This window comes from Physcomitrium patens, chromosome 20 (assembly GCF_059467195.1).
Source record: "Physcomitrium patens ecotype Gransden chromosome 20, ASM5946719v1, whole genome shotgun sequence".
Lineage (NCBI taxonomy): Eukaryota > Viridiplantae > Streptophyta > Bryopsida > Funariales > Funariaceae > Physcomitrium > Physcomitrium patens.
Genome location: NC_143429.1, coordinates 9261629 through 9333717, shown reverse-complemented (window position 1 = coordinate 9333717; position 72089 = coordinate 9261629). Strand labels below are relative to the sequence as shown.

Here is a 72089-nt window from a genome sequence, read left to right as displayed (position 1 = left end):
TTGTGGTGGTAAATTGAGTTGATGCATCGCAAGCATTAACTCCCTCAATTGTTCTTGCATCTGTGCCATTGCACTCTTCATTTCAACAAGCTCTGCCATAATAGCACTTAGAAAAGAGAAGATGTCTAATAACGCTCAAAACAAATAGAAGAGAGGAATTGATAACAAAGAAAATACTAAGAACAATATCAGTTTAAAAGAGGGTAATCCGCAACTTCTAATGCACTTATGTCTTATCAAGAAAAAGGGGTAATCCACTCTTAATCAAGAAAAGACAAAGCTCTGATATTGTAAGTGTACTCTTGTCAATCTGTCAAGGACAAGAACTCGATGAAAGCTAAAGAGTAAGTGAGACTTTTCTCAAAAAGAAATAGGACAAAATAGAAATATGTATATTAAGAAAGAAACTGGAATGGCTATTGCCAAAATACAAGAAAACTAGAGACCCTTGAAACTAGACTAGAAGCAAGAAAGGAGTTGACAAGAGTGAAGAGGGCTTCACTCTTGCCTCTATATATACTATCTAACTAGAAGCCACATGGCGATGTTCTATAAGACCTCCAATATATGTTGACTTTCTAGGCCACATGCCTTTGCTTACAAGGCAAGTTTTCTATGGATGGACCACGTAGTTAGCTTGTTCTTTAAGCTTCCAATATGTGTGGCACATGGCTAACTTGTTGACCAAGTTTCTAGCCTAAAAGTCAACTATAGACTCCTATAAAGTCAAAGCAGCGTCTATGAAGCTTCTAAGAAGCTTCTCTAGAAGATATTACACAATTAACCTACTTTTATCTACTTTTACATACTTTTATCTATTCATATAGGTAATTATATGTATGTCCGTGACAAAGGACTATTTTTCGTTACCATTTACAAACAGTATTTTGGACACAGTGGCCATACATGAATGTTACTCATTTTTGGACGGATTTTTGAGGTATAATCAAATTAAAATTGCCGAAGAAGACCAATTGAAGACTATGTTTACCACATATTAAGGCACATTTGCTTATAAAGTAATGCCATTTGGGTTATGTAATGCCTCGGCTACTTTTCAACAAGTAATAACACAAGTGTTTCAAGATTACCTACGTTGATCAATGGAGATATTTTTGGATAATTTCTGCACCTTTATTACAACAACTAAACATCTAGCATGCCTGGATAACTGTTTGAATCAATTCGACAAGTATGAGATATCTCTAAATTTGGAGAAGTGTCAATTTGGCGTACCATCAAGAAAGCTATTGGGACACATTGTCTTTTTTGAAGGTATCGCTATGGACCTCGATAAAGTTACTCATATATTGGCTTTACTAAAGCCAGATACGGTGTCGGGCGTGCGCAGTTTCATCGACCATGTCAGCTACTATCGACGTTTTATTGAATCCTTTGCAGTTATCTATCAACTGTTAACCCACTTATTAAAAAAACTCGCGTCAGACGGATCTAGTCCAATATGGACTGAAGACTATACTTTCGCATTCGACGAATTGAAACGGAAATTGGTATCTGCCCCAATTCTTATAACACCTTGTTGGACAAAACCGTTTCATGTCTATGTGGACACGTCCAATGTTGCTATTGGATCCATTCTCAGTCAAAAGGATGGAAAAAGATTAGATCATTTCATATATTATGCAAGCCGACAATTCGTTGCTGCAAAACAAAATTATAATACTACCAAGCGAGAAGCCCTCGGAATGATCTACTATGTACAAAAATTCCACCACTATTTATTTGGATACCCATTTGTATTCCATGTTGATCATGATGCACTTAAGTACATGATAAATAAACCTCAATTGAGCGAATGAATTGCTCGATAGGTGTTACTTCTTTACGAATTCAACTTTATGATTAACGTTCGACCTGACAAGAAACATGCCAATGCAGATCACTTATCCCATTTATCTAATATATTGGATAATGAGCAGATAAACGATACTCTTCTTGATGCACAACTATTTATTGTGGATGTCATTACACCCGAATATGGTGAATTGATCCAATATCTAACGTTTCAGTCTTTTTCCATTTCTTATAATGAAAAATTAAGGAAGCGTCTGATTTTAAAAAGTACGTCGTATACCATGATTGGTGATGCCTTGTACAAACAAGGGTAAGATGGAATTTTATGCCGTTGCATCTTTCAAAGTGAAGTTTATACAATTTTGGAAGGATGTCATTTGGACAGTTGTGGAAGACATTTTACGGGTGATAGCACCGACGTAAGGCTTTAATGGCTGGATATTGGTGGCCAACAATATTTTCGGATGCACACCAATATGTTTGTCATTGTGATCCTTGTCAATGAATTAGTCGCCCTATTGGAACTTCTGCAATGCCATTGGTACCAATTTTGGCACATGCACCATTCAAGAAATGGAGTATTGACTTTGTCGAACCAATTGCACCTGCCTCTCAAAATGGACATAAATGTTATATTCTAGTAGCCATTGATTATGTCACCAAATGGGCGGAGGCCATGGCAACAAAAACTGATAATGCCAATATCGTAGCAACATTTTTATGTGAGAACATTATCACTTTTTTTGGCTGTCCAAAAGAATTGGTTAGTGATCACGACACACATTTTATTAATGCCATAAGTGAAGCATTAATAACAAAGTATGAGATCAAGCACCGCAAAACTACACCTTATCATCCACAAGCCAATGGGCAGACCAAAAAGACAAACGGTATCTTATGTAAGATCTTAACAAAAACTATTTCAGGAGCAGAAACCAATTGAGTCACTAAATTGTTTGCAGCTTTATGGACGTACCATACTACGTATAAAGTAACTATCAATTCTATCCCATTTCAATTGGTATACGGTCAGGAGGCAATTCTACTAATTGAATTGGAAGTCCAAAGTTTATGAATTACGTTGGATGAACGTCTAGGAGACAGAGAATTTCTTCAATATAGGTTAGTCCAATTGGAGAAATTGGATGAAGCTAGGGCTATGGCTCTCTTGATTATGGAAGCTACACAGCATCGTAGAAAGAGTTATTATGATAGTAAGTTATAGCCAAAATATTTTATACCCAATGATCTAGTGCTACTTTATGATATCCACTTTAGCAACTTTCCCGATAAATTTCAAGTACGATGGCATGGGCCATATCGGATGGTGGAAGGTTTCTTTAATGGTTCCGTTCAATTGAAAGATTTTCTGGAAACCTAATTCACAATAGGCGTTAATAGAAATTGGTTAAATCTGAATTATACGTAAATCCCGGATGGGCTTACTCATTGGAGGGAGGGAGTCTCCGTAATAATGATTACCGACAAGATCGAAAAGGTTGTGATAGTTAGGAAATGATTAATGGTTAGTTTTGGATACTGAAACTGACTAATCAGGAAATTAGATATTCTTGATTAAACGTGAGAATAAGGTACACTGGATTAGATGTTCTTGATTTGGATCCCGAATAAGCAATTAGGAGCGGGGCAATCATAGAAGGTTTCATTGTTGCAAATTTCAGATATTGTACTTTAAATTGTAAGCTTTATGACAGTAATCAGCAATAGTGTTAGCACGAGGAAGTATTGAGAGTTTGATTTTCACAATGTCGATGGAAAGAGCGAAGAGAGCACCAAAATGATCAAAAAGTCACCGCTATCGTATTACGTGCTTTCCTGCTCGAGAACGCGCCGGGCGTCTGGCTGTAGAAGGTAGTATGGAGATTCGTCGATAGTCAAGCAGTCTATCAGTTTTTGACTGCTGGAATATAAACGACTGCAACAATGTACCGTAAATCTATACGGATGCTCTTCGACTGCTTGTCGAAGTCTTTTTTTTTTTTTTTTTTTTTTTTTTCCCAACCGATAGGTCTCTAGACGTTACAGAGAACTCCGAACAACCCAAACTGTTAATCTTCAATATCCCTTTGTACTTACGATCTTGTATCCACTGACTGTCCTGTTAGATTAACCCAATAAATTTCATTCACTCCGCATACTCAATCCTATAGACACCCTTTTAATCCTTCAATCACAGACGTAACTCGATTTTACAAAACAGTCAAGAGTATTCAAACCCACTTTATTTAAAAATCCCGATTCACCATTACAACACTGACTTCAGCCGCGATTGCCTCAGTCTTCCCAAAACTCTATGAAGAAGAAAAATCCAAATTCTATGTCTTTCCTTCCCCGACCCGAAGCATGAAGCTCCTCTCTCTAATTCCCTTGATCTTCCCAAAAAAACCCCCAATGAAACCCGAACTGGTAACCTTGCAGAAGCTTGAAAAAAAAACTTGCTTCCCCCCCCGATTTCCCCTTGACAAAAAAAAAAACCCCACCACTCCAAAACTATATCCCCCCTAACCTTATCCTCTGAATTTCTTCAATCTTCCGTCTTAGATCCAGAATTGGCTCCCACTTCAAGCTTGGATCCGAAATTGGCTCTCACCGCCAAGCTTTCTCCTCCGTTTTTACCTTTAAGAAATCCATTTACCGAAAACAACGTTCCCTGAGACGGCACAGAGAACAGGACAGCCTAAAACAGAATCGAACCCCGTAATCGGGACCACATTGAGTCGCCCGACCAATTCAGGTCCTATATTGGGAAGGATGCCCGTAGTAACCTGGATGTTCCCGTAATTGGGTCCAATTGGTCCTCGCGTCAGATTGGCTAAGACCCGTAGTAAGACCTGGATTTCCCGTAACTAGACTGCATTGGGTTGCCCCACCAATACAGGTCTCATATTGGGTAAGAGGACCCGGATTGGATTATCGAAATTGGATCCAATTGGCTCCTCGAACCCGTCGTGTGAATTGGTCCTTCTCTTCCTGCTGACTCCCGTTATTGGAATCAAACGAGGCATTCCAGTATGCCCCGGCTGACTGTAACGGAGTCACTGAACCTGACCACTCAGTATTTGTACTAGAGTTGGTCGATGCTTCCAATATTCGAGGTAACTGAATATTAATAAAATTCCCCTTTCTTTTTATTTTCACTGTATACTCGTGTTACAACACGACATCCACCCCCTCTGAACCTGTGCATCCTCCGGTATGCACCAATTTACCCAATTGCTGTTTGATTCAGAATATATCCCCTACGTCTTTGTCCAGTTCGTCTTCGTCACCTTCATTATCCATATCACTTTCATCTTCTTGCTGCGGAATCTCTGTATCTTCATTAAGGTCTTCCATATCCATCTCTGCGTGTCTTTGTTTAAATATTTTTACTCTCTTCCCTGCAATTGGTATTTTCAATTTTGTACCATCTAACTCCCGTAATGAGTAAGTCGCATTATCATGAACAGTTGTTACAACATATGGTCCAAACCAACGTTTTGAAAATTTCCGCAAAGTACTATGTTGATTATCCAGACTATTGTCATAAACAAGTACCCAGTCACCTTCCTCGATTGCTTTTGGTCTCAATCGATGTTGCTTATCGAATCGCGCCTTGTTTTGTAACCTTGCTCTTTTTAACCTTTCCAATGCTATCTGGACATCTTCCGTTCTTTGCTCCAATTGTCGAATCCTAATAGCCAGAAGTTCTTCTCTTGTCAATCCATCTTCCCATGGTAGCATACTCCAAGTAAGTACCTTTTCTTCAATCGGCATAATTGGTTTCTGACCTGTCATAAGTTCTACTGGCATATATCCTGTCACCGAACTATGTGTTGTTCGATCAACCCATAATGCAAATGACAAAAGCCGTGGCCACTCTTTAACCTTCCCATTACAAGCTTTAACCAATGCTTTCACAATCGGCGGGTGACCGCGTTCGCTTTTCGCATTCCCTTCCGGATTATAAGCAGTAGTAAGTGATAGTTTAACTCCACAATTTTCAAAGAACTTACGAGCTTCTTGTGCATTTTATTCTCCACGATCTGCAGTGATTTTTCCTACGCACCCGTAACGGCAAATGACATCTTCAAGCAAAAACCTACAAATACCCTCTGTAGATTTTGTCCTCAATGCTCTTCCTTCTACTTGATTTGATAAATCTTCACGAGCTAAAACCAAATATCTCATCTGCCATAACCCAACCGGCATAATAACCAAATCAACAACCCATTTAAAATGAATAGCCAAAGGATACGTAGGATGAAGACCATCTCGATGTCGGATATTAGAATACGATTGACAGATTTCACATGACTCTACAAATGAGAGCACATCTCGATACATATTTTTCCACCAATATCGTTCCTTGAGTTTAGCAAAAGTAGCCCAGATTCCTCTATGGCCTGCCCATAAACTATCATGAAACTCCTTTAATAATTTTAGTTTTTCTTCCCTTTTGCCTATCACTCGTTGTGGCATCCCAATTCCTTTCTTCGGTCTCTTCCATAAGAATCCATCTCGAAGTAAAAATCCATATGCTTTTTTTCTTATTTGTTTGAATTTTTCTGTAGACCAATTTCCCTGCTTAGACAAGGTATTCAAATAATGACCAATATCCAATAATTCTCCTTCATAAGATTCTTCAAGAAATAGCTTGTCTTCTCTGTTGAGATTTGATATTGAATAGAATTTCAATCCGACATCATCAATGTCTTCAACCATTTCGTCCTCCCTCTCGTATCTTGCTCGAGATAGCATGTCTGCTACTAAATTGTCCTTTCCAGTGATATGCTTAAATTCTGGATTTAGTGACTTAATACAAGCAATCCATCTCAACATTGCAATATCTGGTGTTGAACAGTTAATAATCATTCCAAGCAATGGCAAGCAATCTGTTTCAATTACTACTACTGCCCCAATCAAATAGTCCTTTTCAGCTTTCATAGCCGAAACGACTCCCCAAAGTTCTCTTTTGACTTGCGAATATGCACGCTGACGAATACTTAACACTTTAGCCCCAAATCGAACTGCAAATCTACTCCCATTCGAATCATCTTGACCCACAGCCCATCCAACGGCAATTGGACTAGCGTCTACAGTAAGAATCACTGGTCTATTGCACTTATAATCAACCTTCCTCAATATTGGAGGTGACATCAAAAATTTCTTCAATCTTTGCATTGCCTGAATATGCCTTTCTTCCCATTCAAATCGGTAACCCTTGCGTAACAGTTCATATAATGGATCCGCTATGTGAGCAAAATGAGGGATCTAGATTCGATAAAATACACATGCACCCAAAAACCTGCGAATCTCTGTTAAAGAACCACAATCCTCTTTCATCCTTCCAATTGCATCAACTTTAGTCGGATCTGGTTTTCTTCCGTAAGATCCGCATAAATGTCCAACAATAACAACCTCTCGCACTCCAAATACGGACTTCATATCCAATAATGTAAGATGAACTTCTCCAAGCCGAGTTAAAATCTTTTCACAATCTTGTATATGATCAACAACATATCTACGACACCCCCTCGTATCTAAAGTTTCATCCTTGTCTCCTTCTTTGCACCCTTTTATAGGAACATCATCCAAAAAAGGCATAGTCTTTTCCGGGATAAAATCTCTCAATACCTTATTCATCCCATTCATCATATGCGCAACTGAGTTGGTCGCGCCTTGAGGAAGAGTGCACATTCTAACCAATCCAAGCGGTGTCCTCATCGTTGTCATATCTCTACTTCCTTCGGCAAGTTGAAATTGATCATAACCTGAATACAAATCACCCATTGAATAGATCGCCCTTCCAGCAAACGCCTCAGCAAATTCATCCACAATAGGTCCAAGTCCTGCATTCCTGACAGTTACAGCATTCACCGGCTGCATATCTTGAATAAACCGCAGTGACCCATTCTTCTTAGGTACCGTAAACCATCGACTAGAATACGGCGCAAATGAAGGTTCTAATATTTTCATCTTTATCTTTTCTTTCAATAGTTCGACCAATTTAGGTAAATGTGCCCTCGGTACTGGAATCGGCCTTAGATTCCAAGGTACATGCGGTACAGTGAAGATAACCATAGGTGTTATAATATTTGGATCCACACACCCAATTTCATGAGATTCGAAGGCAAACGATCTACCTTGTTTAGCCAACATCTTTTTGAAGCAAGTAATTTCCTCCGGCAATAAAGAACCATCAGAACCAATCTTCAATTCTTCAAAAGTCTCTTCAGTAAACTGATGTCCAATACTCATTGGATCTCTTAAACTTGCTTCTTTTGATGCTTCTCCCATTTGTTCTTTAGAATCCTCTGGTAATGGTCCGGCAACAGGCTTTACCTTCTTATCTGCCGTTTTATATCTCGTCTCTACTGTGACTTCTGGTGCTTGAAAAGATTCAAGCATGGTATAAACCTCTCTCAAATGAATCTCAACAATCTTATCATTATCCCCTAACCCAATAGATGTAATCAATTCCAATGAATCTTCCAGCCCATTTTCTTCATAAACACCCAAAATCCTCTCATCATCTTGCAATGTACCTATCTTGCGTAACTGTCCTTCAATATCATATAATCTTTTTTTTTCTTTTCTTTTAAAATCTTCAACTTTCTTATACATAATATTTCCATTCTCCAATATACCAATAAAACTCGCATCAAAGGCACCTTCATCTCGCGAGAGTACCTCCTCTTTTGTACCTCCATAATCTCGCTTTACAGTGGTACCTCCCCAAAATCCTTAAATCCTTCAACAATCTTTGGCAATGGTTTCTCCCTCAACCTATCTCGATTCCGTTCATGGTTAGGAGGTATTGTTAGAAATTATACAGCTTTCCTCTTATCTTCGCTTCGTACCCTTGCATAAGCAGAACCATCGTCAAGTACCTTTGTTTCCATCCGTGTTGCCGTGATATAAGGTTGTCCTAAAATCAACGGACAAGACGTTGTATCTTGAACGAAGAAATGTTGCTCCGTAGCAACATCCCCAATCCGAATTTTGACATCTGGACAAGCTCCATATAATTCGCCTCGTGTGTTATTAGCTGCTCGTATTGCCCATCCATGTTCCATATCAATTGGCCATTTTTGCTTCTTATAAAGATCTTTAGACATGAGATTTATTTCAGAACCATGGTCCATCAAAGCAACTATTGGTTCTTCTATATCTCCTACCTTCACCAATACCTCAGTAGTTGCCCTTGCCCAATGCTTTCGAGTATAATGGCTCAAAGTTTCCATTTCCTTGTCACTAGAATCTTCGAAACGTACTCGCTGATTATACCCATTCTTTTCATTTGTTGGTTGCTTGTAACCAATATCAACCTCTTCTTCATCTCTACATATTCTTGCGTCAATAGTTTGACTCATTCCAATTTCGCTCATTAATTGCCTCTTTCGCTTAATGTTGTCAATGATAACATCATGAAACTCCTTCTTTGCAATTCCCAAGACTTCTTTCAATGTGAATTCCACCTTAGCGTTTAATATACGTTATTCCAACACCCCTTTCAAATTTGTTGCCGCTTCAATGTCAGAAAGTAGCTTATAAGCAATTGATTTGCCCTTATCTTTTGTCTCCGTTGTTTTTTCTCCCAATGATGCTGAGGTATCCTTTACAGGTAATTCTTGTGAAGCTGCCTCCCGAGCCTTGTCTCCTCGAGTTTGCCTCTTAGAAAAATTTCCTTCTCTAGTATCATCAAAATTTCCTCGTCTTTTTTCTTCCATCAAAGCTTCATGTTGGCTCTTAGCAATATATGCATGAACTGAAAGAGATTCAACAGGATTCTCCCAACCTGTTCTTCCTCGTATTGTAGCTGCAGTTCTCAATAACGCTTCTCGAGGTAATTTCCCTTCTTGAATTGTAGAAACGGCAGAAGCCCAAAACTCACTAGTTTCCGTACTTCCACCAATTTCATCATCTACTCTAGCACCATAACTTGCACTTTCTCGTGCTACTGTTTCATGCTCTTTTAAGTAATCTTGAACCAATGCTCTCATTCCTCCCTTGCCAAAATTGGTTTGAAGAAGATCCTCCATATCTTTCAATGCTATCTTCCCATCTTTCCAGCAAATAATTCCCTGCCGTATCATATTATTAAATTCATTGCAATCTTTTCTAGTGTGTGAAGCATCATCACACCAAATGCATCTTTGTACATATCCTTGTTTTGAAACATTCTTCGAATTGTTTATAGAAGTATTCTCTTCAAGTCTTGCCAATTTGATTTGAAGATCTCGCATTCCTCGTATAATTTCTTCCATACCCATATCTGTTTTCTTTGACAAGGATGTCGAAGGTTGAAATGTAGGCATTGTCGGTGGTGTAGTACGTACTGGAGCTTTGGGTGCTTGTACTGTTTTCGGAATATTACTCCTATCCTTCCTCCTTTCTTTTTTTGTAAGCAATCCCACCGCATCTTCAACGTTCTTCCACTTCGTTGTCAATCCTTCATCTTCTTCTTTGTCTTCAAGAAGGGGTTCTAATTTCTCTTGCAATTCTCCATCAGCAGCTTGAAGAAATAGATCAACTTTGTTCGGCTCCAATGTCAATTTTTCTACCTTCGATAATTGAGAGTACTGCCTCTCAAATTCCCTTAGTAGCTCTGTTGCTTGCAAATTCTTATTGGGCCGTTCAATCCATCCCAGAAACAGCTTCTTAGTAACGCGATCAGCATCTTTCAAGAAATATTCGTCTTTCAATGCATGTGAAAAATCCTCCCACGAATTCCCACAACGATCCGTAATCAATGTAATGTGGTCCCTTATCTCCGGTATCATGGCAAGTCCAAATAGTGCAACCATTTTCTTCTCAGAAACCCGATTTAATTCCATTTCACAAACATAACATCTTAAATACCTTGAAATATTCCTCCCATCAAATTGATCAATTTTATTGACCACTGCTTGTATTGCTTTGGTTGCCAAAGCTTCCTTTCGATCATTGCTTTGCTGTTGCTGCATTGACAATGAGAAGGCTTGAAACAAACTAGCAATAGATGGATCCATGTGCATACCTTGTCCTTTAGAAGACTCTCCACCAAAAACTTCTTCCAAAAATCCTTCTAAATTTTTATTTTCGTTTTCCATAAAAATAAAGATAAAATCAACCGAAATCCAATACCTTCTACCTCAAGCTTTCACATCGGGTTCACCACTTATGTCGTATTACGTGCTTTCTTGCTCGAGAACGCGCCGAGCAACTTGCTGTAGAAGGTAGTATGGAGATCCGCCGATAGTCAAGCAGTCTATCAGTTTTTACTGTTGGAATATAAACGACTGCAAGAATATACCGCAAATCTTTACTGATGCCCTTCGACTGCTTGTCGAAGTCCTTTTTTTGCCCCAGCCGGTAGGTCTCTAGACGTTACAGAGAACTCCGAACAACCCAAACTGTTAATCTTCAATACCCCTTTGTACTTACGATCTTGTATCCACTGACTGTCCTGTTAGATTAACACAATAAATTTCATTCACTCCGCATACTCAATCCTATAGACAACCCTTTAATCCTTCAATCACAGACGTAACTCGATTTTACAAAACAGTCAAGAGTATTCAAACCCACTTCATTTAAAAATCCCGATTCACCATTACAATACTGACTTCAGCAGCGATTGCCTCAGTCGTCCCAAAACTCTACGAAGAAGAAAAATCCAAATTCTATGTCTTTCCTTCCCCGACCCGAAGCATGAAGCTCCTCTCTCTAATTCCCTTGATCTTCCAAAAACCTCCAAATGAAAAACCGAACTAGTAACCTTGCAGAAGCTTGAAAAAAAAACTCACTTCCCCCCCCCGATTTCCCCTTGACAAAAGAAAACCCCCCACCACTCCAAAACTATATCCCCCCTAACCTTATCCTCTGAATTTCTTCAATCTTCCGTCTTAGATCCGGAATTGGCTCCCACCTCAAGCTTGGATCCGAAATTGGCTCTCGCCGCCAAGCTTTCTCCTCCATTTTTACCTTTAAGAAATCCATTTACCGAAAACAACGTTCCCTGAGACGGCACAGAGAACAGGACAGCCTAAAACAGAATCGAACCCCGTAATCGGGACCACATTGAGTCGCCCGACCAATTCAGGTCCTATATTGGGAAGGATGCCCATAGTAACCTGGATGTTCCCGTAATTGGGTCCAATTGGTCCTCGCGTCAGATTGGCTAAGACCCGTAGTAAGACCTGGATTTCTCATAACTAGACTGCATTGGGTTGCCCCACCAATACAGGTCTCATATTGGGTAAGAGGACCCGGATTGGATTATCGAAATTGGATCCAATTGGCTCCTCGAACCCGTCGTGTGAATTGGTCCTTCTCTTCCTGCTGACTCCCGTTATTGGAATCGAATGGGGCATTCCAGTATGCCCCGGCTGACTGTAACGGAGTCACTGAACCTGACCACTCAGTATTTGTACTGGAGTTGGTCGATGCTTCCAATATTCGAGGTAACTGAATATTAATAAAATTCCCCTTTCTTTTTATTTTTACTGTATACTCGTGTTACAACACGACACCGCAATGTGAGGTCTAAGTGCAATCTAGGAGCACCGTCTCTTATAGTTATCACCAACATAGAATCAATGAAATTAGATTTCTGTTGGTCATTGAAAAGGCAAAGAGATTTTAGAAATGCATAGTCATTTACGTTTTTGCGAGGATCGGATAAACTACCACTAATTGATATAGAACGAGTGGCAGAATATATAAAAAATTATGATCCAGAAGATGGTTCGAGTGTGGTAAGAGGAGTCCTAATAGGGATAGATGAGAATATCTTACACAAGGTCTTGCATTAATCAATCGGAGAGCTTGAGGTGAGAGGAGACGTGTCAAATGATTTCCATCCAAGAAGGTACTTCAAAGAAGGGATGTCGTCTCTCGTCCGAAATCAAGCATGGAAGGTACAGGAGACACTTACGCTCGAACTTATGGAATAGATGCGATTCGTTTAGAAGCGGTTAGCATTGAATCGGCATACCACCTATATGGCGTAGCGATTACTATTTTCTGCGATAAGAACATTGGAAGGCATGGTATTCAATTGGGCAGCTTATGTGGCCACAAGGATACATGCAGAAATGTGAGCTAAGTGGAAGATGGGGAAGTTTACTTCACTATTATGTTCCAATTATGTAAACATAGTGATTGAGTATACATTGAAACAGGAATCTCAACCAGTAGTTTCAAGTTTACAAACAGGAACAGTTGGTCCAAGGATAATGGTGTATAAAGTGAGAGAATCCAGTAGAGCGGCAGAACGGGAAGCAAAACCAATATCTATACCAGAGCGAGTTCCAATTCGGCCGACAGTAGAGATGATGACATGAATACCAGTTCTAAGGAAAAGCAACTAATTAGGGTTTCAATGAGGTATAACGGAAGGGTGGAATCTTAAGGAAGTTATATTGGGTCAAATTTCCCAGCTGCAACTTACGGTAAGTAAGCTCAAAGATGAGGGTAGCTTAAAAAGGTAAGTAGAAGCGAACAAGAAAATAATATTGGAGCAAATTTGTAAAATCAGAGAATAGGAACAAGTCATCAAGGTAGAATCGAAATCCAAGATGCAAGTGAGGTATGAATTGGATGAGAGAGTGGAAAACTGGTCAAACGAGAAACAGAGGATTCAGCATATCTTGGAAAAACAAATGCAAGAATTACTACAAATTCACAAATCGTATAGATTGGAACAGGAGAAGATGAACGCTCAGTTGAAGATAGAACGAGAAAAGAAAGAGGCATTGGAGCTTGAAAAGAAACAATTGGGTAACCAATATCGAAACAAAACGGATGAGCTACAAGCAGAAATTGTTGTTTTGAAAGAAATAGTAATGAAATTGGAGAGTGATTTGGTCAGTATTCGTCAGTCACAGATATTTGTCTCAACGGGAGTAAGAATTAGAAAATTAGAGGAGAAATTACAACAGCAGCAGTAACAACTGGAAGCTAAAGATGCTAGAATCTTTCAATTAGAAGCTCAGGGTCAAGAATTGGGAGCGTATAATGAAGATTTAACAACTCAATTAAGGACAGAGATCCAGGACGAGTCAAAAGAAGAAGATATAGTGTTGGAAGAAGATCAAATGGAGCCAGTGCTAGAAATCGAAGAGATTGAATAATCCAGTTAAAATATATATATATATATATATATATATATATATATATATTGGTTTCTATTTATCAATACTGTATTTGCGGGGACGTTGCACAGTTAGGAGTGGGGCTATGTAGAATAAGTAGTTATTTTCAGAATGTAGATACGTAGTGTATAGTGTAAACAGAGATAGATAACTACTTAAAAGGTGGTTCAGCAGGTAGAATAGATGAATAGTCAAGAAAAGTAGTTATCATCTATAGTATAGGAATTGGTATCTCGGGATAGTATAAGGAGGATGAGAGAGGGGAAGAAAATGCCACACTGCGATAGTACTGAGCCGAGGATAAGCTTGGTGCTATCTCTTCTTCTTAGTTTTCTTGTTTCTTTTGTGTTAGTGTTGATTCTAGTGAAGAGAATCGATTTAATGAATCAATGTTTGATTTACGAAGTTATTTATGGATCATTGTTTATCAATTGTTGTGAAAGATTGATGATGTATGGAAGTTTCTAATCACTGTTTATCGCAAGGTTGTAAGTTCAATGGAGAGGAATTATAATTAAAGGAATTATCTCGATTAGATTCTGTGGATTGGAAGTTGTTCGTTCTAGGGTTTGGGTTGTACTTGTGTGTTCAAGAATTACACAAGGTACTGAAATTGATATCATGATTGTTACCAAATTGATATGAGAGAATGGACAGTAGGAGGAAAAATTAAGTGTTCTTCGGTATTGTAAGCATTCAGCAGTAGCAGTTAATTGTGTGACCCTAACAATTGGAGCTCATATACATGGTCTTTCCTTGTGTTTTAATTCTCCTATATAGGTCTATTCTGGGAGGTTTCTTCCGGAATAAGTAAAATGACAACCACAAGAAGCTAGACAAAATATTAGAACTTCAAGAATTCCAATCAAAGAGAAGAAGTCTTATTGTGATGTTTATCACTAGCTAAAAAAGTTGGTAGAAAATATTGAAGAAGTCACAATTATGTTTTTCATTAACTATTAATGTGATATCTTAAACTTTGAGCTTAAAGATTTGATTCAAGTTAAAGTATTAAACTTCTCTTTTAATAATCTACCTACCTTGAAGAATATCTTTTCTTTTACAAATTTTATTGGTGTTAATTTGGCAAGGAATTAAAACAACTATGCTTATGATGAAAAATGTTTCGAACACCATAAAAAAATATTAAGGTTATTCATATTAATGTTGTAATTTATTCATGCTTTGATTTAAAATATATATATATATATATATATGTTATAAAATCTAAATTGCTTAGAAAAATATTTTGCTTTGGATGTAGATCTTTTAATCACCTTGTTATAATGTATTAGACATTTTGTGTATAGTTGAAATCAATTAATATAAAGAAGTTCAAGAAGAATCCAAATATAAGTTAAAACAGAAAGATAAGACTACAAAAAGAAAAGACAAATATTCTAATAAGAAAGTAGAAAGTTTGTAAAATGAAGCTAAAGATAAGACTTATTTGAAGCACAATTGATATCAATTATAATTGTATTGAAAACCAAAGATGCTTCTATAAGAGAAAATAATACTATTTTATTAATTTATGGATCATGGAATGAATCTTTTGTAGCATGAGTGAATTAGATTATAAAATAATCACTAAAATACATGCATAATAAGAAGTACTAAAAAGTGCTACTAATATACTTTAGCCAGAGGTTGAAGAGAAATGACAATAAGTTAGATTTTTGAAGTCATTTGTCTTGAAAGATTTGAATTTTAAGGCTCCACATGTAGTACATAAGGATGTAGAAATAATGATTCCTTGTAAGAACTATATTAAGTTTTTAATTAAAGATAAAACTTTATTTGAAACAAGTACAATTTGTTAGATGTCCATATTTTTTGCTTAGATAATTAGAACACTTGAAATTAATATAATTAGAATACTAGTGACAATTATTGTTGTATGTAAGGCATATAGAACTTATTTCATTGCATCATGAAGACAAGGATATTTGGGAAAGATGAACCAAAGAATGAATCATAATAAAAAGTCAATTTTTATGTAAAAACAATACAAGTTCAAAGTATGCCACAAAGACTAGCCATTCAAAGACCTTTTATTACACCAAGAGTTATAGTAGTAGACAATACATAAGATTTGTTACATATTAGAAACATCTTTTTATTATTAATTTATTTATAGAAGACTTAGAGAATGAATAAAAGAAGTCTAATTGGCCTCGGCTTTGCTAAAATATAATGTATACTTGGGGCTACTTCTATTTTTTTTTTAATAATATTTGTATATGATTGTTTTTTTTACTTCTTAATTTTGATAAGTATTGAGCTACAATTCAAATTAAGTAGAGTTCAACATTGTGTGGTGTATTTATCAACACTTTTTCTTTCACATTGGAAATAAATATTCATTGTTATGAGTATGTTAGTGTAGACCTACTTATATAGATTCCAGGTTGCAAAATGTGGTATATATACAATGTATTGGTGCATCACAAATAAAATTTATTATATATTTTATTCAATTATATATATATATATATATATATATATTTATACTTCTAAGTATATTTTTTAAAGATACTTTCAAATATCATTACTTATTTGTAATTAGAAGCTAATCAATATATTTATAAATTTTTTCAAGATCCTTGTAATGGTTTCATTCATATTTTTTGCAATTTTATTTGACATCATGGCCTTTGTATGATAGCTTATTAGTTATTTGATACAATGAAGACATTAACTCATAGAATCTTATAAAAAATTAAATTGTTCTGATTGATAATTTACTCCAGTATTACTAAACTAGAAGTGAAAATCTGAAGAGTGTTTGATTTTTTGAAAATTATTAGATATTTAAATAAAATTATTCATGATTTTATTCAAAAATCATGTTTTGATTAAAACAACAATAAAAACCAATTTAGAATGAATGTAGAGACTTTGGAATGACGTAATTTTATGAAATAGTACCAATGTGTCAATGAAAAGGTAGCAATGCAGTGAAATTGAAGCAGAGATATTGAGATTTGTTCATATGTCCTCATGCCAATGGTTCACAAGTTTCATAACACCATCCTCTAGCTGAAAAAAAAAAAAAAAAAAAAAAAAAAAATCTACTTGGCTTCATACCTGAAAATTACATTGAACTCAGTATGCAACAAAAGATCTTAAATATTTTTTATTTTTCCACTTCTCCTCAAATTGTTTATGTTGGCAGTGATTGAGATGGTTTGTAATTCAGACATCTTAGTGAAGAATATCTATCTATATATATATATATATATGAGTTCAAGTTATTCCTGAGGAAAAGGAAGTTGGTCATTGTGTATGGATGGTATGGAGATTAAAGAACCAAATGCCAACTTGAATGTTCTCAGTATCCATTGAAAAATGTGATTAAATCAAGTCATAAAAGGCTCAAATGACCAAAATCTTGGAATGGGTTTTCAAAACTGGATGCTTAAGTTTGTAGATTCAATGAAGTAATAACTCTAATACAGGAATTATGGGTTTGATTGAGCAACTCTTGACAAAATGTACCTCCCTCTTCCTCCTCATCAAAAAATCAAAAGACTGCCAAAGTGAATATGCCAAGTACCTTCATGAGCTGGGAAGAACCAAAAGTTTCAAAGAATCCACACACAAAAAATTTGATGCCAAATTTTCAAGTTGTCAATTCTTGTTCAGAACTGTAGAAGGATTGGCCTTCAATATTTGATGATGTTCTAGATCTAGCATGCTAAACAACTGTGCATTTTCTAAACACAATACTTGTTTGAATGGTTCATCTTCTTCTTCCTTGTCTCCTTCTACATACATACATACATGCATAATTATTTGTCTCTAATTTTACAGGTTTAAAAATATTTAGAGACATGCACACAAGTGCAAACAACATGGTTTGGTGATTTGTAATGTAACATAGTGTAAATTTGAATGTTTTTAAATGTGAAGCACATGAAATCACTGCATCATGCAATACAGCTTCACACTGTCAACAATGACTCAACAAATTAGCATGTTACTAAAGTTTGGCCCATTGCTCTTTACCACCAAAAGTCTTGAAACAAAAAGTACTGAACAAAGCACCTAATTGCACAAAGCTTACAGTTCAATGCTCCAACAAAGAGCTTGCAAATTGCACACCAAGCAAAAGAAGCCAAGAGAGAGAGAGAGAGAGCAAGTTGGAAAGGTGGGTTTCTCAGCATTCCTGAAGGAAAATGCAATTGTATACAGAGAAGAATCCTGTCATTTGTAGCAAAAGGAGACGAGGGAGAGCACAATGCAAGCATGTGGAAGAAGAAGAAGACCCACCCAACTTTGAGGAAAAAGCCACCACAGTGACGACAAATAAAACACAGTGGGTGTGACTGAGAGTGGGACTGCCTGTTGCCCAGTGGCCCCAATTATATATGACCCCCCTTGTGACCCACTTGGTTATATGCAAACAAACAAACAAACAAATAGACAGACAGACAGACAGACTGACTGATGGAGGATGGAGGACATGGAAGAGGAGCAGCACACAGAAAAGTATAACTTCTAGTTGTTTGTTGTTGTTGATTATTATTATTATTATTAAAAAATACATTCTGATTTTTGATTTTTGATTTTTTTTTTTTCTAGTTTTTTTTTTCCCTGTTGTATCATCCACTATAAATGAAGGCTCTTGATACTCCTTAATGTTTTTCTGTCTGTCGTCATCATCTGGCTGTGAATGTGATAGATCACCAGGTTTGTTTTGTTTTGTGTTTCTGGGTCCTTTTATATTACTTAATCTTTTTTGTAAAAGGAAATATATGTATATGCATGTACATACATTGGATTTTGGGGCAAATACTAATGTTGGTATGTGCAAGGCAGGGGACATGGCCAGTTGAGGGCTGCAAAAGTGGCAGGCAACACATGTGCCTGTATCAACATCACTCCACTCCAGAGTGAGATGTGGATGGATGAAAATACGTGGATGAAAAATCTTGATGGATGGAGTTTTTGAAGGATGCCATTTGCTCCAAATAATAAACAAATAAGTCACTCCTGGGATTACCCATCTGCCAATGCCATTGATCATCTGCAGATCTCCTTCTAATAATCATCATCACAGAAATGAATTACAAGCAGTGGTAATAATAACAATAATAATGAAATGAATTTATAAATTGGGGGGGGGGGGGAATGAAGGTACTAGGAAAATGGATGCAACAACTTTTGATAGGGTGTACCACAAGAAGAATATGACTGTGGATTGTTCTGAAAAACAATATGTGAGGTGAGAGATATTTGAGTTTGAATAATGCACCATAAGTCACCCCACCCAACTTCCAAAGAAATGTATGCACATAAATATATACGTATGTATGTATGTGTGCGTACATGAATGAGAAAGAGATGAAGGATTTTAAATAATACCAAACTCTATATACTTCTATAAATTCTTATTTTTTTGTTAATTTTTTCATTTTATTATTGAAACATTTATTTTGGTTGGTACTTTAAACATCTAGTGTCAATAATTCCTATCAATACCTTTTTGCTTATCATATTCTATCAATTTCAAAATAACTGAGAATATTTTTCAATTTCATCAAAATTACTTTTCCATAATTGAATATATATTTTTAGCTGAAAAATTATTGCAACATCACTACTATTTTGAAATTCAGCTGTTTAGAGTGTTATTTTTAATTGATCTTACTAAAGTAGCAAGGACAAGATAAATTACTTATCTTGAATTATATTGGAGATACTTCAATATAATTATATGTATAATTCAAGATAAAGTATTTATTTCTATAAACCACATGCATAATTATTATATCGAATCCTAAAATGAATATATGGAATTTTAAAATATACCTCCAAGTATCTCCAATTTAATTCAAGATATCCTCTAAGTACTTCTCAACATTCTCAATATACCATCAAAAATTTACAACTATCTTAGAATAATGAGTTGTTGATTTTGCATGTTTACTCAAGAAAATCCATGCTTAGTATGTATTGACAAAATAGACTGCACATTTGTGCAAAAGAATTAAAATAATTATTTGTAAGCATAAGCATTCTAAGCTTGTTTTTATTTAATTTTGAAGCCTAGTCAAACAAATGGAACTTGTAGCACATTTTTTGAAAGTATTGCCTCATTACAATAAAAAAAATAAAAATAAGAACTCGTCTTTAAGACATCTACAACAATAATTATAATATTTTTTTTTCAAATGATTTTGAATTTACAATTATCTAAGAGAATTGTTAGATAGACACCTCCATTTGACTATATAGACACCATCCTTTTAGGACACAGACATCTCCATTTTAGTATGTAGACACTTTCCATGTCTTCATTTGTTTGTTTTGTTTAAGTTTTGTGTTGTTAATGTTCATGTGTTGTGGACTAATGTTGTTTTTTGTTGTTGTTTTTGTACCTTTTTCTCTCCTTAATATCTAACTTGTTGAAAAACTTGTAGCAATGGTGTATTATTGGTATAACATGGAGAATATCCACGTAATAAAAAGGGAGGTGTTTACCTTGTAATTTCCTTATTTACATGTAATTTTGAAGTTGCTATATATGTAATAAATTATTTATTTTATGTTTCAAATTTTCTTTAGAAAAAATCTATGATGATGTTTGAGAATACAAAATTTTCATTTATACAAAATTCAAGATTCAATAACTTGTTTTTTTCTTTTCTTCATTCTAGTGCATAAAGAATTGCTTAATTAGTGAATAGAGAAGAAACACTGACGGAAAATTAAATCATGAAGTAACAATGAATAACAACATAGTTCATTACCTCAAACTTGTGCAAGAATGTTTCTACTCAATCCATAGAAAGTACCCAAATCAGCATTTCATTGACATAAGTGCACAATTCAAATAATGTGGAATTCTCATAATGCAATCTATATAACTATTAGATAAATCTTACTTTAAATAGATTTAATATAATTAATTATTAAAAGTTAAATCAGAACATATAAAATAAATTATGTAACTTAATTCTAATACAAATCAACAGTTTATAAAAAGGATATTTATTTAACAATTAAACACTGCAATAAATATCCAGAATCCTTTGTTTTTGGTAAGCTGATATTTATTTATTTTTTAATTTTTTCTATTAGTTAGATTAAATTCTCCAAATTTTGTAAGAAAATGCTATAGTCAAGTAGTTAATAAAGTAAATGTTTTAGATTTTTTTTAATTTTTTAAAATTTATTTATAAATACAACTCAATTTTATTTTTTGAAAAATTTGCATATAGGTATTCAATTATTGTTTTAATATTAATACTTTACCATAAATATTGATAATTTATTCTAAATAACCATGGACATTTTTTTTTTCTTAATTTGTAATTTCATTTGAAATTTAAACATAATATATATATTTTTTAAATAGAAAAAACGTAGTATACAATAGATAAATGGGATACTACAAAATACTTGCTTGGTACATGGAATGGACAAGATGAGGAACATTGAGCTTCACAATGACAAGTGAGTCCATGCTTAAGGAAGACATGTACATTGCTAACTCAATCCCAACAAGTTTGCTGAGAAAATTATGATTCAATCCAAAAACAAATATATATATTTATAGTTATATGTGTGTGAGTTCATTCATTTAATTAATTATTTTCATGAAGGAAGTATTGTCTGGGTGTGCCAGTATACAAACTCAAATTTACATGGTCAAATAAATGGTCTTGAATTTCATTCTTGCTTGGTGTGCACTTGAAGTTGCCTATTCTCACATTTGAGATAATCTGGGATTTATAACTACTTTCTGCATCTTTGCAAAACCACAAAGCTGCTTCTCTTTTGATAACAAATACTTTTGCACAACATGCTTGAAGAAGGGCAATAAATCATATATATATGAATGAATGAATGAATGAATGAATGAACAAAAACCAACCACGTCCTAGCAAGCAACCAAAGTAAAAGTAATTTTAGTGATTTTTTTTTTATTTTTTTTTTTAAAAAAAGAATAAACCCTAGAATTTTGATTGCATTTAAGATATTTGAATAATTGTAAGTGTGCATTGTAATATGCAGCTTCAGTGTTATTACATTTGCATTGGTGAATGCTATCAATTCCAAAAGCTTTAGCAAGATGCCATTGGCATTTTTTAGCATTTCTGTTGCCTGGAAACTAAGAATTTTTGTTTTTTTAAATTAATAGTTGTATTTGAACATACTTTCTCTAGTTAAGTTTGTATAGGTTCTTGTCCTTCACAAATAGTCACAAAAAAATTGTTATTATTAAAAAAATGAATTAAAAATTAAATAAAAATATAGAAAGACTTTGAAGGATTAATTGGCTAAAAATCAGTAATCAAAAAAATATATATAGTTGATAAATACATGAAAAAATCCATGAAAATTTGATTTATTTGAAGACAAGTTGGTATTAGTTGATCAAATAGATCTTCATTGAAAATAACCAAACAAATCTAATTAAATAGAACATATTATTAAACCTATTGCATTATCAACTATTTTCTTATAAAAATAAAATAATGTTATGAAAGCTAAAATATCTCATAATGATGAAATATTTGTACTTATTTATCTGAGAAACATAAAGTTTAATGATAAATATTTAAAAAAATAATCAAGAATTTCAACTCAAACAGTGCTTTATTTATATATATATATATATATAGATAGACATACATATACACCATTTCATGCTCTTTGGTTATATGTTTGGTTTCATAGTAACAAAATGACAAAGATGTAAGGCACAACAACACTTGATTCATTGTCCATTTTGACTTTCAGCAACATAAACACTTTGAAGTATTCAAGTTTGCCGCAAGTCTTAACTTGATTTTGTCTTATGCAACAACTCACATGACAAAATAAAATTAAAAAAAAAAAAAAAAAAAATAGGGTGCCCAAATAAATTCAAAGTTTCAGAAACCAACAATTCCAATTTGGTAACAAGAATCTATTTGATGAAGTTCTAATGGTGTGGAAGTCAAATTGGACTCATGCAAAGTGCCCCCCCCCCAAAAAAAAAAAGATATTTTCCCCCAAAAGGGGTTATTGGTTCTATGCTCTCATCTACTTTCAGATATTAAAATAAAAAATACCCACCGAAGATGCTCTCCTTGTAGCTTTAGGGCGAAGACTGTCTTTTCCTTCTTGTGTCGGGAACAACGCGTTCGAATCTAACGGGAACTCGAGAACGTCGAGGTCCTTTTTCACACTAGCCTTTATTTGAACCCGATAACTAGAGCCTTCGGTTGACAATTGATCGCCTCGTTTAGGGTTCAGGGTTTTCAATTGGAGGAGGTGGATTCTCTTTGTATTTTGTTGAATTTTTTTTTCTTTTTTTTCTTTTTTTTTTGTCGAATTCCGGTTGCTCGGGTTTAGGGTTTTAGTGGTTATATCATCATCGGGAGAGCCGTCACAAGGAGGATTGGGGAAGTGTAGGAACTGGAGCACAATTTGGAACCAGGAGAGATGTCGGATAAAGCATTGGAGGTGTTCAAGTCTATTGCGCTTTTTGTAGCAGCGGGGCTGTGCGAGATTGGAGGGGGTTGGTTTGTGTGGAAGTGGCGGAGATCGGGTTGGCATTGGGGATTTTTTATACTAGGAAGTGCAATTTTGGTTCTGTATGGGATAGTCCCGACTTTGCAAGATGAAATGTTCGGACGCGTCTATGCTGCGTATGGTGGTTTCTTCATTCTGCTCTCATTTTTCTGGGCTTGGGCTTTTGACGGCGTGCAGCCTGATCGCTGGGACCTCATTGGCTCCGCCATTGCCATTGGAGGAGTTTGTCTCATAATGTTCATTCCGCGTAGGCAACATAATCCTGCTCCTGATCCTAGTCGCATTTCCGTTTCTTAGTTCATTGGGTTTTATTCTACTTAAATTGTGCTATGTAAGATTGAGTCATGTAAGATACCCCCCCCCCCCCTCTTCACTACGTTCTTTAGTGTATTATAGTATGCCAGAAGAGGAGCTGATTGGTCCTTGCATTTCTTTCTAGTATTGAAATCCTTGGACTAGTTCAAGCATGTTGTAGATTTAACTTAAATTGGTCCCCCATCATACTTCGTAAACTAGGTCACAATTTCATATCAGTTGGACCTTGTAGAGCTGTTGTGATCATGTGGGTACTGTAATTGGAGCAAGAACCAATTACGGTTGACATAATTAGTTTTGAGGGTTCATTCAAACTCACTAAGTGAGTAGAATCTATTTTTATTACAGAACACCAGCTTAATGAAGCTTGAAGTGTCGCAAGGTGTAGCTGCCCAAACATCTTGTTCATGAATTCATGAATCTTGTTTTATAAGCGCATGTCATCTATGTGCATTCTCATTTTGTGTTGTTGGAGTGACTTGATCTTTGGTTATGCGCCAAGCTACACTACAATGTTGCTGCACCTGTATGTTGTCCAAAGCAACAACTTTTCGCATTTGTACTTAATTAGTATTTTTTCAGCAACACGCTCCGGCATTCTAAGCTTAATTGCAGCGGTGCTGTACACAGTGTGAAGATGAAAATGAAAAGAATTTTTTAATTTCTTACTACATTCAATTTGGGGATACAGCCACAGGTAATATTGTTGCATTTTACAAATCTAAGTTTACTTGACCATTGCTCCCACTGCCCTATTGCTTGAGAGAATTGTTGCCGTTTTCGAAGATGAAGGATGCTTGAAAACCCAATTTCTGCCTGGAGAACGTATTAGTACCTGCGAACCTGCAGTTCTTTAGTAGATTGTTCTCTATTTTCTTGATTTGGAATTCATCAGATGGACCACTTGAATGTGGCTCGATATGCATCATGTGCCCAACTTCTGAAGTACATCTTGCGCTTTTCGTAAGATACAGCATGCATGAATTCGGGTAAGTGTGCCAGATTGATACCAATGTCATACACATTAGTGCTTTTATTACAACATAAAATCATCAAATCGACAAAATCTCTTGAGTACTATGCTTGCCAGGTGTAGGACCTGGCAAGATCCCTCCGCTCATCGAATTTCAGCGGCGTCTTCAGTCATCATCACTGCAAAATGAAGGTTCAGAGATTTCTTTAAACGACACTAAGCAAAGTTTGATGGAGGACCAGAGGGCAGCTAGCGATTAAGTCCACGGCTCTTGTGGGTTCTGGTGTTCAGCGTCAGACCATTATCAAGCATTGTGTCATTCAATGATGACCGTATGCAGTCTAGTAACAAAATTGAGCGTGTGATGCGGCATGTCAATGAGGATTTGACCAATTCCTTTGGAGTCAGCAGTTCGTTTCAGTACAAAACGCAGAGACTCTGCAGGCCAATGTAAAAATCTTGTAAGACTTTAATGAAGAAAATGTCATACACAAGGCAAACTCTCTGGTCATGAAGTTTGGAGTTCCGGTTGTTTCTGCATTTCCGTGAGGAATAGTATAATTGTGTGTCCTCGTCCTTCATATTTATTTTTGTCAGTTTGATTACTGTTGTAAATATTACAAAGGAAATATGAGGTTAATTTTTTTACGAATAGAGTTTGAGTGTGAAGAGATCGGAAGCAGGATATGGGTTTAGGGTTTAGGTTTAGGTTTCTTTGTCACATTGTCTTAACACAAGCCTAAGAAATTCATGAAGCCCTCATGAAACATGCAGCTTTTACTCGAATCCCACGTCTAACAAGCTCGTCGTAATCCACACGTTTCATCAAGGACCTGCCCGAAGTCCACAGCTCTGCAGCAATACATCTCCTTTGTGTAACCTATTGAGCATACAGAAATGCATTCTAAATAGTGCATACAACTCTTAGGGGATGTCGATAAACATATTTACTCCATCTCCCTTGATTAGGAGACAGCGCCGAGAATCAGGGTTTTGCAGAGGAAGCCTTGATTTCACTGCAGCCCAATTCGGGATCATTGTCGTTGTGACAGGAATCAATAATGTGATCTATTCGGCCTTTGACCATCCGAGTCCATCGCCATGTTTTCGTCCCATTTTGATCTCAAAATAACTTCATTCTAAATTTATCTGCATTCTTTCAAATACTCATGGTGTTGCTCAAGACTTGCTTTGGTTATGAAATATGTTATGTACTGCTCTGATTTATTGTGGTTCAGTTTCAATAACATATCCTGTTTCATTGGTATAAAAAATCAATCCCTTTCATTGACTATAATTATATCTTATCAAATAAGGCTTTAAACCTGTTATTTACTATTTCTATAAATCTTTGATTTTTTTGAATTTTTATTTTATATATATATATATATATATATATATTGGTTTACAAAATTAAGACAACAGGTATGAATTCAACTTCTTCATCAGTAGGTGATGTAATTTCATTAATACTTTATTTTTAGTGTGTTTTTTGTGATTTGAAAATATTATGAATTTTAAAATATTTTTTTAAATATGATGTTAGCTTAGAATACCAAGATCTATTATTTATAAAATTATAATATTAAGTATTGGTTTCAAGTCTCACCACATGTGGCACACAAGAAAAAATTACAAAAATAAATGAATTCATTAGTGTTTAAGATTATTGTATTTTATTTTTCAAAGCAAATATACTCAAAAAATCATGATTACTGTAAAAAAAATATAATATAATATTGAAATACTAATTGAAATTACACGATTATTTTAGACAGAACCTTTTTGAAAATAAATAAAAAAATAAATTCACACAGAATAAATTACAAAAAGATCCTCAAGTTCCAACACATGTTGTAATATATAAAAGATAATTTTTTCTATTTATTTTCAGTTGTAATTTTATTTTTTTGTATAATTTATCTTAAATTACGATAAAATTGTTACAAAAAAATAAAAAATTTAAACGAATTCTTGCATTTACAATTCAAAGTTTATCCTTCCTAATCCAAAAATATTTAAATTTCTTAAGATATCTTAGTTTTTTTTCAGAAAAAGCTACAAATTAAGGCTATTGTCTTTCTCAAACCCTTATTGCCATAACCTACAAGCTGGAGCCAAACAAGCCATTAGAGCAATTTTATAGCACTAAAATGTGAACAATCCACCATAGCAAGCATGAAAGAGAGAGAAAATAAAATAAAACTTTCACAAATGTATATTTCATTTATGAAGAATATTCCTTCAGAATATATTTGCAAACAAGAATCAAGCAAACTATGATTTTATTATGACTTGTACATGATTATTATTAATATCATTTAATTTATTATTATTATTATTTTTCTGTTTCACTTGTTTTTTTCTCTTTCTCTTTTTTTTCTTCTTCTAAATACTTACTATATAGTAGTTTTTAAAGATTTGTGTATGTTTAAACAAAAGTTCATTTATTATTCAAAATATGTTCCAATATGCATTTTGATTGCATTTTGATTACAAACTACAACCTTAATTATGAATTATTGAATAGAATAGATATAAAGAAAACTGATATATTTTTTTTTATTAAGTTTCTCAAGATATGACAATATTAATGCAGATTAGCATGACGATATTTATTTTTATTATTATTATTTTTTAACACCTTTTGTCTTCATAAAATAGATTGAGAAAATTATTTAATTTTATTTGTATAGGTTTTAGTTTGTTATTAAACAAATTTTAAGTTAATTTAAAAAATTACTTACAACATCATGTAAATAACATGCAATATATTAAAATTTAGCAATTAGATGGAATGGATGTGCATAACCATGATAATTGACCAGAGATTGTGACGGAATATGCCCTTACCAGAGTGATTATTGACACCCGCTTCTGGGTTCCACTCCAATCGATGATACCAGGAAGGTAATTGATACCAGCTTTCCTACTGACGCCCGGAACTGTTACTTGCAACATGTTGATAAACCTCAGCAATTTATATCTACGGTAGGCGGATAACAGTTGGTACCCGGGAGATGATACCAGTTGATGCAAGTCCTGTTTCTCTCTCTCTCTCTCTCTCTCCTTCTGCTTTGGTTGGGCTTCGTCGTCCCCAGCGATGGTGCCAATTTTTTTGCACAGGAACAAGTCGTGGGCAGGGCAGGGCAGGGCTGGAAGAGAGTGCTTGCTTGCTCTGGGTTGACTAATACACTGAGGGTTCATTGCGAAGGTCTTGCTTAATGCATCGAAGGCGACAGATGCGTGGTCAGGTTGTGAGGTGTTGATTGTGGCTCTTCTTCCTTTGTTTTTCTAGCGTTAGTTAGACCTCAGCAGGTAGAGTTTTGCATCGTTGAGGTTTCAACGACAGGAATAATGTTAAGCTCCGGGGAGACGGCTGCCCTTCTGGCCGTCCTTGGGGACGAGCAATCTTTCGATAGTCATGTATCGGCTTTTACCATCACATTTAAGCGCCATCAGCACTTTAAGGCCTGTTGTTGCCTAATCCTGCTCCTCGAGGTTCGTTGGAGTGTATGGTAGTGTATTTCACGTGTTTTTGCGAGTAGTTTTTAAACTTTGGTTGGGAAATCATAGTGAGGATTTTTGTGTGGTGGGGTTTGTGATTGAATTTTGCGTCCGTATGCGTTGACAATGTCGTATTATTCTTCTAGTGGTTTTGTAAAAATGAATGGCATCGGTTGTAATTTTGGTTGATTGCTAATCACAGTCTTAAATGAGTTGCACCGCAGGTCAAGGCGTTTTTTGTTTTAGTAAGTAGTTCGGTAAATTGTGTCGCCATTCAGGATGTGAATTATGGTTTCATAGCAGGTGGCGGTACCGTAATTCAGAGAGTCTTGTGTAGTTTTCCGATGAATTGATTGTAGGTCAGATTTGATGAGCGTTTCTTTGTCGATGCTAGAATTAATCTTGTTCAATTCTCCCTACAACAATGTTGAGGGATCATTCGACGTTGTTTTTATCATGCTATGATATGTGTGAACAGAGAAACAATACAAGGATGTTCCTAAGTTCCTTTGCAGGCGCGATTTTGCCCTAAGTGTGACATGGACATGCTAGATACGTGAGGATTTATGATTTAGGGTTTAAGAGCTTATTTCTACATTGTAACTTGTAGAATGCCGATAGGTAATAGTTATGTAATTACTGTCCTATGTGTAGTGAAATGCCTAGCGCTAACTGTTGTCGTGGTAATCGTTTTGAAGGATCGGCGGCTTTTGAAGCAGACTCAACGCCTTGTAGCCTTTTACATTTTGGTTGAGGTCTATCGTGGCGAGCAGCCATGCACCAACCCTTTCCTGTCGTTTCTTATTGATGTGAGCGCTCAACGTATCTTTGCTTGGGGAAAGTCAATACATAGTGCACTTGGCAGAAAAGATGAATATGAAAAGGCTATTTAGCCTGGATTTTCCTTTAAAAAATTCACGAATGTTACACGTTCACGATGCAGGCAGCCACCAATGAGGCAGCAGATATGGTGGAACGTGCATTTCTACAGTTGCTTCTGCAGTCTCTCAATAGCAACAGCAATGAAGTAAGTGTCTAAGTGCTTGTAGTTCTCTTTTAGTTCTGAGATGGTGTTGGATATTAACAAAAATAGATTTACTATGTCCAAGGACTCGACCTTGTGTCTGTCCTGCTTCCTTAATTCTCCTCTTATACTTGATCTAATTGAAACAGTCGTTCAAAGCTGTAGTTGAAGGCAGGAAATTACTTTACACCAAAACATGATGCAACGACCAGCAGTCTTATCTTGTCTGGAATACATGCAATGGGTCAAGATTTTATTTCTACTGATTCTATTCACGAGCCTTTCAAGGTTTAATGCGTATGCTCCCAATTATTCCCGTGGGTAGGGAAGAGTTTTCTTGACTCTGATAAAGTGAGTTTGAGGTTCGTTTATGATCTACCGCAGTTTAATGAAACTTGCCGTGGTCTTCTTGCAGCTTTCGACTGAATCAGCTAGTGATTTCATCTCAACATTCGACCCCTCAGCTCATGTACAACCTTCATTTTCACATTCTCGACTTAAGGACTCTTTCCATATCAAGTTACGAGTATTGTTAATTCTCATATGGTTTGATGCTTGTTTGGATGAAACTAGATTGTAAGGTTGTGAATTTTTGTGGTCTACAGATGCTCTACTGTTGCGGTCTTTTCTTGATAAATTAGAACATTTGTTTATTGTTACAGATTAGACTATAACAGTGGTGGTTTATGTCTTGGAATTACTACAGAATCTTCTAAACGCTGAGACATTGAAATCAGGATATGCCGACAAGCTTCCACCCGAGCCCCGTATGAGCAGTTTCAAGAAGGCATCGATTAGTAACACAATTCCTGATCCAGATGTCCCGCCGGGCTATGACCTTGATTCTTCTGAGTAATTATTTCTTGAGCTACTATTTTATGAACGTTGATGTGTTTGAAGTAATGTGAATTTTCAAGTTGGTCTAAGGATTTACTGAGGCTATTTATATATTTTTTGTTTTTTTGTTTTCGTTTTAATTTTTAGTCTTCAATTTGCACGTTTTTCTTCCTGTTGTTGTCAACAAAATCTGCTCCCAAGTGCTCTAGATGTTGACATATATTATTCAAGGTTGAGATCACTTCGTATTTTTGTGTCTTTGTGTTTGATCAGGATGTACATCGTTTGACTAGCATTCGTATCCTGTTGATTACAGACACGGTGTGCCAGGAGGTGTGGCACAGCTCGGGGCCGGGAACAGAGAAGCTGCGGCTGCTGCCTTGGTACAGGCTTCCTCGCTGAACGGGCTGGAGCCACCTTGGGTGCGCCCTGCCCCACCAAGGCTTCCTCCCCAGCACGGAGAGGTATGTAATTGATATATGTAGTCCATTGCATTTAGAACTTGTCTTGTGTTCATACATTTCTCAGGTGGTCCAAACCTCACATGACATAAAGTGATCTTTCTCCTATTCCTGGTTACATGGTTGTCACTCAAGTGGGTACTAACGCTGCGAAACAACTCCTCAATTTTATAGTTGTTTCTGTTGGTGTGCTTTGTAGAGTATTAGCTGCAAGCCTGAAAATCCTTCTCGTGAAAGGGTCTAACATAGTACTTTTATTATACTTTGTTATTCTATTGGATGCTTTTTACTACCTTGTGGAGTGAGGTTTGTATTCTTATCGTCCTTTCCAACGATTGATTTCAGATGATTTGGCAAGTTCCAGATACCCAACATGAACTTCTGTGGGATTATGGAATGTGTGCCGATACCAGTCGAGGTGCTGCTATTCGAGAGCAAATTAACCGGGCTTTGAAAGGTGCTTTGGCGCCTGCGCAACTGAAGGTCCCTTCTCGTCCATATCACGTCTTGTCTCTACTTAGTGTGTACTGTCACTTGCAGTATACAATCATGGGAAACAGTTCTTCATGGAGATTAGCTACTTTGTTGATGACTTGGCATGTGTTGGCATCACTAATATGTGTTTTGCAATCTTTTCGATGATCATGTCACATAGAAGAATCATGGATAGGCTGTTCTAGTATACTCCTGTTATTACTAGCAGTGTCCAGTTTTGGTTATGTATAGATTGAATTGAAAAATGGGAAAAGGCATGAGCTTGTGGCGAACACTTTCTCAACATGACTCTCATTCGGGATTTATGTTGTAATAACCAACTCCTGGTCCTCATAGAGTAAAGGATAACAAATCAGTTGCTAGTAATTAAGCGCATTCAGCTTTTAGATTGATAACCTCATGAATTAGAGCAGTGACAGCCGGTCATTACCAGTTATCACTGTAAATGGGCCAGAGTGATAGAGCTGTGTCTTCAGCCTTTGCTTGGTACCTTGTTGACTTCAACATACAACTCTTTTTTGGTTATGATTGTAGTAGCATATTAAGCAATTTCAGTTGGACTTAGGTTAATGTTTATTGTCAATTGTCCATTGGAGTCCATAGAGCAAGTTGTCGTAGTAGGCTTATCCAAGGTTGATCATCTTGGTGTCTTTTCTACATTGCTTGTCTTTTGTGATATTTATCTTTGAGAATTATCAGTAGATTAAGGTTCTGTTTCAGTAGGAGTAAGAGTTTTGCTGAGAAACAACATATTAAGGAGGCTGCAAAAAATATTCTATATCTTGGACGGACTATTGACTTCATTTTTGTGTGGCTGGTAGTGGCTTTAGGTCTTGTAGTTAGTCTCATCATGCTTACTGTGGTTGTTAGTTAAGTATCTATATGTGTTATTTGCTAAATCTGAGGACCGTGTGAAAGTTCACTTTCAATTGGAGGTCTTTTTGATTAGAGACCCTTTCCTTTTAAAAAATAAATCTACCTTGGTGATTAATTTTAGTGACCTTATGTATTTCTCAGTGTACATAGTTAAATTCATGAATCAGGTGTTGGTGTTCACGTGCTCACCAAAACATGGCGTGCATGCTATCCTATTTTGACTTTCGTGCAGTTGAACTTACTTGTCAAGGTCTCTATTTCTGTAACAGAAAGTCGTAATGGAGCTAGAAGCTGATCCCAAACTTGTGTTCCACTGTGGGTTGACCCCACGAAGATTACCTGTACGCCCTTGACCTACCGTTAGCATCTACTTATGAATATGTCGTTCTGATGAGTCCACTTACAAACTTGTGTTGCAATTTTTAAGGAATACCATGTCTATTGTGCCTTACGTATCCTCATGGCTTGATAGTGACTTCAGGATTGTGGTGACTGAAGACCGTGTCTTTTCTGGCGTATGTTTACGAAAAATTTCTGAATGAATAGAAAGAGCATGTCGTGTCATTATATACGTTAAGTTTGACTTGATATGTTGTGTTGAGCTTTGTTGCCTTTCCTAACAGCTGATTGTGCTCTTTGCAGGAACTTGTAGATCATAACCCCTTCATCGCTGTTGCAGTTTTGCTAAAGCTGATGAATTCAAACCAGATTACTGAGTAAGTAATTTTGTGGTTATTCACTGTAGGCCTTGAACCCAGTGGTTTACCAGACATGCATAGAACATTGTGCTTCCCGTAGCATGAATATATACTTGCGGGGACTTTTTGAATCTGTATAGGGATATGTTGGAGTACATTATGAAGTTGGATTGACACTTGTGTTGTATTGACTTTTTTCTGTAGATTAAGCAGATAGATGTGAATGGTCTCCTTTCTTACCTTTATTTTGTTATGGTTATTCTAATAGAATTGGGTTGCTTGCAGTTATTTTAAAATGCTGGTCAATATGGATATTAGTCTTCATTCAATGGAAGTAGTGAACCGCCTAACAACAACTGTGGATCTTCCCACTGAGTTTGTTCATATGTACATCTCCAATTGTATATCATCATGTGAAAATATCAAGGTTCGGTTTTCTAACTCGTGCTTTGTGGGTGGGTTGATTCAATATTCTTGTGTCAATCTCATCATTAACTAACAATTACGTTGTGTATTGTTCAGGACAAGTACATGCAAAACCGTCTGGTTCGACTGGTGTGTGTCTTTTTGCAAAGCTTGATTCGAAACAAGATAATCAATGGTATGTGTTGTATATTGTATTGCTGTTGTTACAGCGACATTTGAAAATATCGCACTTACGATGTGTGATTGCATGTGGTGATTTTTAAGTTCCATGTCTTACCAGTGGCTGTAATAGGCACAAGCTAATTCAAATAGCTTCTACGTTGATAGTTGCTAACGTATTGTTGTTTTTTCTGTATCAAGTGATTAATATGTCTCTTCATTGACTTAGATTACATGCGTGTCTAATTACAGTGCAAGACTTATTTATAGAGGTTCAGGCATTTTGCATCAACTTTTCACAAATACGTGAGGCTGCCACCCTTTTCCGACTTCTGAAGACACTGGAATCCTGACAGTAGATCTCGCGCTCTCTCGCCACCTATGCTGAACTCTTACGACCGAGGAGCATCCCCAGCATTGTGTATAGTATTAGGATTCGTAATGCCAGAATTCTTGAGGATCCGCATTCAACATATTTCTCTCTAATTGCTTCTCCTCGAACTCGAATTATTTTTTCTACTGCCCTGCAGGGATCAGCACCCCTCTGTTCAGTTTATGTTTCATTTAGTAGAGTACCGTACTGCAACCATGTAATGCTTGATGACTACTCGGTCTGCTTAGAGCAGGAACTGAAGTGTAGGTCGTGTGACAATCTAGAATCTTCATTGGCAACGCCTTGAATACACTTATGCTCTTTAAAATTATATTATTGATGCTGGCCAGATTGTCCAGTGTTACACTTGGCTTGTTTAGTCTGTGCAGGTATTTGTTGAAATTGGGCCGAGTTGCACACATTTCAAGTTGTTCTGTATCGATAGCTTTCCCGATCTTTCGACTGCTGTCAAACCAAACCTGGTACTAGTAAACCCTTCCAAAAGTAACATCTGCATATGAAACTTTTCTCAATTAGAAGTACCAAAAATTACGCATCTAATTAGAAAGTCATGATTCCAATTATTTTTCCGAGCTCTTCGGTTGAAAAACTTGACATCGTGTATTTAAAACTTAAGCACATGATTCTTCACTTGAAGATTTTAGCTGTTAGTAAATATTCATTGTAACATGATTTTTTTCTAAAGCTATGCAAGAATACTAAACAAAAACTATTGTTTAAGAAATTCTTAATGAAAGATTGTTTGTTTGTTTTTTTTCTTCATGTTTTACATTTAATAACCAAAATCAAAGAATGGTTGATGCTTGATTCAAGAATATGTTTGATGTGGAAAGCAATGGATGAGGAATGCAATGGTTGATGCCTGATTCAAATAAATATTTGAATAGATTTTTTTCTAAAGCACAACAACTAAATATAAGAGATATAAAAATTCAACATAGAACTAGTAATAACCAAAATCAAAGAATTAGTTTGATGACAAAAATTGCCACAAGAATAAAAATTATATATTATACATCATTATTTAAATTATACTTCCAAGACTAAGGTGTTCTTGTTCTTGAAATTAGTCAAATTAATTTTGTTTATTGTTAGAATGAGTTATAAAATAATAAACAAAATTAATTTGACTAATTTTTTAAAATTATAATATCTTGAACAACTAATATCCCTCTTAAGAAACACTAAAGAAAGTTTAAAAATGTAGATTGGATCTATGGATATCTTTGAATATGCCATGTGGCTATGATAACTTCAAGAAGTTTCTTATGCTTACAAAGCTCCTATTGAAGCATCTTACAACTTACACACTTGATCTAAAAGTCTTGTGGTCTTTAAGACTTTTCAGCATTTCTTTCTTGCTAGCTAGTATAGATGGATGTAAGATTAAGGCCATCTTTGGTTTTTTCAACGTTCTTTATAAAATCTAATTTTAATTTATTGGATCACTAATTTCTTAGACTTAGCAATACCTATTCTAAGATCTTTTATCTTATAATATATATATATATATATATATATATTTATTCTTTTTTTATTTATTATTTGCATATAATAGTAGATTGTATTTTGACAAGTTCATCTAAATTTATGTCTCTTATACATCAATATTAATAAATCTACATATATATTAAAAGATATTATTAAATAATTTATTAATATTAATACTAATATTAATATTTTATTTTTAGAATCACACACTTAAATTATATTGCTTATAAAAATTATCTTCTAACTTTTACTATCAATAATACAATCTACACTAACTTTTTAAAATATGACTACTATATGTAAATAAATAAATAAATAAATATATATATATATATATATTTTTTAAAATATAAAAAATATGAAAATATTTTTATAATTTCTATTACCAAAAATAAAGGGATTAGAGATTCTTGAATTTAAATTGAAATATGAGTTTTATTTTGAGAAGACTAAAGAATATCTTACTTTTTTTTTTCTTATATATATATATATATAAATTCGTATTAAAGTTTTTTAAGACCATGAGGTTCGTAAAAAAGCCATTTAAATTATAGAATATTTATGTAATAAATAATTAAGTAAAAAAACATTTAAGTGAAGTTTATAAAGCCACATGGTACATTTAAGGATATGCAAAGATTAAATCTATTTTTTTCAACGAAATCATCAAAATTTATAAAGAAATCTTTTTTAACTAACTTATTTTTACATGATTTTTCTTATTTCTATTTTTTTATAAAAAAATAGATGTTTGTGATATTTTTCTCTTACTTAAAAACATATAACTCTACTTTTTCTTAAAAGTTGATGCAGTTCAATACTCATTAATTGCAATTTTATTGATTTTTTTTTCTTATGCTCTACGAAAAAAAAACGTTTATTGGTCTTTATTTTAAATAGATTTTTTTACTATCATATATATATATATATATATATATATATATATTTACAATTTTTTTGTATAATTTTTAAAATTTGAATTTGATAATGTTTATGAAAACAACATGAAATTATTTATGAAAAGCAAACAAGGATGCAGATCCATAGAATTTTACGGCGTGGCAAGTGAGAGCCACTGAAACCCAAGGAATTCTGAATTGTTGCTGTTGTTGTGATAGTAGTATAGGGTTGCTTTTATTCATTCACAGGTCAATGGGAGTCTGATATGGTGCTGGAAGGGTAATTTGAGAGGTCACCTCGCACCATTCAAGAGTGAAAGAGTCATGAAGTTACATTCCATCAGATACTTGTTTCTAATGGGGTACACTTTAGCTCGTCAAAATTTGTGACAAAGAAAGAAAGTAATTAATTAAAAATATCGGTGCTTGCATGGTAACTATGGTGCAGTGTTGTTGTTAAGAAGAAGTTATGAATCCTTGTTACCTTCAGTATTGTACTGCAGAAATGAACTGTCATAAGTGGAGGTGTGCTATGGGTTCAAATGTTCTGCTAGATGGCATTCATTTGTTATGCAAAACTAGTGAAATAAAGGTAGAAATAACTCCATAAAATGTATGCAGTGCCCATTCAATATTTATGACTAGTTATTAGAAGTTATTTCATTTACCTTTTATTGGTTCAAAATAATTATTTTCTTGGTCCCACTTCTATGAAGTATTAGATAAAGTTTTGGGTCTTGGCGAGCTAGCCTTGGTTAACATGTTCAAGTTAGTATTTCTATGTCATTATTTGCATATTTTTATTTATATCATATCATTTATAAATGTGCTGGATTTTTTTATTTTTTATTTTTTATTTTTTTTGCATGCTTGTCTACTTGATTTGGAAGTCCATAATTCAACCCAAGGAAACATTTTAGAACTTTGAAATTTCATACCTCAAAAATTATGTATTAAAGTTATGCTAAAACGTTTTTTTTACAAAGGCACCAAGTTTTTTATAAATATTAGCTTATATGCTCTCTTTGACCTTCTTCATTAACATGTGCAATAAAAAAAGAAAATTATACGTATATTATTTTTTTATGTTGTAGTAACTCAAGCTATTATTATATTAGAGTAGTATTTATCAAATGCTACCAAGATGACTAAATAATACATATGATATTTTATTAAAATATAAAATTTATAAAAACATATAAATATTTTCTTTGCTATAGAATTTAAATTACTAATAAGATATAGTTTATTGAACTACCTATTACCATTTAAAAATATAAAACTAAAAAATTAAAACATCACATTTATATATATATATATATATATATATATATATATATATTTTTAAAAAAGTCAATCTTATTAAAAAAATGTTATTTCTATAGCACTAATCATTTTCTTTCTTCTAATTTTTGTGATTTCTAGCATTTCTTAAAGATAAAAATAAATCTCAAAATTACTTTTTGTTTGTAGATCAACCATTTAACTAAACATTGCTTATAATCTTTACATGATTTTTTTAGAAATAAGACTATTTTTTTAATAAATAATTAGCTAATTTATAAATATATATATATATATTTAAAATTATCTTATTATAGATTAAATATCTATTAAATTATATAAAATATTATTATTTATAATATAAAGAGATATCTTTTAAATTTATATTTATACATTAAGTATTCATAGAATTTTAGATAACTAATTATAAATTATAAATTTAAGACTAATTTATTCTAACTGGTATATAATTATGAAATAACTTCACATCTAATACAAGTAGTTCTTAAACAATATCTATAATTGATATTCAGTTTAAAGATGTTAAGTTAAATTTAATACAACATTTTTAATGTTTTCTTATCCTAATGTTCTATGCATTTAAAATTCAATATACTTATAAGTTTATATGTTTAAATCTATTTTTCTAACTATAATTTATTCAATTGATTTTATCAGAAGTTCATATTATCTAATCCTAACAACCTTCTTTCCTATTTCAAACATATTTCAATTCCCAACCTGAATTTATATCAAATCCTAATTCTAAATCCTAATTACAAGTATATCCTAATAAATTTTTAAAATAATTCAGTTATAACTTCAAAGAAATGAATTATTGCCTTTTGACAAATATTCTAACTCAAATTGCTCCTCTTATATCCGCTTGCAGCTCGAATTGCACTGGCTTTTCTAATCGGCTACTTCAAAGTGTGATTCCCCAAAGCAACGAGCACCACACATCCTCGCCGCAAAACCCTCGATACTCTCTCCTTGCTTCGATTTGCTCGAATCTGTGCTTATACACACGCCGTGCCGCATGCAAGCAACTTGAGAGTAAGGAGCCGCTAATGGTAAGTAATCCTGTGGTTTTTTCTTTTCTTGGTTCCGAGATTGTTATGATGGTTTTCTGTGCTTCGAATGTAGTGCTCGAGGTGATTCTCGGAAGCTAGACAGTAGGCTTGATCGGCACAATCAAATTGCGTAGGCTCATGCTTGCTGTATCCTATGCAAGCGTATGAACAATCAAGCGTGCTTGGTCAGCCACAATGGCATCGTGAGCTTTCGCTCAATCCATTCAGCGACTCATGCTTGAAACGATTAAGTGAATGTCATCGTAGATATGTTGTGTATCCTCTGGATAAGAGCCACGCAATCATACTGTACCATGAAAAGAATGCCATCACAGAAGATCATAGATTCATATCATTGCTAGAGAAATGTTTATACAAAAGAATTTCATTTATGAATTAATTTGTAGACCTATTGAACGCGTTGATGTTTTCAATATTTGTTACACATTTAACTATTTCGACACAAGGCACCATAGCACAACCTTACCATGTGCATCTCCTGATACTAACCAAATAGTTGAGTTCACAATTGTTTCCGCAGGTGATGGCATAGATGAAGAAGTGAGAGCATAAAGTGATCTTGCACCCGCTGCATGTAATTGCATTGGTTGCCGAATGGATGCCAGACTCTCTGGATCCCAAATACGTACAAGCTGCAATGCATAATCGTGCTTAGAACTCAAGATTATATACACGAGGCAACATGAACTGGCCCTTGCAAAAATGACAGCAATTTTTTGAGTAAGGTAAGATTCTTGATGAACACTAACCAGGTCAGCTCCTCCACTGAAGAGAAAGTTGTTGCTGTTAAGGTTATGTACCAATGAGCCTTCGTGTGCAGCTTTTACTTCAGCCTTCATTTGCAGAGTTAACTTGCACCATACTTGTAAAATAGAACAGTTTGATCCATATCAAATCATCTTATGGATAGAGAAAGTATTGCAACTCTTGGGTTGAGTTGAGGTGTCCAACCTCTTCAGTAAATTGATCGAGTGTAACATTGTTGAAGTGAACGATTGTGTTTGTAAAGTACAAGACTTGGATGATATTTGAAGTTTTGTAAAACATAGAAGACTTAGACGATGGATAAAGTTTATTTGATTGATTGTATAGGTTGGATTCTTAATTTGGTTTGTTAAAAGAATAAAGCTTGATATGATTGTGATGTAAGGCATGAGGTTTCTTTCTTTCTTTCTTTTTAGGTGTTGTTTTTAGTTGTAATTGTATTATTGGTACAATGAGTGATTAAGAAAATACAATGAATTGGAGAAATAAGTTGACTATCGTAATAAGAGGATATGAAAATTTTAAGATAGTATTTTAATATGTATTTGGTGGCATATCATGTTTATAAATTAGTTTTAATAGTTGGTGTTGTAAGATGGATATTGAAAGATGGGTGGTATTATGGAAAAATGTTCTAGTTTAATACTTATCATAGATGTGAATTAGTTTGTATGAAATATGTTTAAAGATTGACATATAAATTAGTTGTATTGGCATTTATATTATCTTTGTGTAAAGATTTTGTAGTAATCAAATAGCTCTTTAAGAATCTATGGTTACTTTAGTAAGCAAAGAGATATATTGAAGAATCAAATGTTAGTTATTTTTTAAGGTAAGAATATCAATCATAATGATTTTGTATAGATGATGAGAAATTTGAAATGAGCATTTATGTGCTATTTTATTTGTATATATGAATGTTTATTATATAGAAAATATTGAGAGATGATAAAAAGTTATTAAATCTTTCATTTGTTACATTGAAGATTTTTTTTAGTGATTAAAATTTATTAATATATTATAAAGTATTTAATAAGGTTATATTCATATAATTAAAGATAAATTACACAAATTATTCAAATATTTACCATGGCCCATCTTCAAAAGTTTTTTGTTAAATATGTTTCAACAATATAGAAGTTTTTATTTGTTTGTTGTATATTGAAATTTGTAATTGTTATGGAATTTTGTAACAAGTTTGTAGGCAATATTAGAATTATATTTAAAGCAAGAAAATTTGATATAAGAGATATGCTTACTCAATTCTATAATCACAATGAAGAAATTGAGATTTTATTAAAGACTAAAGTTTTTTTGAATAGAAATCAATGTAAAATATTTCCAAACTACTTTGTCATGTTATCAAAGTATTTGAAGACTTGAAAGCTTGTAATAATCAAAGAAGTAAGTATGAAATTTAATTTTATAAATTTCAATATATAATATTATATATATATATATATTAATAATAGATTGTGTATAATAACATTGAGATAAAGCAAATATCTTTCAAATGTGAAACAAAGAAATATTCAAAGAATTATTTTAGGACTTAAAGTCTTTCTAAAATGTGGAAATTGATTTACTTTCAAAGAAGTATTCAAAAAAATTAGAGGATATTATACTAATATTATTCATGTTTCTACCTATGAAAAAGTTAAATATGATAATAAAGAAGTTTACAAAAGATTGGAGTGTATAAGTAAAGATGTGCAATTTGAAGATCATATATTAGCAAAGTGTCTATTGATATGATTGAAGGACTTGTGATGTGTAGAAGGTGGAGAATTGGATTCTTTGGAAGTATCAAGTGATATCAAAAGTTTAGAGCTTATGAAAGCCATAAATAATAGTTCTTATGGAGATGTTTATAAATCAAGGTATAACCAAAGTAATGGATGTTGCTTTAGATGCAATATTCATACAAGAAGTAGATATATTAGCTAGTTCAAGCCATCAAAACTTAATCAAATATTATTATGCTACAAAAAGTAATAAAAATGAGAATGCTGACTTGTTAATAATGAATAATTTAAAGAAAAAAGTATATTTGGTAATAGAATTGATGCAAGGAGGTTTAAGCAACATATTGGAGATAAAAAGATCAATTTTGTATTACTTTCTTATTGATGTTATTTATCAAATTGAAAAAAGGATGTGTTATTTACATAACATGCAAATTTCTTATCAAGATCTAAAGTTGGATAATGTGCTACTTAATACTATAGATGATGGTGAATCTAATAATGATTGTCAATATATTATTGCAAAGTTGATTGATTTTGATTGGTCAAAGATTAATATAAAGAAGAATCTAAAAGTATAAAAAAAATCACATAGATAGAAATTTAAGATACACAATTTTTGTTGTATTAAAGAATACAATAGAAATAATAAAAAATTATACATTTGAAGCAAATTTATATTCTTTTGTTATAACATGTTTTAAGATAATTTCAAAAAAAGATCCATTTGATGGTATAATTAATAAAAGAAAATTATTAAAAAAAATTGAAGAAGATGAAAGATCAAAATTACCTTCAAATTATAATAATCTTAGTAAATTGTTCAAAGAATGTTAGACTTTAGATCCTTCACAAAGACCAAGTTTTGCAAATAGTTGTAAGAAATTAAAATTGAAGAAAAAATACTTAGAAAGATTGATATAGCCAAAATATCTTGTTTTAGAGCGTTTAAGAAAAAAAATCATAAAAAGTAGATATCAAAAGATGTGCAAGTTGATGTTCTATTAGTAAGTCTTATATTTGAGATTTTATTTGATGCATGTATTGGATTGATTTTTTTAATTTTAAAATCTATATATTCAAAGATATGTTCTTTAATGATGTTATATTATTGAAATATGAACATATGATTAAATTATTTTATTTGAAACTATGATATAAATCATATCTTTTTTTAATTTCATATTTTGATTATTTGAACTTATCTTCATAATTATATCATATTTTGTTGAAAGTATTGAAAATAGAGATGATATATTTTTAATTATTTGTAAAGTTTTTGAATCAATTGAAATCAAAGAATTTAGAAGAAGTATAAGAAATGATGAAAGGATTATTGATGAGCAAAACATTCATGCTAGTGTTAGATGATATGAAGAATAAGAGTCACATTAATGATGTAGTACTTATGGATGTTCTACATTCTAACAAAGGTAGCATATTGATTGTAATAATATAGAATTGGAAGGTAGTAAAAGACTATCTTATAAAGATTTATAAATTTGATGTTAAAGAATTTGAGAAAGATATAAGTTTGAAGTTGTTTATAGCTTATCCTTATAGAGATGATTATATATTACCTAAAGAACTTATTGAAATTGATAAATAGATTATAAGATCTTGTAATAGAGTGTCCTTGCATTTAAAAGTTATGGACTCATTTTTAGAAGGATAAAAGGGTTGAGGTGTTGTAAAATAACTTTGAAAAAATTAAAAAGAAGAAGTGATTTGGATGGAGATGAAGATAATATAAATCATTAGCTATGGGCTATTTTGAAGATAAATTTTGATATCTTAAAAGTTGAAGAAAAAAACATATTTTTGAACATATGATATTTTATTTGTAATAATATGAATTGAGATTGTATAATGAAAGAAAATATATTCAAATATGGACCAATAATAAGAATAGAATTAAAAAATAAGATATAAGCATATTTATAAATATGTTGGCTTATCAATTAATGATGAAAAAATTAAAAATTAAAAATAATAATAAAATCGCATGATCAATTACAAGATATAGATTGAAGCATTGTTGAAAAAGAAGATGAATATAAAGACACATAAATTTTGAATGTAAATATGGCACTAGTGTATAGGTTAACAATAAAAAATAATACTTTAAAATAGTATTAGGATAATTTATATAATATTATTAATATAAAAATCTTTAAATAAATAAATAAAATAAAATAAAATATAAGATATTTTGATAAATTTGAAGAATAATTTTATATTTTATGTATTTTAAAATATAAAATAATTTGATATTTTTATATTTTTTAAGTGCTTGATAATGCTCTAGATTGATTTTTTTAATTTAAGTTGGTCTAATTAATATAAAGTATTGTCAAAAGCCATAAAAAAAAACTCATATTTTAACAAACTTGAACTTAGAGTGTAACAAAAATTTAAAATTAGGACCAGATGAATTGAAAAATTTAATTTTTTTAAAAGAACTTAAATTATCCAATTGCTCAAGCTTGACAAGCTTGCTAAATAAATTGGAAAATCTTATTTCTTTAACCACACTTGATTTGAATTATTATTTAAGCTTCAAAAGTTTGTCAAATGAATTGGCAAGTCTTTCTTCTTTGACAACACTTTGATTAGGAGGTTATACAAGCTTAACAAGCTTGCCAAATAAATTAGAAAATCTTTCTTCTTTGATAATATTTGATTTGAATAATTACTTAAGCTTAACAAGCTTGTCTAATAAATTCAAAAATCTGTCTTTTCTTTTACTACACTTTATTTAAGAGATTGCTCAAGTTTGACAAGCTTATCAAATGAATTGATAAATCTTTTTTCATTAACAATACTTAATTTGAGATGTTGCTTAAGCTTAAAAAACTTACTAAATGAAGTAGCATATCTTTCATCTTTGATAACACTTGATTTGAGAGATTGCTTAAGCTTGACAAGTTGCTAAATGAATTTGTAATACTTTTCTTTTTGAAAATACTTAATTTTTATTGTTGCTCATACTTAATTTATTTTTTATTATTATTATTTGGATCATCAAGCAATGAAGTACTTCATTACTTGATTGTTTGTATTTAAAAATTTATAATAAGAATTGAAGCTTCAACAACATCTAGCATATTTAATTACATTTGATATGTGGCATTTTAACTTAATTTTGTCTTTTAAGAAGTGATTGCATACTTCACTAACTTAGGTGGTTTTAATTTCATAGCAATATTTTTGAGAATAATTAATTGGTTGTGTTGCTGAAAAAGAATTGGTCCATTGTAATTAACTCTAAATGCCTATATTATATCAATAATTATTGGACTTTTTTAAGTATAGTTCTAAAGTGATTGTTGGAAAATTTCCAACATGTAGTTTTAAATTTTGAATTCACATACTATTTCAATATTGTCATTAAAACATTCATCATGATCCAAGCCAATGCTATTATTGTCAAAAAATAATATTATTATTTTTTAAAGGTAATGGTTAAATAGCAAATTTATATTAGCAAAAATTAGAATTTTGATTTTGATTTTGATTTTTTTTGTGATCCATATATTATAGAAGACTCCATCTTATTTGGATAGTTTTTTGTCAATGCAAGTGGTTTATCTTCTATATGCCATGATATCAATATGGTAGCCAATAAGTTGGAAGGCTCTTTCAATAAAAAGACAAAGCAATTGTCTTATATAGTATTATTGTTGTGTTGTAATATGGCTAATAGATGAAAGAAAAAAGAAAATATTACATAATAGAAGATCTTATTTCAAAATATAATAGCATATTATTTTAATAATAAAAAAAATATTCTAGGAGGTAATAAAATTAATAAGTTCTAATACTATTTTTAAATAGATTCATCATGCTCCAAATAAAAATCTATCAATAAATTCTAATGCTTATTTTTAGGACTATAAATAAGACAAAATAAGATATATTAGCAAAATTAGTATCATAGGTATCTTAACTGTAATATTGCAATTTATTTGAATAGTTGATCTTTCTTGAAATAATAAAATTTGATTGATCCTAAAATTTAAATATCTAGGATTCTAATCCAATCCAATTTTTATATCTTTTAATTTAATAATTCAATTGATTTGATATTTTTAGAATATATTTAAGACAAGTACATTTATAAAGCTATAAAATTTTATCCATATATCTGCTACAATATTCACAAATTTCTTACATACAAAAATGGCTTTTTATTTTTCAAAATCGAAAACCACTAAAAACATCTTTTACTTTGAAAATCTCTCAAAAACTTAATATTCATCCAAATTATTTAAAACCAATGATAAAATAATTTTCTAAATTTTTTTCTCTAATATTTTTCTTTAATTAGCAATAAACCTCAAAATTTATATGGATGCATAATTTTGTGCCTCAAGTTCTGATTTTGACTCAGTTTATAATTGATTTTTTTTGAATATCAATTCTGAGATTTTTAAGGTAATTTTTGCTACAAACTACTTACAATTATTTTTTTTTCTTATCTAATTTTTTTTCTCATGTATAGCTGTACAAAGTAAGTAGAAGCATATTTTGCAAAAAAAATAGTATTAGCCTTATTAATTTTATTACTTCTTTGACTTTTATCTATACTTCTAAGGTAATTTTCTACAATATATTTAATGGAGATCTTCTATAATATATATTTTTTTCTTTCACGTAACTATCGTATTACAACACAATATTTTCAGTAATTTGTAGACAACCCACCTAAAGCATTGCTTTATAGTGCACATTTTTCTAATTCAATTAAGTGTATTGAATTAGATTATTTGATTGATTGTATCAAACTTGCTAGCTTGGATTTGCATGTGTATATTAAGATCATGACTATTGGACTCAATGAAATAATTAGATTTGAGTTTTTAGATAGTCAATCTATAAGTCAAAAGTTTTGTGATAGAATGGTATTATGGTTGTTTATCTAAGTTTGACATTTTGTCAAAATATTGTATTATGCTGTACTTAAAATTTGACAATCTATTTTAGAATTGTATCTTTTTTGAGAGGGTGTTGAGATTGAGAGGCTTACTTGTCCAACCTTCTTTTGGTAGCTTGTGCTTTATATTTGGATAATTTTTCTTTTTTGCTTGAGATTGCTTATTTCAATGATGTTTGTAGATTTTTCCTTCTTTTGGCTAGTAGGGCTTATCAAATTAAAGTGCAAAACTTCATAGCAGTAGGTTGACTAAGAAAATGGTCTTCAGCAATAGCTCAACCAATTACCTCTAGATTTTGGTGAATCACCTTACAAAGTGTTTGCGTGTAGGCATTTGGGACTGATTTGAGGCACTAAAAAATTTTATGTTAATTATGTCATTGTTTCAAATTATTTGTCTATTTAATAATTTTAAAAATAGTTAAATAACATTAAAATAAAAATAAGATTTTACATAAATCTTGTATAAAAATTCAAAACAAAATATTATTACTTCAAGTGTCAAATATACAATTTAAGAAGCTAAGTTTTGACAAAACATACTACTAAAAGAGATCTTATAGACTTGACATGGTCATAATTGTATACATTAAATATACTTGCACTTTTATATAAGTTTAATATGTCCATTAATTTATATCCAATTTATAATAGATTTTGTATAGAATCACATTATAAAAATATGTAAAATTGCATGAAGCATTGAATACAAAAAACTTATTATATCATATTTGATCATATTCAATAAGTCATGATGATAGTTATCTAGTTAAGTATTTTATTTTAGAAGTATTTCAAATATTTAAAATTTTTTAATTTAATTAATAGGTAAAATTCTAAAGAATTTAAAAAATATATAATTTTTTTTAAATATTATTCCAATTTTTTTCAAATTTGGCAAAGAATGGCTTTATTTTTTATAATTTTTAAGTATATTTGAATCCAAATTTGAGGCAATAAAGAAAATAACTTCTCTAGAATTAGTTAAAAATTCTAAGTAATTAAAAATATTGGACATCTTTGGTCAATTACTTATCAAGACTTTTGATTACCAAACTTCATTGCTTTTGAGTCTATTGATCTGGATCAATATGTGAGATTTAAAAAGATAGAGAATATTTTAGTTCTACGATGAGTCTATTAAAAACCAAACAAATAGAAAAAGCAAATTCATTTAATTCAATGACCTCCTATTATAATAGATTTTGGAATATGAAGTGTATCTATAAATATTTTAGACTTAATTCTTTTATGCTTTTAATATTACAAATAAATATTTTAGCATTAAGTGTAAAAATAAAAATAAAAATAAAATAATATGTTTTTTAAAATATTATTATTGAATAAAAAGAATTAAAATATTATATTCATGGATATTTATATATATATATAATATTAGATTTATATTTTTTATATATATATATTTATTTATTTTTACTATATTAAATTAATTTCTTATCTTTAAACCAATTTGAAAAATTAAATTTGATATTATAGTTAGCTAATGTTAATTATTATTTAGAAGATTGCAATACAACCATAATTATATTTAGAAAATTATAATGTTTCTGAAAAGAATACCTCATTAAGATGCTACAACGTTATTATGCTGTATTGATATAAACTATTATTTATATTAAATTAGCTTTTATTTGTTCATCCACATTTTTATTTTTCATTATGGTTCTTATTCATTAAATTTTTTAAAATATATTTTTGAAATAAAATAAAATAAAATATATTTAATATCTTTGGCCGTGGTAGTAACTACTTTATTTTTTTTTCTATCTCAAAGATTTAATTTTTTTTTTTTATGGTTTATATTATATGTATTAACTATCTTTTGGGAAAAAAATTAAATCTTTGTTATATGATGAATTCCGTTTCTTTACATATATAATAAAGAAAATAAAAAGAAAATAAAGATCAAATAATATCTTCAATAACTTGATTTCTATTTCTATCAATTTTTTGTATTTATTCATAAACAATATTTGATTCTTTGTTTTGACAAATCATTGCCTTTTTGCATTTTCTTATAAACAGAAAAAACAAAACCACTTCAAAAAAATTACTGTTATGTAATGTGAACAGCTCTATCCACCTAGTTCTAAAATTTAAAAAAATCTACATTAAAAAAAAAAACGTTGTTGTAGAGCTTGGCATGATTCCCCTTCATCTTCAAAGCTAAACAAAAAACCAACTTTAATTATGCTTTTTCTTGTACTGAAAAGAAAAATTATCAAAACAAAATAGAAACTTTGTTAACATTAGCTAATAATTTTCACATGTGACAGCCTATGAGATGATACCTAGTCTTGTATGTTGATTCAGAACTCATTTCAGATGTTAATTCATTCTTCTTCCCAATGAATGACAATGTACATGCTCTGCTGTGGAGCCAACCAATGCTTCAATTCACCTACATCTACATCTACCACTACTGGAACTGCTCATGAATCTGCAAGTGTTCCCAAGAATGTGTTACTACAAAAATGGTTCATGCACTCAGTTAGGAGAGCCACATGAGCCACATGAGTGGGGTCAAAAAACCTTCTCCTGACATGGGTCTCTGTTCATCAGTTTGGAATGGGCTTTGGAAGCTAGAGTTGGGAGTGTATGTTGGAGAAGCCATTTTAGTTTAGAAAGCATGGTCAAATATAATATTTATTATTAGCTATCATTATGATTTAGATATAAGAGATTGTATTATTAATTAGCATAAAATATCATCTGGTTTTGTAGACAAATTTTTATTGGAATTATATACAAACAAAAGACATTTAGAAAAAGAACTTGTTTTACACATATCACTTTTAAATTTTTATGTGACAAGTTTCTTTTTTAGAAAATACATGTAATTTTTGTAAAAATATTATTTTTTAAAACAAGAATAATGGTTTTATGATATTAACTTGGAATTAAAGATAGATTGTGTGACATAAGAAATTTATTTAGAATTGCCAAAAGTACAAAAAAATTGGTTTATAGAGAATTTAACAAAATAGTAAAAATTCATTTATAAAACATCTTTGTGAAAATTTTCGACAAAGCCAAATTAAAGTTTTAGAAAGAAATTCTAAAGCTTTATGTTACGTAATTTGTATTGTAGGAGCTGTAGATGGTTTACATATTCCTTCACTTGTTGCATTAGTTAATGGTGAAAATTGTTACTTTTTTAAATTATTCTATTTAACTTTGTTTAAATTTAAATTTAAAATTAAAATCTGAAAACAAAATAGAAATTGAAAATAATTATTTTGAAAGCATTTGATGAATAGCATAAATATTTTTAATTATAAAAATAGAATTAATACACATTCACTATGACAAGTTGTAAAACACTATAAAATTATGGCTTAATTTTTATACTAGTAAAATTTTTATTATAATCTAAAATTATATTTTAAAAATATTTTAGTCACTTAAATGATATAGAAGAATAATTGTAATTTATCTTAAAAAGTTACTATATAAAAATCCATATTTTTTAAATTATTAATTTTAAAATAAGATACTATTAAATTTAAAGAATATATTATTATTTATTTCAAAATATCTTCTAATCTATTTCCATATTTTTAATTTAAGTACTTTTAAAGTAGAAATTAGCTTAAATTAATTATATTTTTTAATTCTTTTGGATGTTAAAATGCTTAACATGTTATAACCATCTTCATCTTCTTATATTCTACTTATTAAAAGTTAATTCTTTTTAAAAAGCCTTACCAAAATTTAAAACATTAATTTGGTCTAAAAATTGCAACCATAATGTTGATCTTAACCCTAAAATCTTATTGCTCTTCTTAGCATTTTTAACATCCATATGTAATTTCTTATATTTATTTTAATATAATTCTTATAATTTATTAAATATATATAATAATACCATTGTTTGTACTTGTGATTTTAATCAAACACATATACAATAAAGAATTTATTGTTGTATGAGTGAAATATAAAACCTAAAATGGTACAAAAACATTAGATATGATGTGAATTTAGCATTCAAAAGCAATTGAAAGAGCAAGTAGGTGTACCAACAAAGGTTGGATTCAAAGAAGAAACACATTAGCTACCTTTGACTTATCTATGTTAGTATTCCAAAAACACTTCTCAACTTTGATATAATCCACTTCTCTAAGAAGAATCTCTATGGCTTCAGTTGCTTAAATACTTTACTATAAAACTTTTATAAGATATCAGGAACTTGAATTATAGCCAATGAGAGTTACTTTATTTAGTAATCTAATTCTTGCATTAGCATCCTTCACTAGGCCTTAAGTAGGTTGTAATTATTATTTTAATTCATGAGGTTTTTTATTTTTATTTTTTTAATAGTTTGGAAATTAATAAAATTGTCTCAATTGCACCTTGCTTACAAGGATTAGTAATTAATATATACTTACAATGACCTTCAAAACTATCTCAATGTTTATAGTTTGAAATTTTAAAATAATGATTGCATGTTAAAGTGACATGGAAAAAATGTTGTTACTTTCTATTATCAATAAGATAATTGAAGTGCAAGTCTTAGCACTTGTTTCAACATAAATATGGATGGATTGAAGCTTGTTGTTCTCGCTGTTTTCAAGCTTCAATATACCAAAGCAATTGAACTAATAGAGGTGGGTTCGAACATGGAGAAAGACTGGTTATATGAATTAGGTCTGTTAGTGTTACAATTGACTCTACTTTGGCTATCTAAAATCAATCATCAAACTACAAAATACCGAGGCTTACTACTTCCAACTTAATTCAATCCATAATCCATTCTACGAATATTAATTCAACAATACTTCCATATTCTTATTAGTTCATCTCCCGCTTACTCTCTTTTGGTTGTTATATATTCAATTATTGATCTCCAGCTTACCTATTGTATTCAGTTTCTCAATTCATCACACAGAATTCAATATCTCAGCTTACGACTATCACAGTTTGGCATTCTAAACTAACTTCTCAATATTCAAAAACTATCCATTACTCATCAACAACAAAGAAACAAAAAGAGGTAGCCCCAAGCTTGCCCTGGCTTACGACTCTCACAGTTTGGCTCTCGGCTTACAACTCTCACAGTCTGGCCTCGATCTCTCTTTTCTCAACCTATTTATCTTATCCAAAAGATGATCCATCAGCCAACGGATTCCAAAGGATATGACCCTTTGAATTCTTAACTATTTATTCTACTAGCAACCTACTGTTATCAACTAAACTTCCTAATCATCAGTCTAATTCTCAAGGTTATCAATAACCAACCAGTAACTTATCACAAAATTTATTTACCTATTCTACATAGCCCCACTTCTAATTATGTAGCATCCTCGCAAACATTATTTAGCCTCAACTTATAAAGATGTAACAGCATTGGCTTCCTCAATCAATGGCGTTGGCTTACCACCCTTTGAATTGGTGATCTTCTTTTCTTTATATCTTTGTCATGTGTCTCAGTGTTCGATGGTTCTCCATCCAAACGCACTGTCAGATCTTTATTCAACAAACCCAATTCCCGTACTTGAGACTCATGTCGGTAATTTGGTTGTCATACTCCTCCAACATCTTTTGCCATTCTTTTGTCAGTTTCAAAGGTATCTCCGAAGGTGTTGTCGCTGAAATTGGCATATTGGTCTGCACTAAATTATTGGCCTTTTGCTCTAATGCGGCTAGTTTAGTCTGCAACATCGCAACCTCTATCTGCAGCCATTCTTGCCATTCTTTCCAATCGGTCTCCAACCTTGCTTTCTCAGACACCATGTTCACCATCTTCTCCTTAACCACAAAAGAAAATGAGATGCTTACCAAGAGCCTCCCTCCTACTTCTTACTATGGTCCAATCAATTGAGTCGACTCCCCCTTTTGTAATAGAAAACCCGTCTCGCATTTATGTATAGTAAAGTTTAGGTCAATTACCATTGATCCATGTCGTAAATTTAGTATCCATAAAATCTTCCAATTATACTAAATCATTTGGAAATCCTTCAGTAACTCGATATGGCCCATACCATCGAACTTGAAATTTTCTTGGAAAATTTTTAAATTGAATATCATAAAGAAGTACCAAATCATTTGGCATAAAAGCCTATGGTCTAAGCTTACTATCATAATAAGTCTTCCTTCATTTTTGTGTAGTTTCCATGATCATTAATGCATTGGCTCTAGTTTCATCCAATTTTTTCAATTCTTCGAAATAGTTCCGTAATAAATCATGATCGCCCAATCTATTATCTATAGCAATTCATAAACTTTGGACTTCTAATTCAATAAATAATATTGCTTTCTAGCCATAAAGCAATTGGAAAGAAGTAGCATTGATATTAACTTTATACGCAGTATGGTATATCCATAAAGCTGCAAACAACTTTGTGTCTCAATGTGTTCCCGCTCATGAAACTATTTTTGTTAAGATTTTACATAAAATTCTATTAGTCTTTTCTGTTTGTCTATTGGCTCTAGGGTGATATGGTGTAGTATTTTGATATTTTATCTCATATTTAGCCATGAGTGCTTCGATTGTACTATTAATAAAATGAGTTCCTCGATCACTAACCAATTCTCATGGACAACTGAATCGTGTAATAATATTTTCATACAAAAAAGTTGCTACTATACTTACATTGTCGGTTTTCGTAGCTACTACTTCAACCCATTTTGTTACGCAATCTGTTGCTATCAGTATATACTATTTTTGTTCATTTCTCGAGGCTGGTTTAATTGGTGCACATCTTAATATTAAGCGCCATTTAAGCTTTTCATTAAAATTAGGTAGGAAGGTTTGAAATGTCAAGTATTAAATTATTTCACTATATTCGAGAGTAATTACATCTATTGCAAACAGTTCTACACCGGGTAGTGCATTGTTAATGGGTTCATTATCCAATATATTAGATAACCGAGATAAATGGTCTGCATTGAAATGTGATTTTCTTGGTCTTACCTAAATAGTAAAGTCAAATTCTTACAAGAGTAGAATCCATCGTGCAATACGACCACTCAATTGAGGCTTATTAATCATATATTTTAAAGCATCATGGTTGACATGGAAAACAAATTTATAACCAAGAAGATAATATCCAAACTTTTGTACGAAATAAATCATCCTCAATGCTTTTCTTTTGGTTGTTGTATAATTTCTTTCAACTGCTACTAATTGATGACTTGCATAATAAATAGGGTGATCAAAACTCCGCTCATCTTTCTGGCTTAGCATAGAACCAATCGCGACATTAGATGCATCTACATAAACTTGGAATGGTTTTGTTCAACAAGGTGCCACCAATATTAGTGCTGAAATCAATTTCTGGTTAAATGTTTCAAATATAATTGTACATTCCTTTATCAAAAATGGACTGATCTCATCGATTGGTGGTTTCTTCAAGAGATTTGTGAAGAAAAGACAAATTGTCGATAATAACTGACATGGCCAAAAAATGCTTGAACACCCATAATAGTGTTTGGTTGCTTTAATTCTACTATAATCTTTATTTTATCCAGATCTATAGCAATGCCTGCCATCAAAACTATATGATCCAACAGTTTACCAGAAAGTACATCAAATTGGTACTTTTTTGAATTTAAAGAAATTCCATATTTGGCACATTAATTCAAACATTGATCTAGACATTCTAAATGCTTCACTCTTGTACTAAATGTACAAAAATCATCTAGAAATATTTCCATTGAAATTCATAGATAATCTTGGAATGCTTGCATTATTACCCTTTGAAATGTAGTTGGTGCATTACAAAGCCCAAATGGCATAACCTTGTAGGCAAAGGTCCCCCAATCCATAGTAAAAGTAGTTTTTAACTGGTTTTCTTTTATAATCTTAACTTGATTATAACTGAAGAATCCATCAAAAAATGAATAACATTCATGTTTACTGACAGCATCTAATATACTATCCGTGAATGGTAAAGAAAAATAATCCTTTTTGGTAGTTACATTTAATTTTTAAAAATCTTGATAAATACAAATTTTTCCATTCTTTTTCGATACCATAATAATTGGTGAAACCCATTCATTGAAAAGAATCGGATAGATAAATCCAACCTCCAAGATTTATCCAACTCTTCTTTTATCATAAGTGAGTATTTTGGATTAAGTCGATGTTGTCTTTGGCGTACTGATGTAGTATTCTCCTCTAATATAATTCAATGCTCGCAAACTTCAGCTGGAATTCCTTTCAAATTTGTATACGACTATGCAAAAGCAGTTTTATGCATTAAAAAATAATCCACCCAAATTTCTTTCTCCTTGCCTTTTATACCATTGTAAATTTGAATGATTTGGGGAGCCTCCTCTGTACCTAAATTAATTGGTTGACATCGTGGAATTTCAGGAGTCTCTGGAATAATATTCTACTCAATTTAAGAATCTTTCATAAAATCTAACACATTAGAACTTTCAAACTCCAATTTCATAGTATTAACGTGATTAACATCTTGTCTATTTATCAAATATGCAATCATATGATCAGAATCATAAATAACATCTGGAGGAATTAACTACTCTCCTGGTCCCCTACACTGGTAGTTCATTCTAGTATACTCAATAACTTACCTTGTATCAGCATAAATTGGGTCAAGTGCACCAATTTCTTCTTCTATAGACTCATCTTCACAATTCGACATAAATTCTGAACTGGCAACTTAAGTTTCTCCGTGATATTGGATAGGGTACATTTGAAGCACAATTTTATCATTACCTTTCCCAATTATCAATGTACCATAGTCCCAGTTATTTCAAGCTTTAGCTTGATACAACCACACTCGCCCCAATAAAATTGAATATGACAATATAGAGCTTTACAATCGAAAAACAATATAATCAATTTTGTAGGTAATCTCCATAATTATTATATCAATACTTCGTAAAATATCCATAGGTTTAACTCGACTAGAGTCAGTCATTCTCAAAACTATTGTAGTAGGCAATAAGTGATCCAAACCCAACTCCTCCATTGTAGCGGCATTCATAAGATTCATACTAGATCCTCTGTCTACTTGCACTTCCGATAATAACACTCCATCAATTAAAACATCAATTGTTGATGCACCTAGATCGGGATTCAAACTTACTTCTCGGATTTCTTTATTTCAAGATCTACGATGAATTAATGAGGAATTCAAGATAGTTCGGCACTCAAGTGCTACCACCAATAGTTGCTTCATAGAGATCGTGGGCTGTATGGTGCCCAAATCTTTTAGAATATCATATGGTTCTGTATTAGTGGTAATTTCCAATGTCCGTTTCTTCTTCCCAATCCTAGACACCGACGCTGGTAAATTGATTTTCTCTATATTGAAAATTGGTAAAGCTATTGGAATTGAATTTGACAAAGCCTATAAAATCGGTTCTTTTAACGGGTAAGATTTTTCTCCCAATTGGGTTGATATTGGTTCCTTGGAATTCACACCTCTTAGAGGATCTTTCAACGGAAAGGACATTTCTCGAAACTGTGTAGAGAATGGTGTCGTATGGCATGATTTGCTATCTTGGAATACACTGGGTATCTAGCTGTAGAGAGTGCACCTTAAACCTTTATATGATTCTTTTCTTGGCTTCCAAAACTCCTTTATTTTTTTATAAAACTCCAAATATAACAAAATCCCTTCAAAACATATTTTTCTCGCGAAGGGATTTTCTCGCCTTAAACTTTAGAAAATCATAACTATTGTTCTAACCGTTTAGTTTGTTTCAAATTTACAAGATAGGTAGAATTTACCCTTAAATTTTACCACAAAAAAAACCAATTGCAAATTCACTCCTGATCTTCTGGCATCTAAGAAACCCTAGTAGACACTCCAAACCCTAATTTACAAGCACCCAAAAAACTATTTTCCTTATATCTCAAAAACCCGAACTCCTAAGGTCATAAAACTCATGCACAAAGTTTACTAACATAAAATTACACATCCCTTGAAATTTTGAGCCAAAACTTTGTCAAATTGCTCATGATATAGCTCAAGAGACAAACACTAGTAAATCGGTTTACTTACTACCCTTAGATTGCATGTGCTGACTTCAAAATCCAATAACTTCTTTATTCCAACTTAGAATCCACTAAGCAGTATGTAAAAAGTATAGCCGCAAAAGTGCTCTCTCCAGTCGCGGTCGCCGATCCTCAATTGCCATCCGTACGCGTGCGTTATGCCCAAAAGAATGACAGTAGGTCCAAAACTAACACCTTAACTTTGAGCGCCTATAACTTCTTCATAAAAACCCCAAATGACACAAAACTTGCACCAAAACCTTAACCAAAAACCTAAACCTTCTGAACTTAGCCTTTAATATTTGAATGCCTCGAGAAACTAACCCTAATCCCTAATATGGCTTCGGACAGCCTCCTCAAAGCCCATTGGTCATGATTTTTGACTAATAGGAATGGAGATTTTTATTTTTCATCTCCATTCATCTATATTGGTGCCCTAATTACTCCCATTGCTACCAAAATCCTTCTTCAATCCTTTTTCTTATAAGATTTACATAATGTATGCTCTAAACACCAAATAAAAGAACCAAAATAAGTTTTCAAATGTCACCAATGTCTAACAAAGGTGACTCTAAATATTTAGAAGTTACTATCAACCAAAACCAATCTTAAAAGCCACTATCAAAAGGAAATTAAAGTTATACAAATTTTATAGTAATCTTTTTAAACAAACTCTTCTCAAAGTAATAATCAAATTATATTCTAGAACCAACTAAAATCTACTAACATGGCTTTCACCATGTTACTTAATAAATTATATATTAAGTACATAATTACATTATTTTCATATAGTAGCGGAACTACAACACGACAATTGAACAGCTTGACACAGAACCAAAGCCTCCGTTACTAGTACCTTATTAAAGCGTACAATCGATTCAGGTCTTATATTGAATAAAGGGCCCATGACAGGACCTGGATTGGATGTCCCCATAATTGGATCCAATTGACCCTTCGCTTCAGGATCACTCAAATGTTGAATTGATTCTTTCTCCTTTTGCTGACTTCTTGTAAAGACAGCTTGGACTACTTCTACCCGATGAATTGGTGAATCTTGAGGACCTTCATTTATCTCCTCCATTGTTCCTTGGCTTTGGATCTGCTGATCTCAATTATTGAAATTGAACGGAGCATTACATTACTGATAAGTATGTCCGGACTACTTGCAATTTGTACACACTAGCGCATAATCGTCACTGGCTCTAGGATTGCGACATTCACTAGTATAATGACCAATCTGTCTGCAATGGAAACAATGAAGGGGTCTTCTTGTACCTCCATCCGGCATATTGAGTGTCTCCACCGATACATACCTACTAGGCTTGTTCTATGTATGATTAGAAAATGATCCTGGTTGTCCCGTTTATACGGAGGATACTTGATTCGATGATGTTGGTAGAGCATATTGCTGATATCTTTGCTGCTCCTTCCTGTAGTTCTGAGGGTTTGATGCAGACCCCTGATTAAAATTGGAACTTTGAAAATTATTGAATGTTTGATTTTGTCAATTAGATTGATTTTCATTCCATCCATACGTATTTTTCATTTGAACTTGATTGACTTTCCACTGAGTTGGTGGGATCATGGTTTGATTATTGAATTGTTGTTGCCTTTGTAAATAATAGTAATTTTGAGTAGGGTGTTGTCCTCCACAAAATATACATTAAACACTTATTTGTCTAGGTGATGGACATTTCGTATCAAAATGACCTTTTCCCTTACAATTATTATACCATACATTAGGTCTCGTATTAGAAGGCTTATGTCATTTCTGCTTATCTTTAGCCAAATTTACGGCCAATTCTTCCATCTTCTTTATTAGATTTAATAACAAGGCTTCATTTGGATCTTTAGAAGTCGCATTTGAGAACAACTCCGGTTGTTGATAGGTTGGCGATGTAAAATAAGGTGTCATTGTTATTGGCGCTATTGCTTGGAGTGGTGTAGCATTAATTGATTATTGCAACATAACATTCTTCACATTGGAGGTAGCCATTTGTGGATAATTATCCATCGACACATTTTTCGGTTGTATTTGTTGGCTTTCTGAACTTTGAATCATCGTGGCCCCCACTGTTAACAATTGGTCATAATGACATTTTTTTGACACCTTTGCTCATACCAACGATGCCTCTATCGTAGCTGGTCGAGCCTCTTTTACAAACATTTTTAATTCTGCTAGATGCAAACCATTGATTAATATCGACAATATAAACACATCCGACATTTGATTATTTGACCATTTACGAAGTATATCCATGATCCGGCCATAATAAGACTCTATGGATTCTTCCGCAAACATCTTGCTATTCATAAAACTTTCTTGAAGCCGATCTTCAAATCCAATTGGTCTAAAATGAATTAAGAAGGCATTCTTCAAGGCCTCTCAATTGGAAAATCTATCCACAGGTTGCCGAATATACCATTCGAAAGCTATATCTTTTAAAGTTGCTGGCAACCATCTCAACCAAATATCTTCAGTTCTATCATTATTAGCCACGCAAGCTATCAAGAATTGAGATATATGGTGATCGGATCTGAGCCCGATCAACCACTAAAAGTAGGTAATAGTGCCACACTTATAGTTTGGTCTTCTATTGCTCCCATTTGTACTGCAATTGGTACTTCTGACACTCCCGTGGCCATTGGTGTTATCATTGGTCTCTTTGCTATTTGAATTTGAATTTTTCTTCCTTTGGTTTTATTTGGACCTACAATTCCTTTTTGTCGTTCCCCTAGGAGATTTCTTATACGTAATCGCTCATGTCTTTTTTTCGCTTGTCGATTAATTCTTTGATAATCCTTCCTTTTATGATTATCACTCATAATCTTTTATTCTTCTTTACAAAATCAATATTGCCTTGAATTATAACTCACATATTTGTAACCCTAAAACTGGTTCTTCTCACGTTTTCATTCAATATATAATTCCATCTCCCATACAATCAATTTCTAACATTTTATATTGTTATCATTTCCACGGCAGCTGTGCCAAAATGTTATTCTCGTTGTGTTCAAGCTTCAGTAGACCAAAGTAATTGAACTAATAGAGGTAGGTTCGAACACGAGAAAAGATTGATTATATAAATTGGATTTGTTAGTGTCATAATTGACTGTATTCTAGCTATCTAAAATCAATTATCAAACTACAAAACATCGGGGCTTACTACTTCCGTCTTAATTCAACCCATAATCCATTCTACGACTATCAATTCAATAATATTTCCATATTCTTATTAGTTCATCTCCCGCTTATTCTCTTTCACTTGTTATATATTCAATTATTGATCTCCAGCTTACCTATTGTATTCAATTTCTCAATTCATCACACAGAATTCAATATCTCAGCTTACGACTATCACAGTTTGGCATTCTAAACTAACTTCTCAATATTCAGAAACTATCCATTACTCGTTAACAACAAAGAAACAAAAAGAAGTAGCCCCAAGCTTGCCCCGGCTTACGACTCTCACAATCTGGCCTTCAGCTTACGACTCTCACAGTCTAGCCTTGATCTCTCTTTCCTCAACCAATTTATCCTATCCAAAAGATGATCCATCGGTCAGCAGATTCTGAAGGTTATGACCCTTTGAATTCTTAACCATTTATTCGACTAACAACCTATTGTTACCAACTAAACTGCCTAATCATCAATCTAATTCTCAAGGTTATCAATAACCAACCAATAACTTATCACAAAATTTATTTACCTATTCTACAAAACTCTAGATATTTCTTCTTCATTGAAATAATTTTGAAGGTTTGTATCAATACATCCTATAGGCATAGAAATTAAAGAGTAGATGCATTGTAAATTACTTGGTTTTTGTTTATTACATATATATATTCACATATCAATTTTTCTTATATTTTACTTTATAAGAAAAAATAGTAAGACCATTGTTGCAAAGAGTGCATCAAAATTTACTCTCTTTATTTCAAACATGCTATAATGTGAGAGAAGTGACAAATTTTTTAGATGTTGGAAAGTCAAGTGTATAAAGGCTTCATTAGAAGTATTTTTTATATGCAAATCTTTTAATTGGAGGTAGACCACACAAGTTCAAAAGTCAAATAGAACAATCTTGTATAAGTAGTATAACTAGAAAAAAGATATATATTACAAAGGAAGCTACTAAACATGTGAAAGAAGTTTTTGGAGTACAAATTAGTGAAGTTACTATGTGTTGTGCACTTCATAAAGCAGGTTTGCACAGTCAAATGTAAAAAAAAAAAAAAAAAAAAAAAAAAACATATTTGTTAAATAAAAATATTATATCTTGTTTAGAATTTACTAGAAAGTATGAATATTAGACTATTGATGTTTGGAGTCAAGTAATATTTTCAAATGAGACTAAGATTAATAGATTTTTTTTAAATGGAAGAATTTAGTATTGAATTTATAATCCATAAGAACTATTAGAATAGACTATCATTCCAATTATTAAACATGGTAGTGGTTTTGTATTGATATAGAGATATATGTGTATACATGGATATGGCATGATGCATAAAATTGAAGGTCGTCTCAATCAGCATGGTTATCAAAAAATCTTGGTGGAACATCTATATGGTATAATTAAAAAAATTGATTTAGATGCATCAAAACGTTATATTTTAATAGGATAATGCACCTATACATAGTAGTAATAGCATGAAACAATGGTTTTTTAGGCAACATTTTAGTGTCCTAACTTAGCCTCCTCATAAAACAATGGATTTTTAGGCAACATAATAGTGTTTTATCTTGGCATCTTTAGTCACCAGATTTGAATCCTATAGAAAATCTTTGGGCCATTTTGAAATGGAAATTAAATCAATACAATACACCTCCAAAAGAAATACTTGAATTATAGTCTTGTGTAGAAGAAATCTTCTCTTCTATAATTGTTGATGATTACAAGAGACTTATAGAAACAGTGCCTAGATAAATAGTAGTTGTATTGAAAGCCAAAAGAAAATGGACAAATTGATGAAAAAATTCAATGTTGGACCTTCAAAATTGTTCCAATATATAGAATAGTTTAGTACTTTTTTTCTTTTCATTGAGTGCTTAGATTTTGTTGGAATTTTTGTAAGAAACTAGTACATAGTATGTATTATTTAATAAATTTACTACATTCCATGAATTCCATGAATACCTACATCGTTTTTCGAATGTGACAAGTATAAACATTGGGACAGCTTTGAAGGTCACTGTATCCCTACGGTTGGGCTTGCAAAGGTCTGCATAGGACACAAGCCATCGAACATGTCACACCGATTCTCAACGTTGGGAATTGTCCTCAACTAGTTTACTTTCTCTTGAATGGTTCTTAAGAACTCATTCTTGAGTGTCGGAAAAGACAGAAAACGGAGCAAATAACTGTCAAACAATATTAAATCTGAAAATACAGACCACCACTTCGATTTGAAACAGGTGAGGGATTTTTTTTTTTAAAACGCTGCTCAGTCAATTGATCTTCAACCAACGGCAGACTCAGTGAATTAATTTGGCAAATACATTTGAATGTTCCCCACCGCAATCGTTCCTCTGTCAAGAGAGGTGGCAGGATAGGTAATGGGTGCACTCGAATCTGTGCAATTGAATTGGAACAAATAATGGAGTCTTGGGTGATGCGTACGGTCTATGGGTCGACATGCTAGTTTACAAATCTGACCTTACAGAATCTAACAATGAAGAACTACCAAAAAAAACACCTTAAATGCTAAGGAATACATGAGCTCTAGCTATTTTACAGTAATCTCGGTTGAAATGCCCTTTAGACTTCTTTGAAGTACTACAATTAAGCTGTCAACGGGTTACGAAGCGAAAATGCTTGTAGATACTCTCTTTCCCTAGCCAAGTCCTTTCTAGAGGATGTACATCAAATGAAGAAGCACTGGTTTAAGACGGCAGGACAGGAATTCATCGTCATGTGTAGTAGTTTCTGGCCCCTTAATGGTGATATTCTCGACATCCAGAAAACAGCGAAAAGATGTTCGAAATTTACCCCTTGGTCCTCATGATGGTGATAGTGCCAGCACCTTCTGTGTGTATCTTGGTACATGCAACAACAGATTTTCCAGAGAGACCCGCTCCTGGTGGAGAACGAGGCCTTTTCTCATCTACAGGTGATGGTCTATCTGTAGGAGTCGGTGGAGGGCTGAGTAACAGTTTATTAATATCGTTCAATGTTACATCACCTTGAGCAGCAGATGGTTTCAGCATTGCAAAGGGCAATGCAATAGGCATTAAAGACTTCGTTTTGAATCTACTCAGACCTGAAGACGACTTCCGACCTGCATAGTCATGTGAAACAATCGTCAATATATTTCATGGAGAAGGATGTGTATACAAGCTTAAATTCTCATCTAGCATATCCCTTTGTCATGAATAAAGATTCTAAAGCCGATTCACTGATATCTAAAGTTCGATCCGCACTTAGCCTCTGAAGCCTCTACCAGCACCATTAATTTAATGGAAGCATTGCACCAATAATGTGTGAAATTACGAAACAAGCAACGACATGTAGCTTACCAGGAGTAGGAGGCTTTGAGAAAGGTATTAGAGGGTTTTGTAACTGCCCATTTTCTGCCTTTGGATGCAATAGTCGCGGTTGAGTTTGCTGATATTGAAAAGGCTGCTGAAATTGCATTTGTAGTGGTAACTGTTTCGGCGAGAAATTAGAATTTTGGGAAAAACTAGACTGTGGCGTGAGTGGTGTCGGTCGTTTCCAAGGTTGTGGAGAATAATTCTCACCAAGAGAATTCGGGATGTAACTACCCATTGGAAGCTGCGAAGAATTTCTGAAAAACAACAGGAAATACAAACAGTTACTTACGCTGGCAACAAATTATTCCTGGTAGGCCCTTGACACTTTCTTTAAACCTTGGCTCACTGCCAATAAAGTTCATTGTGCAAATGAATTAAATAATTTGATCATAGCACATACATTTGCACCGGAGCACTGTAGGACTGATTCTTTTCAAATGATGGTAGGGACGACCACGTTTCAACAGGCTGTTGAGAATTGGGAAGAACAAAAGAGGTAGTAGCATCTGCATATTCACGAAAGACCCCTCGTAAGAACAATTACTTCTGACCTGAGTGTCTCCCAAAAAACTACGGTACAGTTACGAATGATGTAATTACACAAGGCACCCAGTAGGAAATCCAAGATAAAAGAGATTGAAAAGTTACCAGATCCCGTGAACCACGGCGACGTTGTCAAGCCAGGCGAGCAATAGGGTTGCAACATGTAGTCATCGCCACTGAAAACTGAAGAAAGAGGAGAGCCCTGCAATCAATACACACAACAACTCTAATAAAAATGCAGCATCCAGTTTCAAGGAGGTGGTGTCCAAGGGTTTTCGTAAATGAATCAGACGCGAACACGAGAAACCAGATAAATTACCGCATATGACGAAGAGTACGTAGTTGAAGGCGAGCCGACGACACTCTCGTGAGGGAGAGGCGAGTCGTGCGCAAAACCGCCTGTGTTGACCCCAGTGAACTGCAACATACGCCGCCTCTTGATGCGCTCTCCTTGCTGATCGCTGTACGAAGACCCCGTGCTGTCACTACCTGCACATTCTAGACCATGTCAGAATGTGTACTAAACCTTGCAGCCGGCCACCTCCAATACCAGCGCACAATGGCCTACACTTGTTCCACTGACGAGCATCGACATGCATTCCTCCGCACCTCACGCACAAGACTCCTCTGTGTTGTATCACGGTCATCGATGTTACATCTACGCTTTCACACCTCCATCACATACCTTGACTAGTTTCACAACCGTACGAATAGAACGTGGGAGTCGATGGCTGAAGCCTCGTGTCCACATGCGGGGTAGTCATCGAGAATAAGTTGCCAGACTCCACTTGGTTGTGCATCACATGCTCCCAGAAAGCTGGAGTACGAGCTGGAACACAACACATTCTGTTAGCAAACTCCTCGTGGTCGGCACCAACGAACTCCATCATCTGCAGCTCTCCCAATGAAACACGTACTGTTCTCAACCTGCTTCGATATCCGTACCTAGAGGAGACACCGACTCCGTCATGAACGAATATTCATCGTGCTGGGACCACGGCTCCATCTTGGTCCTTCCAGCCATCGGCTCGGCTCTAGGAGCGAATTGCATAGCAACGTCGCTCAGCATCTCGGTATCGCGGTTATCCCGCGCACTAGTACCAGGCAATGACTCCTGCCTTTCCAGCATGAGTGCTTATGTTCTACGCAATGCATCCGAGGTGATCCTGTTCATCAAAACTGTGTCGTCCTCGAGCCTTTTCCAAGCGTCATCTACACAAACAACACAAAAGAACAGCGTTCAGACGCACATTGCACAACACGACATGCTCCATCACTTCTTTCCGGCCTGGCGTGCCTCGCACTGTTGTTTACTCGACTAATCACAACAGACTTCACAACTGTAGCGCCTTCTGGCCTCGCAAAAGAGAAGGACGAATCGTCATAATCTAACGACATTGTGTCCGGGTTCGTTATCCACAGCTGTGGAAAAGTATCATAATAGATTCTAAATAACCGTTCAGCAAAGACCACGACCACCCGTAGCTGGTGAGGAGAACCGAATCGCTGGTAGCAGATGCCAATCAGAACATATTTGCTACAACATGTACATCAAAGCTTCGGTGGGAGTTGAAACGTGGCTGCTACAAGAAGACTAGGCTTGCACGCATAGAAGCTCTGGCCCTTGGAGAGGCGCGTTCTGTAATAGAATAGTGCAGTTTGAGTCCGTGACAAAGCGGCCCAGAAGTTGAAGACATAGGGGCTGCAAACGCGCATTGTCACCCACGGAATGTAACTAACCCGTTCAAAGCAAAGAGTGCTGTATTCTTTCGGTTCGCTAAAGCTTCGTCGTGCTACGATCGAGCACTTCGAACGCTCAGAATGCTGAAAAAACATTCTAAAGAAGAACACGACACCTGCGGACGCACAAGATGTGCGCTGAACGCTTGTCGGTTGCCTCTAGGGAACGCGGGAGGAAGCTCAGAATCCGCGATCTCTAACCTAATGCTACGCCGTTCCAAGAAAATGCACCAAAGCAATAGGTCCAATTCGAAAAGTAATTGAAAGCGCTAGCGCAGCATCACTATCGTAAAGGTGGACCCGAAACTATCGTGCGAACGAGGATTTAGCGTTAACCACCGAAGACCAGTAGGCCAGAATAAAACCACAGCTACCCCTGGCATTCCAGCAGGTGAGACGTCCACCTTCAAACACAGTGCAGAGGGCTCTGTGGAACCACTTCAAGAAGGCACTTCGCTCACGGAGTTCAACAGATCAAGCATGTGGATGCTTCTAACGAGGAGCTATGGGGAAATATTTCACGCTGCTCAGTCAAGAACCCCAATCTCCACATGGGCACTGAGATCAATGTCATCGCAGTGTACGAGCCTGGAAATGCAAGTCACCAATTCTTCGAAGCAACAGAAGATGGAGCAAGCCGGATTGCTCGACTGCTCTCATTTCCACAGCGTCCGACGCTGCCAACACAAACAATCACTTATCCTCGTCTAATAACTTTCCAGACACTACACATTGCGCGACCAGAATCCTACCTGCACAACGAAGTCGCTCTTATACCGCACGCTACATTCTCAACTCCAACTCTTGTCTCGCTCGCTATGTCAACCTCCACTAACACACACATTGCGCGCAGCACCATTGCCATCACAAGAACCACATTCCTGCCCCCGGATTCACTCACTCGAGCACCACCAGATCAACATCACCAGACCTCTCCAAACGCCTGCACGATGCAACAAGCAAACACCCCGCTCTTTTCAAGCAAAATAATCCGAAACGCCCTATCGTTACCTCAAAGGTCTAGCCCGCGTTTCACCGCACGCCATCTTTCTCGCCTCGGTCATCACATTTGTCTCACTCGCACGCTATCTGCCTCCATCACCTCTCCGAACTCTCAGAACGACACACCAAGAATTCACCAAAGAGCCGCCAAACTCTACAACGCGTGCAACTGAAGTCCTCTTTTAACATCGAAATTCTCCGCGATCGCTTGCAAGAACTCCTGGGTACCGATGCCGACTGCTCCTCACGGACAATGAACCTCGGCAATGAGATGAGGCGTCCAGTATAGTCACACGATACTCAGGCGGAGCTATGGAGCGGCTGGCAGTTGAATTGGGACCTGTTCCCACTACAGCCGGTGTTCCTCGGTCCCACCCTGAGACTCTTCTTCTCTTGCGAACACCCTCGCAGACACAAACAGTGTCGCAAGTAAACAACTCTCTCAGGGGGGCTCCGCACTTTCTCTCTCCGGCCGATGATGAGACGAGACCATGCCTGACTTCGCTTCAGCATTTACTGGTCTCTCCTCATTTAATGCTGGCTTCGATTTCTTTCTTTGGCAGAGCTGGATCCTTCTCCACTCCCCGTTGTGTATTTTTATTTAGTGTTCCACTTGGCTTTGCTATTTATTTATTTTTGGCACAAGAGAAAATAAATTTCATTGCAGGGAATCACCAATACAGAACTGGTCTGGAATAGAGTCTTGGCTTTGCTATTTCTCAGCTGGCTTGACTTGTAGTGAGGTTGAACTTGCTTCTCAGCTCACTTGCCAAGTCAACTTCAGGGGGGTGTTGTTGATACTCTCCCACATTCTCAGCAAATTGGGTTTTTTTTTTTTTATTGTGCGGGGAGTTCCTTCCTGGGCCGATTATGGGTGGAGCATCTATCGTCAATAATAGAATGTGAGTTCTTGTTTGAGCTCACGAGGCAAAAGAATGTTTTACCCTGACAGGAAGGCTGTCAAGGACACTTGGGGAGATAACATTTAGTAGAATAGAAAGTCAACGTGGCATACCGCAATGAGCAGTGGTTAAAATTTGGGTGTTGAAATACCTTCGATAAAAATATGAAAATAAAATTTTGTTGACAGATTCGCTAGTTACTTATCACTTGTCACATTGTTAGCCTTGTTTGTAAAGATCTAGATTTGGAATTTTCACATGGTCTGGCATGATAATTGTGAAGATGCCTCAGAAGAAAATACAAATAAAATCCAGCATGGCAACTTCTTTGGCACATGGATATTTTGACAGATTGTAGAGTAACAAAATCATACTTGTTAAAGAGAAATCTTAGAATAACTCGAGAGAAACTGTTATTGTAATTTTTCAGTATCAATCATAAATTAATAAATATGCACCAAACCACATGCACAAGTTTGACCAAACTCCCTTTTCAAACCATCATGCAATGATAGTAGAAAACGACAAAATAACTGCTCCGATGCATCTCCCTTTCTGTTCAAAGCCATAAACCTAGCGGCATTATCAACACATTAACACAACCAAACACCTAAAACAAGGCCTATGAACCAACCTCCCTTTTGTCTTCAGCTAGGTGACAAGCATGACCCCTGCTGGAACCCTCTGATGCAGAAGTTCTAAATGTCAACCTTCTCGACTAAATTCTTTTAGGATGTAGACCAGGGTTTTGAGAATGACATTGGGTTCTTCACAAAATTTAGTGGAACTGGGTTTCACTCTAGAACAAGCTCCATGAAATTTACATCAGTATCATGGACATTGGCAAATTTTGGATGTAACTTGTGTGAGTCCAATCTATCTTTGAGGCTCATAAGAGAATATGCAGAGAGAGCAAGATAGTACTTGTGTGTCTGTATGCATATTGAATGGGCACTGCATACATTTTATGGAGTTATTTCTACCTTTATTTCACTAGTTTTGCATAACAAATGAATGCCATCTAGCAGAACATTTGAACCCATAGCACACCTCCACTTATGACAGTTCATTTCTGCAGTACAATACTGAAGGTAACAAGGATTCATAACTTCTTCTTAACAACAACACTGCACCATAGTTACCATGCAAGCACCGATATTTTTAATTAATTACTTTCTTTCTTTGTCACAAATTTTGACGAGCTAAAGTGTACCCCATTAGAAACAAGTATCTGATGGAATGTAACTTCATGACTCTTTCACTCTTGAATGGTGCGAGGTGACCTCTCAAATTACCCTTCCAGCACCATATCAGACTCCCATTGACCTGTGAATGAATAAAAGCAACCCTATACTACTATCACAACAACAGCAACAATTCAGAATTCCTTGGGTTTCAGTGGCTCTCACTTGCCACGCCGTAAAATTCTATGGATCTGCATCCTTGTTTTTCTAAATTAACATCAAAGACATGTGGTTGAAAGTAGATGTTTCTAAGTGGATCCTTCACATGATGCATGTATAATCCCAGGTGTACTTTTTTATTTCCATGGTAATCATGGGAGTGAACCTACTGTTCCCACTTCAAGTGGCTCTGGTGACAACACTTCCACCCCTACAACAATTTGTGGAAAGCAAAAGCAATGTGTGCCTGACAATTGATATAATTGAGTTAAATTGAGTTTAGGAGACGATAAAGACAGCCCAACTCACAAAAACATGATCACAAATTCATCAAGAAAACTGGGGTTCCATGCACGATAGTAATTGTTTATTCAGCACTTTTGTGAGTGCCTAATGGCTAGAGAGCTCAGGAATGGGGAATGAGCCTGTTATAGCAACCAAGTAAAAAAAAAGAAAAAAACAAGCAAGCATGCCAATATCCTTGGTCTACTTTTAGTCTACAACAAGTAGTATTTGAGGAAGATGTTTCTCAAATAAATAATACAGCATATATATATATATATATATATATATATATATTATGATTTTGGACAATTAGGTCCAACAAATTGTTAAGATCTTCAAAAAACACATATATAGACAACTCTGGAGTCAAAGAAATTACATGGAACTGTCTTACATAGTGTGGTAAAGTTAGTTGGTATAAAACTATATAAAAAAAAATGATTTAAAAAAAGGAATCGAATTCTAAAATAAAATTTGAAAAATCAAATTAGGTTAGGTAAAAAACATAAAACTATTCATGTTTTAGATTTTATTGTATTTTTCATCTTTTATTTTTTTTTTCTCATACATCCAAGTTATACTTCACTCTTCTTTGGATAAATGTTCATGCAATACATCGGAACCTGTTAAGAATTTCTAAATTCTGGATTGGATTGGATTGGATTTCAAGGATTGTGCAGTTCATGCTGATTCATTTGCACACAAAATTCTGAAAAATATGTGATAGAATCTAGAAATTCAAAGATTATACAAAGCAATGAACAATGCATGGAACAAAGTAATTTTGTTAGTCCTTGTGATTTTATGGTACACAGCAGGGTTCACATTCCAGAACTCAGTTGGATATTGGAAGAGCAGGCTTACAAAAGAAGAAGAATAAGGAGGCTTTTATAAGGGGAGTCAGTGTTTTCACTTTGTTGGCAAATGTGGCAGAAGAGTACACACAAGTGACTCCTTCCAATCCTTTGACCACAAATTCTTTTCTCATGCATGCATCCTTTTTTTAATAGACAGGTTAGTAGCCTTCACTGAATTATTGTCTTGGGTATATAAATATATGTGTATCTATATCTATCAGTGTGTGTGCATTTTTAAGTGATTTTGTTTTTATAAACAGGCAGACAGTTTAATGTTCTGGAAAAAGTCCTGAGGTTCTCTTAACTAAGCAGCCCACAATCTAAAGTTTGCCCAGATTCTTATCCCTGCTTTCATGTAGTGAAGGTTTTTGCGTTTTATTTTTAACTTCTTCATCTTTATCTTTCAATTGCTCCAAGTTAGTTATCATTTAAGAGTTGCAACAGTAAGGTGATCAATCATTGATGGTTATGAATCTCCTTTCATAGCTTTTCAAAGCCAGATTGTTTTTTGTTTTTTTATTTTTATTTTTTTATGGCACAAATGAAAAGGATTTCATAGCAGAAGGTAACCAATACAAGACCAGGCTAAGATAGAGTTAAGAAACCCACCTAGCTTGGGACTGAACTAGTGACTTGACATTTAGTTATGCTACAACCCAGTTAGCTGGGATACTATGGTATTATACAACCCAGTTATAGGCTAATTTCTATTCAATTGCCATCTTATTTGTTTACCAGATTGGACTTTCAAAGCCAAGGTTGATCAAGTGGATGACCACATTACAATTGACATGGGCTTGGAAAGAAAAAATTAGAAAAAGAGGAAGGATGCAGTAGTAGCCCTGTAGTTGACAACACATTTTATTTACATGGAGGGAAAGATGCCCAATCTACTGGTCTATCGCATAGAACAAAAATATATATAAATATAAATATATATATATATATACATACATACACACACACACAATTAAGGGTAAAAATGCATCCATATGGACTCCTGCCATTGATCATGAGCCAATGGCTCCTATTCAAATGATTTGTTTAAAGGAGACTTAATACTCCAATAGAGAAAACCCTTAATCATGATCCATTTTAAGGAGTGGATTGCATTGGGATTGTCAATGGTGATACAACTCAAACCTTCATCTTCATCTTTTTTGGATTTCAAGCCTAGACACACATCAAAATATATGTGTTTAGCATTGAAAGTAGTGCCTTGCCACCATTAGCACATCTTTCTCTGATCTATTTGTTATGGCACCTAAACCGAGGCTCATAATGGCTCCCCTTGAATTCTGTTGTTGGAGTAGGATCAATTCCCATTTGAACTGGGGACTCTGGGATCTATGGATGGTTTACAGGTCTACATTCTTTGCACGAATTTGTTTCTTGTGAAGTTAATTTTAACTCTATCAACATCTTAACTGACACAAACTGTTATTTATTTATTTGTTTGTTTGTTTGTTTGTTTGTTTATCTTCAGCATACTGTTTCACAACAAATATATTATTTAGAGTAATAAAAGTAAATTGTCTACCTTGGAAACATTCTATTAGTTACTACACCTCACAGAGTGTTTTAATTAAAAAGAGCACTGCAAACATTCAGACTCCCCACAGCATCCCTTCAATTCCTGGCAAATTGAGAACCAATTTTGTAATATGAGGGGAAAATTACAATAATCAGAATTTCTACAGTTGGAATGATTTGATCTGCATCCTCTTAATTAATAATATGTAGAAGAATTTTCTTTTAATTATTTTGACTGAAAATATTATCATGTAATCAGAACAAATTCCCAAAGACCTTCTCACAACTTACAGCACTGAGAGGGGTCCAAAGCTGCAACTGCATGGGTCCTGAAAATCCACAGGGGAACAAAATGGAACAATAAATGAGTGCCAAATCTGTGAGTTCCCAAATTTTACACATGGCTAATGTCCACCCCTTCATTTGGGTTTTTTAAAAGAAGAAACCCTAAAACCTGGTTTGTGGAAGTGGTTAAGACCCAGTCTCACAGCCTCAGAACCATTCAAACAAGGGAACCATGCCCACAAAGCCTAATACCAATGTCCTCTTTCTAAAATGCCTCAGTGGGAAGGATTTTTAACAACTGCAGGTGGGAAAAATTAACAACCCCTGAATCTACCAAAAAAAAAAACTCTTGAAGGTACACATAAGGCACCACACACGGCTCCAAAACAGACCCCCATTGCCACTGAAGATAAGAGTATGTCTATATATAAATTAAAAAATAGACAAAAAAGATAACAATTGAATGAAGAGGTGGTAAAGTTAGAACTTAGGGTACCTTAAGATAATTTATGTAAAGTGATGAAAGACATGACAAATAAAAGTTTTAGAACATAGATGCAAGGACCTAGCAACAAGTTTTTAACCCTGGTTCTGTTTTACATTATGAAATAGTAGTGACATGTTTTGGTATAATTGCTCAGTTAAGCTTTGAATTTAATATGATAAGAATGGTCTGAAAGTGAGCTCTGGTTCATGCACAGCACACTTCATAATCAAATTGAATGAAAGTTATAGTGAAATAATCTGGCAATGTTCTTACATGAAAAGACACAAATCTAAACTACAAGAAGACTTTCACTTCCCCCATTTGAAATTTCATAATAGAAGCTATACTTTGATCTCACATGAAAGGTGTATCAACAAGTTGACATCAAAAATTTTAAGGTCATAATTAAAGCAGATGAAAAAAGGGTCAATTTTGATGAGGGATTTTTTTTTTTTTTTTTTTTTTTTTTGTCTCCCCAATTTATACAACTGTTAGAAAAAGGCTGCACAGGTCCTTGCAAAATTTGAACAGATTATGATCATGTGAATGAGGGCTCACAAAGGATGCCGCTACAAGATTGTGCACAAGAATGGAATATAAAAATGTGGAATTGTGTCATAAGTTGTGTATAAAATACGATTATAAATTCAATATGAATCTG

The 72089-nt window shown here is 33.6% G+C and overlaps 4 protein-coding genes and 1 long non-coding RNA gene across 11 annotated transcripts in view; 3 read left to right on the top strand and 2 right to left on the bottom strand.

The window, feature by feature from the left end:
- Positions 1-23396: 23396 nt before the first annotated feature.
- LOC112273198 (uncharacterized) lies at positions 23397-23783 on the top strand. Its single transcript, XM_024501676.1, has one exon. The coding sequence runs from the start codon at positions 23397-23399 to the stop codon at positions 23781-23783; it is 387 nt and encodes a 128-aa protein (XP_024357444.1).
- Positions 23784-27847: 4064 nt separating this feature from the next.
- On the top strand, positions 27848-34009 carry LOC112273685 (uncharacterized). 3 transcript variants are annotated; one of them, XM_024502743.3, is made up of 12 exons: positions 27848-28275; positions 28980-29090; positions 29225-29308; positions 29721-29774; positions 30012-30157; positions 30459-30606; positions 30949-31086; positions 32244-32315; positions 32617-32690; positions 32958-33099; positions 33195-33273; positions 33510-34009. In XM_024502743.3, the coding sequence occupies exons 1-12, from the start codon at positions 28132-28134 to the stop codon at positions 33608-33610; spliced, it is 1293 nt and encodes a 430-aa protein (XP_024358511.1). In that variant the 5' UTR covers positions 27848-28131; the 3' UTR covers positions 33611-34009. The 3 variants fall into 3 exon arrangements, with proteins under 3 accessions (XP_024358511.1, XP_024358512.1, XP_024358513.1); XM_024502744.3 differs by having other exon boundaries at positions 27865-28028; XM_024502745.2 differs by having other exon boundaries at positions 27865-28036.
- Positions 33946-39407, top strand: LOC112273561 (uncharacterized). Its single transcript, XM_073529507.2, has 3 exons — positions 33946-34112; positions 38218-38398; positions 38940-39407. The coding sequence occupies exons 1-3, from the start codon at positions 33946-33948 to the stop codon at positions 38949-38951; spliced, it is 360 nt and encodes a 119-aa protein (XP_073385608.1). The 3' UTR covers positions 38952-39407.
- Positions 39408-60427: 21020 nt separating this feature from the next.
- LOC112273058 (uncharacterized) lies at positions 60428-66161 on the bottom strand. Of its 5 annotated transcripts, none has more exons than XR_002966878.3 (10): positions 65686-66161; positions 63880-64146; positions 63620-63763; positions 63254-63423; positions 63040-63136; positions 62792-62897; positions 62377-62645; positions 61850-62138; positions 61002-61082; positions 60428-60850 (listed from the first exon to the last, which is right to left on the bottom strand). XR_002966878.3 is itself a non-coding variant. In XM_090245276.1 (8 exons), exons 1-8 carry the CDS (start codon positions 64061-64063, stop codon positions 61061-61063), a joined length of 1281 nt encoding a protein of 426 aa, XP_090101402.1. In that variant the 5' UTR covers positions 64064-64340; the 3' UTR covers positions 60872-61060. The 5 variants fall into 5 exon arrangements, 1 of the variants encoding a protein (XP_090101402.1); XR_012216138.2 differs by lacking the exon at positions 65686-66161 and adding an exon at positions 65427-65582; XR_016498956.1 differs by lacking the exon at positions 65686-66161 and having other exon boundaries at positions 63880-64340.
- Positions 66162-70093: 3932 nt separating this feature from the next.
- LOC141044564 (uncharacterized) overlaps positions 70094-72089 on the bottom strand; it is a 2979-nt gene continuing 983 nt past the window's right edge. The window contains exons 2-3 of the long non-coding RNA XR_012216162.2: positions 70948-70985; positions 70094-70759 (exon numbers count right to left, since the gene is read on the bottom strand). This is a non-coding gene — a long non-coding RNA (uncharacterized LOC141044564). The remainder of the gene's footprint in view (positions 70760-70947; positions 70986-72089) is intronic.

Excerpts from the sequence above, each read along its gene's own strand:
- LOC112273198 (XM_024501676.1), top strand. The coding sequence starts at position 23,397 with ATGTCGGATAAAGCATTGGAGGTGTTCAAGTCTATTGCGCTTTTTGTA.
- LOC112273685 (XM_024502743.3), top strand. The coding sequence starts at position 28,132 with ATGTTAAGCTCCGGGGAGACGGCTGCCCTTCTGGCCGTCCTTGGGGAC. Across the intron at positions 29,309-29,720 it reads TCAATAGCAACAGCAATGAA|CTTTCGACTGAATCAGCTAG; the intron begins GTAAGTGTCTAA and ends GTCTTCTTGCAG. Across the intron at positions 30,158-30,458 it reads TATGACCTTGATTCTTCTGA|ACACGGTGTGCCAGGAGGTG; the intron begins GTAATTATTTCT and ends TGTTGATTACAG.
- LOC112273561 (XM_073529507.2), top strand. The coding sequence starts at position 33,946 with ATGCTCTTTAAAATTATATTATTGATGCTGGCCAGATTGTCCAGTGTT. Across the intron at positions 34,113-38,217 it reads CTGCTGTCAAACCAAACCTG|CTCGAATTGCACTGGCTTTT; the intron begins GTACTAGTAAAC and ends ATCCGCTTGCAG.
- LOC112273058 (XM_090245276.1), bottom strand. The coding sequence starts at position 64,063 with ATGCTGGAAAGGCAGGAGTCATTGCCTGGTACTAGTGCGCGGGATAAC. Across the intron at positions 62,646-62,791 it reads TACAGTGCTCCGGTGCAAAT|AAATTCTTCGCAGCTTCCAA; the intron begins GTATGTGCTATG and ends GTTGTTTTTCAG. Across the intron at positions 62,139-62,376 it reads CTCAAAGCCTCCTACTCCTG|GTCGGAAGTCGTCTTCAGGT; the intron begins GTAAGCTACATG and ends ATGACTATGCAG.